The sequence below is a fragment of the Notamacropus eugenii genome, chromosome 4, assembly GCF_028372415.1.
Source record: "Notamacropus eugenii isolate mMacEug1 chromosome 4, mMacEug1.pri_v2, whole genome shotgun sequence".
Taxonomy (NCBI): Eukaryota; Metazoa; Chordata; class Mammalia; order Diprotodontia; family Macropodidae; genus Notamacropus; species Notamacropus eugenii.
In genome coordinates this window covers 447,455,977-447,528,065 of record NC_092875.1, presented here as the reverse complement: position 1 = coordinate 447,528,065, position 72,089 = coordinate 447,455,977, and positions in this window count along the sequence as shown.

Genomic DNA, 72,089 nt, shown 5'->3' with positions numbered 1-72,089 from the left:
TATCAGGTCATTGGATTCAGATGGCTCTGGAGAAGTTGGGCTGGTGACCTGCACAGCCCTCCCTCACTCAGAACAAAGTCAAGTGCAAGTCATGTCATCATTTCTCTGATGGCGTAGTCTTCTTCAGCAATGAAGGACGAGCATGTATTCAGTGAGCCACTCCTCTCCTCTTCTTCCCGCCCCCCCCCCCCCCCCCCGCCGCCTACAATCTTTGAAACAAATAGGCATGGTGAGGCAAAATAAATCCACTCTTTGCTTAGGCCTGACTATGTTTGCTTTAATGTGCACATTGAGTTACCCACTTATTTGTCAGGGAATGGAAAGCATGCTTCCTCATTGATTGTCTGGAATCACAGTTGGTCATTAAATGTATTAGACTTCTTAAATTCCCAACTTATTTTTCTGTATAATACATGAATTATTCTTATTTTTTTGTTTTCCCTCTAACTTCACTCTTTATCAGTTCATATATTTTCCCCACTTTTCTCTGGATAAATTCTTTTGTCATCCCCAATTGATAGGCACCTACTCTGTTCCTACCTCTTTGTTATAAAAAGGTGATACACATGTGTGCATGTGTGTGTGTTTAGTTTCAAGAAGGTCTATCAATTGTTTTTTATAATTTGTTCTTACATCCACTATTTAGGATTTCTCAAGTAAGATTCCGTTTATGACTTTTCTGATTGCTTAAGCTCTCTGAAGGGATCACTATTTATTCTGTGTTGATCTATATATTATCATATACTTAAAGATAAAATACATAATACATGCATGTATACATATTTATATACATGTATTCACAGAGACCAAATTTCCAGGTAATATGTAGACCACATACTAAGGCTATATATCCATATAGATATATCAGTACCAATCTATCTAGAGGCTATATAAATCTACAAAGAGAGATGGGGTGGGGGAACTCTAGCGTATGACCTATTTTTTTAAGTGCCCCGTAGAAATCAGAAAACATCAAAATTGGGGCTTTATTTGTTGTTCTGTTGATTACCTAAACTTCAGAAAGTGATGGAGTAACGTTAATAATGCAGACCAAAATGTTTCATATGTGCATATTTTGGGTGGAGAGATAGATGTTAAACATTTATCAACACATTCCTGCCACATAACAAGTACTTGTGGTTATTTAAGAATGTGCTTTTTTTTCAAGAAGTTATTAAGTCATTAGGACATAAACCCTACCAAGTTATTTATTGTTTGGGTCTGACTATTTAATAAACAGATGTTTTCTTTTTTTGTCCTGCCATGAAAACAAAAGAAAACAGAACATATTATGCATTCTGACTCCATTTTATCTCCCATTGAGATCAGAAATTGTGAAAAATGATGAGAGACCTGATGATTATTATAAAGTTTTAAAATGCTGTGACATCTACCAGTGAAAGAATATGGACTATTTTGCTAATAATTGTTTTTTTCTATCAAAAATAGAAGTTCTTATTTATGTACTTATGCTAAATATACTTGTCATATAACAGGATTAAGATTATAGGAATATGTATGTGTGTATGAGTGTGATGTGTGTCTCTGTATGTGTGTGCATGTATATGTAATTCTTAACTGTAATCAATGCAAAATTTTCATGGTTTTCCAAATTTTCTTAAAAGTTTCAAGCAATTACAGGTCTTTGTGAAGGTAGTCAGGTTCAAAAATTATAAAAGAGATAAAAGTATTCGAAATCATATATTTGGTGAAGGAAACTGAATGTAAAATACATGTAAAACTGACATTACTAAAATGATATTTGCAATGACAAGATAAATGAATAATTCCCTCTATTGGGTTGGCATCTCTCTCTATGGAGCTCAAAGCACATTATGCTGCAAACTATACATAATGAATTCCAAGTCATCCCTGTGAAATGCTTCTTGTGCTTATTTTCAAAAGAGCCAGGAAGATTAAATGACTCACCAAAAATTATTGTCAATAATAATGGAATAAAAACCAGGGACAAGAACACTTGCTTTCAAGTTTATTACTTTATCAAAAGACCATATGGTCTGTCTGTCATCAATCACACTATTTAAAAACACAGTTAGACTTTGAGGCCTGGAAACAGAATCTTAGGGGTCCTCTAGTCTCCCTCCCTTTTACAAGGGTCGAATCATAGGTCCAAAGATGCTGCGTGATTTTAACAGAATTAGATAATCCCAGAATGTCACTTGGAATCTACCCCTGATTAGAGCCTTCTTTTCCCTATACCACTTTCTTTTTCTAAATGTACTCCACTTTCATTCCATCTAATCTATTGGTAAGTAAGTATATTTTTCACAAAACCCCAAATGACTGTAATGCAAATTTGAGGCAGGGATACTACAGGGAGATCTAATATTTATCACCTTCTTCCTAGTGGGAAGAGAGCCTCAAAAATATTTGTATCTCTCTGTGACATAGCACATGAATTCCGACCCAGAGTGGATTTGGTTCAAATATTTTTAAATATTTTAATGCTTGCCATGGATAATGCATATAAATGGACAGGCCTGATTAAGCTCTTTGTTTTTCTAAGGACTCTTGGAGCTTATACAGTTACTGTGCATACATAGGTTATTCTGGGTTTCCTTTCTATTGGATACAGAATTACATTTAAATGCACTAAAAAGGCTAATTAGGAATTAAACATTCCTTTAAAATCATTTTAACTCAAATTATACTGACAACTGATTTCTTTTAGCTCTTTCTCTAATAGTTGTGTTAGAGATTGAAGAGCAGTGCTCTAAGTCTTGACACGTTGCTCTGACTTATGCTCAACAGCAAAGCATGGCTCTAGGGAATGGTTTTAAACCAAAGTATCTCCTTGTGACAGGTGAACTCCAAGGTTCTGGCTTTTAAAAATGTAAGGCCAGTATTCTTTTTCTTTCAGGATTTCCCCACCCCCCTACACCTTCCACTACTATGTTCAGTCTCCCCCTCCTATTTACAGACCCCTAGGCTTGCTTCCAAGATATAGGGTAACAAGAATGGTTCCAAGCTAGCACTAAGAAGATCCTTCTTCATATGGGAAAACCTAAATTGAGTGATAAGATCAAGCAGATCTTGTGGAGTGAAAATCACCAAGTGGCAAATGGATGCCAAGAGGTGAAAAAGAATATGTAAACAATTTTTTCTGACCACCTACAATAATGTGATGCAGCACATAGGGTGTTGTTGGGTTTCTTTTTTTAAGTGAGGGTTAAAAGCACCAACTGGAGGGAAAAGATTTTCAGTGTCAGTGAAGTTAAAACATGTCAGCAGCAGTTCCTTCTGTGAATATTGTCTCACATGAAAGAAAGAATGGATTGAATTCATATCTGAAACAAGACAAGATTTTCCATCTGACCTCATTATGTGTTCCTCTGGAGTGCATCCCTAGGTTTCTGCCTGAACTGAAATGTGTGGGGAGAACAGAATATAAAACAGCTCAGTGCTGGTGTACCCAACTTATCTTAATAAGATGGGGGTATTTATTGTGTTGCCATAGTCGTAGCTTAACTCTAAAAGTCATTAGGACATGCCAGATCCCTTTGTTAGAGCAATCCCCGTAAAGGCGTGGACTAATGAGGGGGTTTATGCGCTGTGTGCCGCACTGCTGGCAGCAAAGATGAAGTAACATTACAGTATATCAGAGAGATTTATATGGAGAATTTTTAATGGAAAGATTTTTGGAAAGTCAGCCATCGTATCCTTATAAATAATTAAACTTACAAATTATTATTGTGACAAAATAGCCAGTTTCCCTTTCTATAAGCATTCATGATATATTCAAGGATACATTTCTTTGGGGGAATTTATAGCATTTTTCATTGTTCCTGATTATTTACCCACCGTACCAAGAAATTATTCAGAGGTCAGAAATAATAGAAAATCTTCCTCTAGATTAACCTTGTGCTACATAGAGAGGGATTTCCTATATTATATTATGTTATAAAAAGAGGAATCCATTCCTTCAATGTCTTCAGTCTTTCACATTATAACTGGCAAAATTGAAAATATACATAACATGCTAATATGTCCTGGTTTTGATTATTACTTCACATCATTTTAATGATTTTCTTCTTAGTGATGCAACCAAATATAGAAAATTTACAAGTTAGGTCACCAAATTATGTGCTAGCAAAGCTATACTTTAATGCCCTCAATATTCTTTTAAATTAGTACTATCGCCAATTTCCTTAAAGTGGAATTGTCAACATCTAGGCAATATTTTGTACCTTGATGACATTGAAAAATACCATTTGTCTACATATCATTTGACTGAGATTAATAACAAAATGCTATTTATATTTGCTTTTAATTACTTGATATGTGCTTTAGATTTCTTGTTGCCATAACAACACAATGTTAAAAATCCATCTATCCTATGATTCAGAGAAGAGTCATACACTTTACAAGCTACTGAATATCTTTAAATGTAACATCTAGGAAATAGGTTGAGAGCTTTGAGATTCCACCAATTTACCTTCATCCCCAATGACCTAGTCCATTTTTTAGTACTTAATAAAGAAATTCTAGCTGATTATACCATGGATGCATTTGCGTAATACCTGAAGACAAAGACAATTTAAAGAGAATGTCAATATGGTTTGGCCATATCTGTCTGCAAACATTGTTTTTCAAATTAACTATCTATTAGATAGTTATGTATTTATTCATATACTATTAGTTCCATCTCTCAAAATTCTGGCTCCATAATTATGATCTCCCAACACTAAAGGAATGCTTAAACCCAAAAGCCTTATAATTGTGAATAATAGGTAAAAAGAATCATATTTTGGTATACTCATCTTTTAATGACAAGGTCTCTGTCATACCTGATTCATCTAACAAGAGTTTTCATAATTAAATTATCTATTACCCATATAAAAGTTATTGTTTAGAAAACCTAAACCACAACCATGACTTTCTTTAGAAAATCTCTAACAATTATAATTTCTTAATCAGGTGCATAAATATCCTCCAAATTTTATCTGACAATTACCTTAGCATGTTTTTCCTCTCTCTCTGTGACCTCTCTTGCACTAATCAAATCAACTCCTTCTGGGTTCAATTAGTGTCTCTCTTTATATGTTTTTAGGATCCATATACAGTGCCCTAATTTTTCTACTGAGCTGCTGTCCTACACCATCTTCTCAACATTTCCAACAGAATTCTCACTGACATCTCAAAATCTCTCTATTTCCAAAATGGAACTTGGAATCTTATTCCATAAATTAACCCTTATTTAAGCTTCCTTGCTGCTGTTGTTGTTTTGATGTTTCAGTCACATTTGATTCTTTGTGACCCCATTTGTGGTTTTGCTGGCAAAGATATTGAAGGGGATTGCCATTTCCTTCTCAAGTTCATTTTAGAGAGATGGAAACTGAGGCAAACACCATTAAGAGATTTGCCCAGGGTCATATAGGCAGGGATTTTATGAGCCTGGATTTGAACTCAGGAAGATGAGTCTTTCTAACTCCAAACCTGGTGACTCTTATCCACTACACACCAAAACTTCCTTACTTCTGTTTAATGTACAATCAAATTTCAAGTCATAGAATTTTAAAAGTTTGGTATTACATTCAAATATTCCTTTCTTCTATTTCCCTCACCACCATTAATCAGTTGCCAAGTTTGTTGAATCTACTTCTACAGCATCTCTCATATCTGTTTTCTCTTCACTCTCAGAGCCACTACCCTTATTTATGTCCTCCTTGCCTTTTACCTGGATTATTGTGAAAATTTCCTCATAGCAACCCTGGCATCCATTCAGGAAAGTACTGATAAATGTCTGACAACCATTTCTAAGAAAAAGAATGCCAAACTCTTAAGTTTGCTCTCAATTATTAACATTTTCTCTATAATTTTCTTAAATCTAGACAATCAACAAAATAATAGATCAATACTTTATTTGTAGCATTTGTCAATTTATGAGATATAAAAGCTTGCGCTGATAATGTTGCCTTTTGTTCTCAGGAACCAGTACACAATAGCTTCTAATACAACCTTGCTTCCATCTCTCTCTCTGTTCCTGACCTCTTCTACCCTTCACTCAACATATCTTCCTCACTTTTGTCAAAATAATCTTCATAAAACATGTCTTATCACGTTATTCCCTTGCTCAGGAACATTCCATTCTTAGCACAGAGCACAAGGGAGGCACCAGCACAGATGTGGTCATAGTGGAGTGGGAATGGTCCTTGGTGGCCTGAATCACCAGCAGCCATTCAGATTCCCAAACCATTCAGCACAGGAGAGGAGTCCAGCAGAACTGGGTTTGAGAGCAGTGCAGGGCCCACAGCAGCTGCAACATCTATTCCTGGGACTATCAGCCTACAGACTAAAAGTTTGAAAGTTGTCTAGTTGAACTTCCAGGAGCCAAGATGGTGTAGTGATCTGTAAGCGCAACACCCCTCTCCTTGTTGACCTTGAAAAACCCAGAGAATATTTCCCCAGGAAAAATCCTGGAATAGTAGGATTATTCAAAGGGGTAAAAAGTCTCAAGAGGCCAGAAAAATCACAAATGGGGGTCACTTGCTGTAGCTGAAGGGGACCAGTTCAGGACCGAAGCTGTCCTAGACAGTCCCACCTCAGCAAACCAGGAATAGATCCTGAGACCCTATGGGGTGGAACCTGTAAGTGCCAACACCACTTAAGGTGTGTCTTATTGCAGTCAGAGGAATCAGAAAGACAGTTGCACAGACAGGTGTTCACTAAATGCTGAGCCTGCCTGTGCTCTAGCACAGGAGAAGAGAACTCCTGTGGCCACACTGCCCTTCCCCCACACCTCGTGCAGCAAGCTCCAAGGTAACTCCAGGGACTCTCAGAAAGACTTCATCTGGCCTCTGCTTTGGCATACCAGTCAGTTCAGCACCTGGTAAGCTGCAGCATTCTAGCTTAAGAACCAGAAGTCACAATTACACAAAACTTTAAGTTCTAAGCACAAGTACCTTGGGACAGAGCCACCTGTGCCCAGAAGCAGAGATCAACTCTAAAATCCAGGGAAAAGGAAATCATCATGAGCAGGAAGCCAAATAGAAAAGAAAAGACCATAGAATCTTACTACGGGGACAAGAACCAAAACACGAACACCGAAGAGGCCAGCATTGAGACAATACGCCCATCTGAAACCACAGAAGGGAAAATGAACTGGTCTCAAGTCCAAAGAGCATTCTTGGAAGAGCTCAAGAAGGATTCTAAAACCCAAATTAGAGAGGTAGAAGAAAAATTGTTCAATGACTTTAAAAATATGAAAAAAAAGAATTCACAGAAGAATTTAAAAAGAAAATTGGACAAATGGAAAAGTAGACACAAAACCTAACTGGTACAATTGGACAATTGGAAAAGGAGATGCAAAAGTTAACTGAAGAAAAGAATCTAATAAAAATTGAAATTGGGCAAGTAGAAGCTAATGACTAGTCCTATGAGACATCACGAATCAGTCAAAAAGAATTGAAAGAATGAAAAAAAGAAGCAAATGTAAAATATTTCATAGGAAAAATAACTGAACTGGAAAAAGGATTCAGCAAAGAAAATCTAAGAAGTATTAATCTACTGGAGACTCATGTTAAAAAAAAAGAGCCTGGGCAGTATCTTTCAAGGTATCATCAAGGAAAACTGCCCTGAGGTCCTAGATCCAGAGGGTAAAATAGTCATCAAAACAATGCACCAATCATCTCCTGAAAGAGATCTCAAACTGAAAATACCAAGGAAAACTGTTGCCAAATTCCAGAACTATCAAGTGAAGGAGAAAATACTGCAGGTAGCCAGAAAGAAACTATTCAAATATTGAGGAGCTACAGTCAGGATCACACAGGAACTTTCAGCTTCTACATTAAAAGATCAGAGGGACTGGAATAAAATATTTCCTAACACCAAGGAGCTTGGACTACAACCAAGGATCAATTACCCAGCAAAATTTAGCATAGTATTTCAGGCAAGGGGATGGACATTCAATGAAATATGAGATTTTCAGACCTCCCTGATGAAAAGGCCAGATCTCAATAGAAAATCTGATCTTCAAATGCATGTCTCAAGAGATGCATAAAAAGATAAACAGGGGGAAAAACTTCTTAAGTAATATGGGCAACCTGTTTATATATCTATAAGGGAAGGTGATTCTTGTTAATCTTGAGAATTATATATTTATTAGGAGATTTAAAAGGGATATACATAGATAGAGGGAGTGGGCATAAATTAAATGATGTGATGGTAAGAAAAATGTGATTTAAGGGTGCAGAGTAATTGTATGGGGAGATGTGAAAAGGAGGAGGCAGAAAAAGGGAAATTACATCACAGGAAGAGACACAAAAACGTATTACAGTAGTGAGAAAGAAGGGAGGGAGATTACCACTGCTGGAGATTTACTCTCACCTGATTTGGTTCAAGGAAGGAGCAACAAACTCAATTAATTATAGAAATCTAACTTGCCGTATAGGCAGAACAAGAGGAACAGGAAAAAAAGAAGGGGGAAGCCATAAGGGAGGGAAGAAGTTGTAGGGGAAAAGGGGAAATAAAGGGAGGTGGTTGATAGGGAGGAAAGACTGAGGGAGACTGTGGTCAAAAGTTGAAACTCTATTGTGGAGGGGAAGGGAGAAGAAAGAACTGAAAGCATGAATTGGGGAAATAAGATGGAGGGAAAGAAACAAATAGTAATCATAACTGTGAATGTGAATGGGATGAACTCTCCCATAAAATGGAGGCAAATAGCAGAATGGATTAAAAAACATAATCCAACAATATGTTGTTTCAAGAAACATAATTGAAATGGGGGATACACACAGGGTAAAGTTAAAAGGTTGGAGCAGAATGCATCATGCTTCAGCTGATGTAAAAAAAAGCAGGGATAGTAATGTTAATATCAGACAAGGCAAAAGCAGAAATGGATCTAATCAAAAGAGATAAAGAAGGAAAATATATCCTACTAAAAGGCACTATACGCAATGAAGCAATATCATAAACATATATGTACCAGTGGTATAGAATTTAAATTCTTAGAGGAGAAATTAAGAGAGTTACAAGAAGAAATAGACAACAAAACTATACTAGTCCAGGACTTCAACCTCCCCCTCTCTGAACTTGATAATCCTAACCTCAAAATAAATAATAAAGAAGTGAAGGAGGTGAATAAAACTCTGGATGAGGTAGATATGAGAGATCTCTGGAGAAAACTGAATGGGGATAAAAAAGAATATATCTTTTTTTCAGTGGTACATGGCACATACACACAGCTTGACCATTTTTACGGCATAAAAACCTCACAATCCAGCACAGAAAGGCAGATTGTCAATGCATCTTGTTCAGATCATGATGCAATAAAAATTATATGTAATCAAGGGCCATGGAAAGATAGACGAATAATTAATTGGCAGCTAAATAATCTAATGCTAAGCAATGAGTGGGTCAGACAACAAATTATAGACATGATCAATAACTTCATTCAAGGGAATTACAATAATGATACAACCTACCAATACATATGGGATGGGTAAAAGCAGTTCTTAGGGGGAGTTTTATATCTCTAAATGCTTAAAATAATAAAATAGAGAAAGAGGAGATAAATGAATTGGGTATGCAACTGAAAAAGTTAGAAAAAGAAGAAACTGAAAATCCCCAACTAAACACCAAATGAGAAATACTGACAACCAAAGGAGACATTAATAAAACTGAAATTAAGAAAGCTACTGAACTAATAAATGAATGTAAGAGTTGGCTTTATGAAAAAAACAATAAAATTAATAAATCATCAGTCATTTAGATTTTGAAAAATAAAGACAAAAACCAAATTACCATTATCAAAAATGAAAAGAGGAATTCACCTCCAATGAAGAAGAAATTAAAACAATAATTAGAAATTACTTTGCCCAACTGTATGTCCATAAATTTGACAATTTAAGTGAAATGAATGATATAAACTGCCTATATTAAAAGAAGAGGAAGCTGAATACTTAAATAACTCCATCTCAGAAAAAGAAATTTAACAAGCTGTCAATAAACTTCCTAAGAAAAAATCTCCAGGGCCAGATTGATTTACAAGTGAATTCTATCAAATATTTGAAGAACAGTTAATTTCAAAACTACATATATTATTTGGGAAAACTGGTGAAGAAGGAATCCTAAAAATTATTTTTATGATACAAATATTGTTCTGATACCTAAGCCCAGCAGAGTCAAAATAGAGAAAGAAAATCATACACCAATTTCTCTAATGAATATAGATGCAAAAATTTTGAATAAGCTATTACCAAAAAGAATACAGTAACTTATCATGAGAATAATACGTTATGATCAGGTGGTACTTATACCAGCAATGCAGAGCTGGTTCAATATTAAGAAAACAATCAGCATTGATCATATCAACAGCAAAACTAAGAAAAACCATGTGATTATCTCAATAGATGCAGAAAAAGCTTTTGACAAAATACAGCACTCACTTCTATGGAAAACACTGGAGAGCATAGAAATAAATGCAGCTTTCCATAAAATAATGAGTATCTACCTAAAACCGTCAGCAAGCATTACATGCAATAAAATTTGTTATTAAAATAAGTTAGATGCATTTCCAATAAGATCAGAGGTGAATTAAGGATGTTCATTATTACTGCTGTTATTCAATACAGTACTAGAAATATTGGCTTTAGCAATAAGAGAAGAAAAAGAAATTAAAAGAATTAAAATAGTCAAAGAAGAAACTAAATGATCACTCTTTGCAGATGATATGATGATATAAGAGAATTCTAGAAAATCAAGCAAAAAACTCCTTGAAATAATAACCAACTTCAGCAAAGTTGCAGGTTACAAAATAAACCCACATTAATCATCCGCATTTCTATATATTGTTAAGAAAGCCCAACAGCGAGAGATAGAAAGAGAAATCCCATTTAAAGCTATGGTAGACACTATAAAATATCTGGGAGTCTACCTGCCAAAACAAACCCAGGGGCTATATGAACACAATTACAAAACGCTTTTAGCACAAATAAAATGAGATCTAAGTAAGTGGAAAAATATCAGTTGCTTGTGGGTTGACCAAGCTAATATAAGAAAAATGACAATTCTAAAGAAGTTAATTTACTTATTCAGTGCCAGACCAATCAAACTACCAGAAAAATATTTTCTACAGCTAGAAAAATTAATTTCAAAATTCATTGGGAACAACAGAAGGTCCAGAATATCAAGGAAATTAATGAAAAGACAAAATAGGGAAGGTGGCCTAGCCCTACCAGATCTCAAATTGTTTAATAAATCAGCAATCATCAAAAGCACGTGGTACTGGCTAAGAAACAGAAGGGTAGACTAGTGAAATATATTAGGTACTCAAGACACAGTTGTCAATAAATATAGCAATTAACTGGTTGTTCAACCCGAGGAGTCCAGCTTTTGGGTTAAGAACCTACTGTTTGTCAAAAACTGCTGGAAAATCTGGATAACAGTGTGGCTGAACCTTGGTATAGACCAATGACTGATGCTATAAGAAGAATAAAGTCCAAATAGATACATGATCTAGGTTTAAAGATTGATACTATAAACAAACTAGGGGAACAGGAATAGTGTATTTGTCAAATTTATGGAAAATGGAGAAATTTATGACCAAACAAGAGAGACAGCATTATGAAATCCAAAATGGATAATTTTGATGACATTAAATTGAAATGTTTTTTCACAAACTCAATGCAACCAAAATTAAGAGGGAAGCAGAAAACTGGGAAAGAATTTTTGCAACTAGTGTCTGTGATAAAGCCTTCATTTCTAAAATAACTGGTCACTGGATTCAGATGGCTCTGGAAGAGAAGTGAGGCTGGTGGCCTGCACAGACCCCCTCCCTTACTTAAAACAAAGTCAAGTACAAATCATGTCATTATTTCTCTGATGACATGGTCTTCTTCAGCAACGGAGGATGAGCACATACAGACAGAGAATTGTGTCAAATTTACAAAAATACAAGTCATTCCCCAATTGATAAATGGTCAAAGGATATGAAGAAGAAATTTCTTTTTCAGAGGAAGAAATTAAAGCTATCTATAGTCATATGAAAAAAATGCTTCAAATCACTATTGTTTAGTGAGATGCAAATCAAAACAACTCTGAGGTACCACATGTCATCTATCAGATTGGCTAACATGACAAAACAAGAAAATGATAAATGTTGGAGAACATGTGAGAGACTTGGAACATTAATAAATTGTTGGTGGAGCTGTGAGCTGATCCAGCCATTCTAGAGAGCAATTTTGAACATGCCCAAAGGATACAAAAATACATATCCTTTCACCCAGCAATATCGCTTCTAAGACTGTATGCCAAAGAAATCGTAGAAATGGGAAAGGGTCCCAAGTATCCAAAAAATATTTATAGCAGCTCTCTTTGTGGTGACCAAGAACTGGAAATCAGGGGGATGCCCATCAATTGGGGAATGGCTGAACAAGTTGTGGTATATGGATCTAATGGAATACTGTTGTGCTATAAGAAGTGATGAACAGGAAGATTTCAGAGAGACCTGGAAGGACTTACATGAACTGATCCTAAGTGAAAGGAGCAGAACCAGAAGATCATGGTACACAGTAATTACCACAGTGTGTGAGGAATTTTTCAGGTAGACTTAGCCCTTCACAGTAATGCAAGTATCTAAAACATTTCCAAAGTATTCTTGAGGCAAAATGCCATCCACATCCAGAGAAAGAATTATGAAATTGGAACACAGAATGAAGCAGAATATTTTCACTTGAGTTGTGTTTTGTTTTGTTTGGGTTTTTCTCATGCTTTCTCCCATTCATTTTAATTCTTCTGTGCAACAAGGCTAATGTGAAAATGTTTTAATAATAATGTTTGTGCAGAACTCATATAAGATTATATGCCATCTCAGGGTCGTAAGGAGAAGAAGGGGGTAGAAAATCCAAGACTCATGCAAGTGATTGTAGAAAACTGAAAACAAAAAAAATTAATAATAATGATAATAATAAAAGAAAGAAAAATAAAACATAAGTCTCACCATTTTGTTCACGTGCTCAAGAATCTTCCATTCTTAGCAGAGAACACACAGGACGGACCAACACAGACGTGGCCATGGTGGACTGGAACTGGCCCCTGGTGGGCTGAATCACCAGCAGCAGTTCAGACTCCCAAACCACTCAACACAAGAGAAGAGTCCAGCAGAACTGGGCTAGAGAGAAATTCAGGGCTCACAGTAGTTGCAGCATCTGTTCCTGAGGCTATCATACTACATACTAAACATTTGAAAACCATCTAGTTGAACTTCTGGGAGACAAGAGCTCTCACACTCCCTGATTAACCTTGAAAAATCCAGAGAATATTGCCCCAAGATAAATTCTGGAATAGTGGAAACAGCAGCAGGGATAAACCATCTTTTAACTCTGGAGACTAGGGAGACCACTGTAACAGCAAGGATGCCAGCATGCACAGGAGGGCCTATTGGACAGATTCTTAGATCTACTTTTCTAAAAAGTAAAAACTTTTGAGGAATCAACAATCTACTTTAATCAAGCACTTATATCATTCACTTAGTTCACAGAAAAAAAGGTAGTGTCCTAAACTTCAGAGAAAATAAAAACAGAGGAATAAAGACCAACAGACATGGCTTCTAACTGTTTGATCATAAGCAATACATACATCACAAATCAACAGACAATTATCCAACTTTCTGAACATTATATACATACACAGTTACTAGAGAGAGAAGCACCACCATATGAGTTTTCAAACCTGAGGAGCTCCTTAGTGGCAATCCATAGTCTCGTTTGGCCAAACAAACATTTCCAATGAGTAAGCCCCCAAACAAAACCTCACCTCAGACACTTTTCAGAGACAGAGGGCATCACAGTCCTTGAGAACTAGTGCCTCACTGGAAATTAACAAAAGGTGTGGGCCCTCTTACAAAACAAATCTCCCCTAAACAAACTTCTCTTAATGGGGAGGCCCATTAATGGATGGGGAAGATCTTTAGCTCTCATTAATATAATTAATGTTACAACAACCTGAAAGAGTCCCTTTTGCTGTGACTGAAAGGGACCAGTATAGGAGTAGAAGTGTCCCAGCAAGCCCCAACTGAGTGGACCAGCAGGAGATCCTAAGCCTAAAGGGTGTGGAGAAGGTAAGCACCAACACCAGTACCCCAGTAATACCTTAGCACAGCCAAGGGAATTGGGCAGACATCACAGCAGATATGGAGGAGAAGAGGAGGCCTCCAGCAGCCAGACCACCACTCCCCCATACCACACATCATGAACTTAACTTTTATCTTTACGATTTACCCCTCTCTACTGATTTCTTCCTTTTAGCCTTCAAATATACCCAGCCCTCCACTTAAGAAACAAAGAAAATTTTCCTTTAACCCTGAGCTTTCATCTCATTTCCTTAATCTCCTCTATTTTGAAACGGCTAAAAAAATCTTCATTTATATTCATTGCCTTCTCTTCTGCACTACCTTCTCACTCCCTTGCAATCTCTCATATTCTCACTAGTCAGCTCTAAACTACATAATAAACATTTTGTGGACATGGTCAATAGTCTTTCACCCCCCTCGACTTTTCAGTGATTTGATATTGTGTACTTCTTCATAATATACTCTCTATAATTGGCTTTCATGACACTATATTCTTGTAGTTTCCTTCTTGTTCCTCCTGTTGATTACATATATGCCTTCGTTCAAAACTTAATTGTGAATGTCCCCACAAGTTCTATCCTAAATCATCTTTTATTTTTTTCTCTTCACTCTCCACGTTGGTGAGTTCATCTATTCCTTGCTTTCAGTTAGGACATCTAACAGACAACTAAATCTATCATCTTCATTCTCTGTTGAGCATTTCCAGTTTATTCTATATGTATCTGGATTATAAACAGTTGATTGAATGGTATCTAACTTATTAGACTATGAGCTCTCTGATGTCCAGGACCATCTATTGCCATTCTTTTATCTCTAGAATTTGAAACAATTCTTGCACTGTACTAGTAGGTGCTTAACAAACATTTATTGATTGACTGAAAGAATGATTAACCACTCTTAGCTTGGCTACATTGGAACTCAGATAACACATACTAATTGTTTTACCAGAACTTTACTAAAAACCATTCAAAACAATACAATTTAGCACATACGCTATGCTTGACTGTTTTCTGAAAGTCCAGTATTGCCTTTATGACCCAAGGAAATATTACAGTAGGCCCTTATAGAAAATGCTTGATAAATATTTGTTAAATTGGATTTTTGAATACACATATATGCATATATAAGTATATATATATATGTACATACATACATATATATATGTATCTGAGATTGATATTTACCAATTACTCCCTCTTTTTCTAAATGCAAAACATTGCCCTATATTATTATGATATATTTAGAATGCTTGTTTCTATTTTAGAGAATGTAGCAAACCAATTCTTTAGTAGTACTGTATATACATCATGCTAAATGAGCAATAAAATTCATTGAGAAGAGTCATAGGGTCAATTAATTACATGGGTTACAAAATCAATAAAAATTATCAGAACTGATCTAATTGAAATTTTCACTTTTCTCATCAGTTATATTGATGTCAACATATAGAAACAGAAAAGCACAGTACACAGATTTGTACTTCATATCTTTGTATAAGGTACATATAATAAAGCATATACAGAGTTACAAAAAATAAGCTTGGAATTTTGTGAACAGTTCCATCATGTACTAAAATATGATTTATAAAACAAAAACATCTAATTTTTAATACTTACTTACACTTATTGATTCTTTTAAAAATTACTTTCTAAATATGTATAAGATATAATAAATGTTAGGCTAAAATAGTTATGATTTTCAAAAATTAGTGAATTTTCATTTTTTTTTAATGAATGGTGTTTTTACATTGTTGACAATAATTTTAAAATGCTCAAATAGATTGGTGATCTTATCAATGTGCAATAACATCATTCCTCCCAATGATGTACATCAACAACTACACAAGCTTGCAATTTCTGTTGGACTCTGATCCATGTCCTCCCACAAGTACATATTCAGAAATTTATTCAAAGGGGGGGGGTGGAGCCAAGATGGCAGAGTAGAAGGATGAACCTGCTCTAGCTCTACTGCCATAGCCCTTAAAATACCTGTAAAAAATGACTCTAAACAAATTTGAGAGTAGCAGAAGCCACAAAATGACATAGGAAAAGAGATTTCCAGCCCAAGGCAGCCTGGAAGGGTGACAGGAAAGTTCTATTGTACCGAGCTCACAGCGGAGTGCAGCCCAGCCTTGACCATGAAGCACTGAACAGACAGGTCTGGAGCAGGCTTCAGGACAAGGAATCATGAGCAGTAGCTGTGGTTCCCAGATTTCTCAACCCACAAAAGCCAAAGGCAGCTCAAAGGTCAGTGAGAAAGCTCTTTCACCTGGATGAAGAAGGGTCCAGCCTGGCCCCATGGTGGCAGCAGCCACTACGGCAGCAGAGCCCTTGGCCTGAAGATCCTTGGGAGAATCCAGTTGCCTTACTGAATTTCATCTCTGGGTAGCAGTCTCAGGGTGAGGAGGAGCACTGAGATGGTGGAGCTGGTGGAGGCTCTGGAGAGGGAATTCTACTTGCAGATGCTAGGCAGAAAAGCTTACAGTTACTTTCAGACCAGAGTGCAGGTCAGGAGAGGAATAAACTCCTCTCCCTTGATTGTGCCACCATGGAGTAACTGAGAACTTGCAAGTCACTAAAGTATATCCTGCCCTTGAAAAAGGACTCAAAAGTCAAGCAACTGACTGTGAAAATACCCAAAAAAGGGAAAAAATAAGACTATAGAAGGTTGTTTTTTGGTGAACATGTATTTTCTTCCATCCTTTCAGGATGAGGAAGAAAAAAGCATACCATCAGAGGAAGACATAAAAGTCAAAGCTTCTGCATCTAAAAGCTACAAAAACATATGCAATGGTCTCAGGCCATAGGACAGCTCAAAAAGAATTTTGAAAATCAAATAAAAAAGGTGAAGAAAAAATTGGGAAGAGAAATGAGAGCGATGCAAGAAAATCATGAAAAGCAAGTCAACAGCCTGCTGAAGGAGACTCCCAAAAAATGCCAAAGAAAATAAGAACTTTAAAAATAGAGTAACCCAAATGGCAAAAGAGATCCAAAAAGTCAATGAGGAGAAGAGTGCTCCAGAATGAGCCAAACGGAAAAGAAGGTTCAAAAGTTTACCGGAGAAAATAATTCTATTTTTTAAAATGTTTATTTATTTATAGTTTTCTTTGAGTTTCAAACTTTCTCCCCATCTCTTCCCTCCCCCACACTCCAAAGTGCTGTGCATTCTGATTACCCCTTCCCCAAATCTGCCCTCTCTTGTAATAACCCTTCCTTCCCTTATTGTCTCTCTTGTCTTGTAGGGCAAGATAAAATTTTATAACCCATTACATGTATTTTTTATTTCCCATTTATGTTCAAAATCAATTCTCAACATTTGTTCCCCAAACTTTGAGTTTCAAGTTTTCTTCCTTCCTCACTCCCCACGCATTCCCACTGAGAGGAGAAGCAATTCAGTATAGGCTATTTATGTGTAGTTTTGCAAATGATTTCCATAAGAGTCATTTTGTGTGAGACTAACTATATTTCCCTCCTTCCTATATTGCCTCCCATTTATTATATTCTCTCCTTTGACCTTGTCCCTCCCCAAAGATGCTTACTTCTAATTACTCCCTCCTCCCATTTGTCCTCCCTTCAATCATCCCCCCCACCCTGCTTATTCGTCTCTTCCCTACTTTCCTATCTGTCTCCTTTTTATGGGAGAGTTCATTCCATTCACATTCACTATTATGATTACAATCTGTGTATTTCCCTCCATCCTCTTTCCCACCATTTGTTCTTTTAGTTTTCCTGTCTCCCTTCCCTTCCTCAACAGAGTTTTCACTTTTGACCACCACCTCCCACAGTCTTCCCTACCTTCTTTCACCCCCCCTAAACTCCCCTTTACCCTTACTGCTTCTTCCCTCTCTTTTAGCTTTCCCTCCCCTTTCCTCCCTCTTCCCCTCCTACTGCCTATAGAGCTAGTTAGAATTATATACTTAAGTTTACTTTTCCCTCCTTGAACCAAATTGGATGAGAGTACCTTTCAAACAACACTCATCTCCCTCCCCTCTTTCCCTCTACTATAATTTTGTACTTCTTTCTGTTCTGTAATTTACCATTTTCTGCTTCCTCCTTTCCACACCTCCTGTTACAATCCCTTTGCATGCTTGAATCATATTTTTAACGACATCATTTACTTTATACCCGTTCCTTCTATGTATATCCCTTTTATATTTCATATTAGATGTACAATTCTCAAGATTAACAGGTATCATCTTCCCTTGTAGCAAGGTAAACAGTTTGCCCAAATTGAGTAACAAGTTGTTTTTCCCCCCTGTTTACCTTTTTATGCCTCTCTTGAGACCTGCATTTTAAGATCAAATTTTCTATTACATTCTGGCATTTTTGTCAGGAAGGTCTGGAAATCCCTTACTTCATTGAATGACCATCTCCTTGCCTGAAATGTTATGTTGAACTTTGCTGGGTAGTTGATCCTTGGTCATAGTCCCATCTCCTTTGCCTTACAGAATATCATAGTCCAATTCCTTCAGTCTTTTAATGTAGAAGCTGCAAGGTCCTGTGTGATCCTGACTGTAGCTATTTGATATATGAATGGTTTCTTTCTGGCTGCCTGTAGTATTTTCTCCTTCACTTGATAGTTCTGGAATTTGGGGTTTTGGGTTTGGGATCCCTTTCAGGAGGTGAATGGTAGATTCTTTTGATGACGATTTTGCCCTCTAGATCTAGCACTTCTGGGCAGTTTTCCTTGATGATTTCCTGGAAGCTATTGTCCAGACTCTTTTTTTCATCATGGCTTTCTGGCAGGTCAATAATTCTTAAATTTTTTCTCCTGGATCTATTTTCCAGGTCAGTTGTTTCTTCCAATTAGATATTTTACATTTTCTTCTATCTTTTCATTCTTTAGATTTTGTTTGACTGATTCTTGCTGTCTCACAGAGTCATTTGTTTCTACTTGCCCAATTCTAATTTTTATCAAATTGTTTTCTTCAGTTAACTTTTGCATCTCCTTTTCCATCTGTCCAATTTTTCCTTTTAAGGAGTTATTTTCTCCAGTTAATTTTTGTACTTCCTTTTCCATTTATTCAATTTCCTTTTCAAAGAGATGTTCTCATCAGCGAATTCTTTTTTATACTTTTAAAATCATTGGCCAATTTTTCTTCTATTTCCTTCTTCAGCTGTTCCAGGAGAGCTGTTTGTGCACATGAGCAGTTCATAGTCCCTTCTGAAGTTTCAGATGGAAGTACAGTCTTACTACTGATCTCTTTGGTATTTGTGTTTTGGTCCTTGTCCCCATAGAAAGATTCTATGGTTTTTTCATGCTTGTTTTCCTTTTTCTTGTTCATGATGGTGATTGTGTGTTGTGGCTTCTGGTTCTTTCAGTTAGAAGCTGCAGAACTTGGTGATGAGCTGACTTGTGTGAAAAAGCTAAGAATAAATGTCTTTTTATCTTTTTGTTTTGCGTTTCCCCAATCTGTCCTGGGGTTAGCTTGTTAAGTGTGGGGGAGGGGGGGTCTGGTCATAGGAGATCTCCTCAGCTGAACTAAGGCAAAGGCAAGCTCAGGCGATGGCAATCCCAGTTGCCCTATTGTCTTCCCATTTCCCAGAAGTGCTGAGGCATGCTTAGATCCTAGTGTGAGTTTCCACATCTCCTGGGACTCCTCTCCTAGCACTGAGGCTTTCCTGGGTCCTAATGCCAGTTTCCACTGCCCTGGGGCCCCTCTCCTTCTGGTTCGCCTCCACCACAGTAGGAGGAATCCCCCTTACCTAGTTTCCCAGTTTCCGGTGTTATGAGACTATTTGCCCCCTCTGCTGTTGATGCTGATCCAGGATTTTTCTGGGGAAATATTTTATGGTTCTTTCAAGGTCATCAAGGGGGGAGGAGAGAGCATTTACTGATCACTCCACCATCCTGGATCCTGGAAGTTCAAGTAGGTGATTTACATATGTTTAATCTGTGGGCTGAAAGTCTAAGGAGCTACTGCAGCTAATAATCTGATGCTCAGTGGTTGTCACTTGCTCAGCTCTGCTGATTTCTTACCCTGGGCTGCTGCTCTGTGAGTTGCCCCTGCTGCTGTCTCAGGTTTCCCTAGGGCCCTCCCACTCCACTGTGCTAGATGTGTTGTGCTGTGCCCTGAGGGCTCACCCCCATGGAAAAAATCCTTCCTGTGGACCTTCCAGTCTGTCCTGGGCTTTGAATCTGCCACAGTCTGTCTCCTATTGGATTCTGCACCTCCAAAATTTGGTCAGATTCTCTTTTTAGAGGTATCTGAAGGAGTTTGTCTAAGGGCTTAGGTGAGTTGTTACTCTCACTCTGACATCTTGAGTCTGCAAACCTCCAGGGACTTTAGACTGAAGACTCCTAAAATGGAAGCTACTACCTCAGCTACCACCATAGCCGTAGGGCTGGGGCCAGATCATGTTTCCTTCTCACCCAGGTGAAACAGCTTTCTCACTGACTTTTGAAGCTGTCTATGGCATTTGAGGGTTGAGGAATCTGGGAACCCCAGCTGCTGCCTGTGATTTTGGCACCCTGAAGCCTGCTCTGGTCCTGTCTGTGCCATGCAATTTTCCCAAGGCTGGGATGTACTCCTTGGGCTGCACTCCTCTCTGAGCCTGGTGTCACAGACCCTTGCTGTCAGCTTTCCAGGTTGTCTTGGGCTGAAAATTGCTTTCACTCTGTTGTTTTGTGACTTCTGCTGTTCTAGAATTTGTTTAGAGTCATTTTTACAGGTATTTTATGGGCTTTGGTGGAAGAGCAAGAGAGAGTCCATCTTTCTACTCTGATACCTTGGCTCCAACCCATTAAAAAGCTTTTTAATGGAAGGGAAAGGGGGGGAGGAGACAGGGAAAAAGTGAAATTTACTCTCATCACATTTGGCTTTAGGAGGGAATAACATGCACACGCAATTTGGTATGAAAATCCGTCTTGTAGTCCAGGAAAGCAGGGGAGAAGGGTATAAATGGGATATGGGAAGGCAGATGGGAAGAGGGAATAATTAGAAGTAAACACTTTTGGGAAGGGACAAGTTCAAGAGAGAGAATAGCATAAACAGGGGGCAGTATAGGATGGAGGGAAATATAGTTAGTCTTTCACAACATGACTATTATGGAAGTCTTTTTCTACACATATATAGACTGTACTGAATTGCTTGCTTTCTCAGTGGGGATGGATGGGGAGGGAGGGAGGGAGAGAACTTGGATCTCAAAGTTTTAGGAACAAATCTTGGGAATTATTTTTGTATGCAACTGGGAAATAAGAAATACAGGTAAAGGAGTATAGAAATCTACCTTGCCCTACTAGAAAAGAAAAAAGACGGGGAAAAGGGAAGGGAGGAGTATGATAGAAAGAAGGACAGATTGGCAGAAGGAGTAATAACAATGGATGGTGTCTTGGGAGGGAGGGGGAGGAGAGAGATGGGAAGAGGATTTGGAACTCAAAATCTTGTGGAAATGAATGTTGAAAACTAAAAATAAATAATTTGATAAATTTAGAAAAAAAAGATTCAGAAATTTACCCAATGTACTAAAGTCCTTCCTCATTTCTAATGGCTTAAGAGTGTTAATGATTCACATAATCTGGTTATTAATTGTATTTTGTTCCTGTCATGCAACCAATTCATCATTTATATTCACAAAATAAATGTTTCTTTGATGACATCCTCTATTATCTTTTCCTTTCCTTCTTTCCTCCCTTCCTTCTTTTATTTGTATTTTCCTCCTTTTCCTTCTTTCTTTCCTTTGAACAATTTGCATAGTGCATTAACAAAGTTACACAATCAACGGAATTTCAAAAATATTTCTTAGAAATTACATGTTCATGTGACTGCAACATCATTATAATTCCACGAGAAACATGTGAAGTCTAGTGTAGTGCCATCATAACTGGCTATCTAAAAAGAATAAAAATTCAAAATATGAGACCAGAACTAGTTTCATCATGTGACCCCACATGGCATTTTATATTCTGCAAATGATTTAGTATGTAACATACTCTTCAAAATAAACACAGTCCAAGTAATTACTTAGAATGTTAGCAATGCTTTAAGCCATTATTACAGCTAAAGGTATGCCAGTGTTTTCTTAAACTTGTTTATGTGTGTGTTTGTGTGTATGTGTTTGTGTGTCTTTCACAAAGATTTTACAACTCAAACACTAAAGCTGTCTTTGGGCAAAAGCATTAGAAAAAGTTAGCTCCAGTCAATTTTTTTGTCTCTTTTATTCATTTATTTATTTTTAAACCATGGTGCATAGTCCTCTGAAGTACATGGGGATCTAAGAATTTCATTCATGTGGCAATTACTCTAAGTGTGCAGGGAGAGTTGATAACATACTGGCCATCTGAAAGTGGGATTCTACTACTTTTGTACATTGAAGTCAAGTCCTTAACTTTATTGTAACTCAAGGCTTTATATTTGGAGATGCATTGATTGGCTTGGTTGCCACTGAGTCAGTCCCCTACTTTATTTCTATTAGTCCCCAGTAGGTTAAATTAGATGCATCAAAATGATATTACAACTCTTCTTGAACTACTGCATGATAGCCAAACAGTGGTATGGAGGGAATGAATGGTTATCGAGAGAAAGTTTACTTGCAGTGTTAAGAATTAATTTAGCTGAATTGATACCGTGAAAGGGGTAAACACAATCCCCTCACTGTTGTTTGTCAGGGTGTGTTATATCACCCTGGATTGCTTTGTCAATAATCTGCCCGGCCTGCAAGCTAAAAATCTAAGATTGCTTGCCTGACAGGCTGGAGATAGCTGATAATTCTAAGGAATTGGAGGTGTAAAATCTTTAAGGACCATGTCTACAGTATAAATGCCAAGGTATCTCCACATCACTCTGTACTTACAAAGGCAACAGCATTGTTAATGGCAGCCTGTCTGTCCATCAAGTTTGCTACCGGAGGATTTATCCCTCTTTCAGTCCTTATCTTTCTTTGCTGTGTTTATTTCTAAACCAGCTGCAGAATAAATTGCCTCTTGTCTTCACCTCCTACACTGAATACAATGATATGTTCTGTAAAGTCTAAAACCATGGTGTTTTTCAAGTGCTACGTTTTCAAACACTAGCTTCTAATTTTGTTTTTATATGAATATGTATTTTTTATTGTATCAACATCTCTACTTGATGAATGCTAGAGATATCCTTCCCTACTAAAGATTATGTGACCTTCAGTCTATGTGTTATACTACAAAAAGAAGAGAGGAAATCTATCTAAGTGATATTCCACTATTATTTGACTTTTAACTCTTTATTAAACTGAATATTTGGATTTGCTTTCTAAAATTATGGAGAAATCAACAGTTAAGATAAAAGGAAGAAACCAAGTGATTTGGGACTAAAATACACATGTTGATTAAAACATTTTTAAGATTTAAAAGTATTTCAATTGCTTCTTGTTCGTCATGCACATGGAATTGTGCCTTTTTAGGTTATTACTATAACAGAAAATATTAACATAAACTCAGAAATATATATACACATATATACACACATATATACATATGTATGTGTATGCATGTAATTTTCACATTAGTCATGTTATGAAAGAAGAATCAGAACAAAGAGGAAAATTATGAGAAAGAAAAAAGCAAGAAAAAAGTAAAAATAGCATGTTTTGATCTGCATTCCAACTTTATCATTCTTTTTCTGGATGCGGATAGCATTTTCCATCATGAGTCTTTTGGAAGTGTCTTAGATAATTGTATTGCAGAGAAAAACTAATTCTCTCATTGTTGATCATCCCCTAGTATTGCTTTCAGTGTGTACAGTGTTCTCCTGGTTCTGCTCACTTCATTCAGGCTCAGTTCATGTAAGTTTTTCCAAGATTTTCTGAAACCTGCCTGCTTATCATTTCTTGTAATAAAGCTGTAGTTTATTACATTCATATATCACAACTTGTCCAGCCATTCCCAAATTGATTGGCATCTCTTTAATTTCCAATTCTTTGCTACCACACAAAGAGCTGCTATAAATATTTTTTGAATATGTGGGTCCTATTCACATTTTTATGATGTCTTTGGGAAACAGACCTAGCAGTGGTATTGCTGGATCAAAGGGTATGCAGTTTTATAGCCCTTTGGGAATAGTTGCAAATTGCTCTCCAGAATGATTATATCAGTTCAGAGCTCCACCAACAATACATTATTGTTTCCATTTTCCTACATTTTCTACAATATTTACTGTTTTCTTATTTTTTATATTAGCCAATCTGAGGTGGTATTTCAGAGTTGTTTTAATTTGCATCTGTAATCAATAGTCGTTGAGAGTATTTTTTCATATGCCTATAGATAGATTTAATTTTTTTAATTTGAAAACTATCAGTCCATATCATTTGGCCATTTATCAATTGAGTAATAACTTGTATTCTTATAAATCTAACTCAGTTCCCCCTATATTTTAGAAATGAGGCTTTCATCAGAAACACTGGCTATAAAAATTGTTTCCCAGTTTTCTGTTTTTTTCTAATCTTAGTTGTATTGACTTTTGCGTGGAAAAATTTTTAATTAATGTATTCAAAATTATCCATTTTATATTTCATAATATTTTGTATCACTTTTTTGGTCACAAATGCTTCCCTTCTCCATAGATCTCACAGATAACCTATTCCTTGCTCTCCTAATTTGCTTATAGTGTCACTCTTTTGTTCTTAATCATGTAGACTCCACCCTGGAAGCAGAGACCAAGTTTAATAAAGAGTTAAAAATCAAGTAATAGACTAAGGAAATGAGCAAACCATGGAGAAAAGATTTCTAACTATACAAAGTTTCTGTAGTGACAAGGAAGATCAAAACATAGACTCAGAAGAAGACAACAAAATCAAAGCTTCTACATCCAAAGCCTTAAAGAAAAATGTGAAATGGTCACAGACCGTGGAAGCCCTGAAAACATGTTTTGAAAATCAAGTAAGAAAGGTAAAGGGAAAGTTGGGAAAAGAAATGAGAGTGAGGAGAGAAAATAATGAAAAAATGAGTCAACAGCTCAGTAAAGGAAACACAAAAAATACTGAAGAAAATAATACCTTAGAAAGCTGACTAGATCAGATGGTAAAAGAGGTCCAAAAATCTAATGAAGAGAAGGATGCTCTAAACAAATTCTAGAGCAGCAGAAACCACAAAATGACAAAGTGAAACAGATTTCCAGCCCAAGACTATCTGGGAAGGCTGACAGAAAGGATCTATTGCACTGAGTTGGAGAGGAGTACTGCTCAATGTGTGCCATGCTGGCACCGATGGAACTGGAACAAGCCTCAGGTCACTGAATCACTGGAAGCTGTAGCAGTTTCCAGATTTCTCAACCCACAAACCACAAAGAGAGCTTCAAAGGTCAGTGGGAAAACCCTTTCACCTGGTGAGAGAAGAACATGGTCTGGCCCCAGCTCCAGGGTGGCAGCAGCCACTGCTTCAGTGACAGCTGCTTCTGGAGTTCTCAGCTTACAGACAGTGGGGGAATCAAGCAGCTGATCTTGGTCACAGTCCAGGGTGGTGGTGCTAGGGCAAGGAGGAGTACTGCCATGACAGAGCTGCTGGCGACTATAGAGAGGAAATCCTATTCACAGTTCCAGGTCAAAAATGAATGCTTATAGTTGCTCAAAAACCAGAGTGCAGGCTAGGAGAGGAGGAAACACCCCCTCCTTTGATCATACCTCTCTGGAGGAACTAAGAATTTACAGATTCCTAGAGAATATGTCTGAAAACAGCTGCACAAAACCCTTGAAACTTAGGACAGTACACCCTCCACTTAATGAAGAGCTAAAGGTCAAGTAATTGTCTGGGAAAATGACCAAAAAGGGGAAAATAATAATATAGAAGGTTACTTTCTTGGTGAAAAGTTATTTTCTTATGACAAGGAAGATCAAAGCATACAAGTAGAAGAAGACAGCAAGGTGAATGCTCCCACATCCAAAGCCACTAAGAAAAATATGAAATTGTCTTAGACCATTGAAGATCTGACAAGGTATTATAAAATCAAGTAAGAGAAGTAGAGGAAAAATGTGAAGAACATTGAGAGTGCTGCAAGAAAATCATGAAACACAAGTCAACAGCTTGCTAAAAGAGACCCCCAAAATGCTGAAGAAAATAACACTTTAAAAACAGACTAACTCAAATGGCAAAATAAGTCCAAAAAAGTAATGAAGTAAAAATATTGCCTTAAAAAGCAGAATTGGCAAAATTGAAAAGGAGGTCCAAAAGTTCACTGAGAAAAATAATTCCTTAAAAGTTAGAATGGAGCAAATGGAATCAAATGACTTTACCAGAAATCAAAAACTATAAAACAGTACCAAAAGAAGGGGAAAATAGACGATAATGTGAAATATTTAATTGGAAAAACAACTGACCTGGAAAACGGATCCAGGAAATAAAATCTATAAATTATTGGTCTACCTGAAAACGATGATGCAAAAAGAGCCTAGACATCATCTTTCAAGAAATTATTAAGGAAAATTGCCCTGGTATTCTAGAATAAGTGGGTAAAAACAATAACTGAAGGAATCTACCAATAATGTCCTGAAAGAGATCCCAAAAGAAAAGCTTCTAGGAATATTGTAGCCAAATTCCCAAATTTCCAGGGCAATGAGAAAATATAACAAGCAGTCAGAAAAAAATCAATTATTGAACTGTTTACATTCCTACATGGAAAAATGATATTTATATCTCCTGAGAGCTTTCTTAGTATTAGGTAGTTAGAGGAAATATGTATATATATGTATTTATATGTATGTATATATACATATATACACATATATGTGTGTGTATGCATAGGTGTATGTGTGTGTATATATATATATATGTATATTTTTATGTATATAGGCATATATAGAGGGAATAGAATAGAAGGGACAGCAGATTGGGGGAAGGGGTCATCAGAAGCAAACACTATTTTGGGGAGAGAGGTCAAGGGAGAGAATGGAATTAATGGAAGGCAGGACAAATTGGGAAAAATGTGGTTAGTCTTTTGCAACATGACTGTTATGGCAGTGCTTTGCATGATTACATATATATGACCTATGTCTAATTGCTTGCTTTCTCAACCAGGGTGGGTGTGGAGGTAGGAAGAGAATGTGGAACACAGAACTTTAAAAACTGATCTTAAGGTTTGTTTTTGCATGCAACTGGGAAATAAGTGGTATAGGCAATGGGTTATAGAAATCTCTCTTGCTTTACAGGACAATAAATGGAGGGTGATTAGAGAAGGGAAGGAAGATTGGGGAAAGGGATGGTTGGAGTTCATACTGTACTGGGGTAAAGGAGGGGAGATATGAAGAGAAAATTTGGAATTCAAAATCTTGCAGAAGTGAATTTTGAAAATTGAAAATAAAATATATTTTAAAAAATCAAAAAGTGAAAAAAAGAAAAAAAACAACAACACTCCTGGGAAACAGATTCAGGAAAAAGAATTAAAAAATTATTGAACTATCTGAACATCATGATAAAAAAATTGCTCGGACACAATCTTTCAAGAAATTATCATGGAAAGTGGCTCTGATATTCTAGAACCAGAGGGTAGAAATGGTAATGGAAACAATCCATCAATCACTTCCTGAAAGACATATCAAAATGAAAAGTGTCCAGAATATTAGAGTCAAATTCCAGAGTTCCCAGGTTAGGGAGAAAACATAGCAAGCTTCCAGAAAAGATGTAATTCAAATATTAAGGAGCCACAATAAGGATAGCACAAGATAGCACAACTTTCACCTTAAAGGATCAGAGGTCTTGGAAGACAATATTGTGGACGGAAAAGGAACTAAGATTATAACCAAGAATCAACTATGCAAAATTGAGTAAACTCCATCAGGAGGAAAAATGGGTATTAATTGAGACTGAGTACTTTCCAGCCTTCTTCATGAAAAGAACAGAGCTGAATAGATAATTTGACTTTCAAATACAAGACTTAAGAGAAGCATAAAAATGTAAAGAGAAAACAGAAACCGTAAGGGTCTTGATAAGGTTAAACTGTTTACTTTCCTACATAGAAAGATGTTAGTTGTAACTCATAGAACCTTTATCATTACCAGTGTAGTTAGAAGGAGTATTTATATAGATAGAGTGCAGAGATATGATTTGAATATGAAGGGATGATATCTAAAAAATAAAAATAAGAATTGAGAAAGGAATGTACAGGAAGAAAGAGAAAGGGAGACGTGGAATGGAGTAAATTATCTTACATAAAAGAGGCAAGAAAAAACATTTATAATAGAGGGGAAAGGAGGGAGTTAAGGGTGACTGAGTGAACCTTACTCTCCTCAGAAACGACTCAAACAGGGAGTAATATACATACTCAATTAGGTATAGAAATCTCTTACACAAAACACTTTTGTAGAGCGGCAGTGTGAAAGGACAGAAAGAATAGAAGAAGGAGGATGCAATGTAGGGAAATACAGTTAGCAATAGTAACTGTGAAAAAAATTGAAGCAAGTTTCTCTGATAAAGGCCTCATTTCTCAAACATATGGAGAACTGAGACAAATGTATAAAAATAAGAGCCATTCCTCTACTGATAAATAATAAAAATAAGTAAGTTTTCAGATGAAGTATGAAAGCTTTCTATAGACATATGAAAAGATAACACTATTGCAAATTAAAACAATTCTGAGGTAATATCTCTTACCTATTAGACTGACTAATAGGTCAGAAGAGAAAAATGACAAAATGTTTGAGGAGATATAAGAAAAATGCAACAATAATGCACTGTCAGTGGAGCTGTGAACTGATTCAACCATTCTGTAGAACAATTAGGAACTATGGCCAAAGGGCTATAAAACCCTGTTTGCCTTTGGACCTAGCAATATCACTACTTGGTCTGTATCCCTAAATAGAGGCTTTTAAAAGGAAAAGGATATATATGTTCAAAAATATTTATAGTAGCTCTTTTCTAGGGCAAAGAAATGGAAATTGAAGAGATGCCCATCAATTAGGGAATGCCTGAACAAATTGTGGTATGTGATTATGACACAATACTATTTCACTATAAGAAATGAGTAGGATGCTCTTAGAAAAACCTGGAAAGACTTACATGAGCTGATGCAAAGTAAAATGTATTGTGTACAAAGTAACAGCAATATTGTAAGAAGATCAGCTGTGAGTGACTTAGCCATTCTGCACAATATAACAATTCAAGACTACTCTGAGGGGCTTACGATGAAAAATGTTATGTATCTCTAGACAAAAAACTGATAGTGTCTGAATACAGATTGAAGTATACTTTTTGGACTTATTTTTTGAGGTTTTGCTTTTATGTTTTCTTTCACAGCATAACTATTACATGTTTTGCATGACTACACATACATAAACTATATTAAATTGCTGCCTTCTCAGTGAAAGGAGGGGATGGAGATGGAGGAAAGGAGAGAATTTAGAACTCAAAGTTTTAAAAATGAATGTTGAAGATTATTTTTCCATGCAATAGGGGAAAATTTAAATACTAAATAAAAATAATATAGTTCATGTCAGATAAAATGTTCATCAGCTCAAAGAGTAAATATTTATTAAACAGCCAGCAAGGGTGAGGAACCTGTGACCACAAGGCCCCAGGTGGCCCTTCTACTGAATCCAAATTTCACAGAACAAATCCTTTTATTAAAGAAATTTGTTCTATGAAGTCTGGAATCAAAGAGCCACACTTGTGTACTTAGAGAGCCACGCATGGCTGCAAGGCCACAGATTCCTCACCCCTGATTGAAGTTATGAGGAGCTGCAAAAGAAGGAAGTGATATGAGGAAAATGAAAGCAGTGAAAAAGAGATGACTATTTGGTGAAGAATGTTGAAGGCCAGAATATGAATGGCTTCTGACTGACTGCTATGGAATTAGTGTATAATCTAAAAGCCATGAACACCTCAAGTCAATTCCCAGAAATACAGGACAGATGATGGTTTGCATCAGTCATTTTAGCTTAATCTCTATCGCCAATAATTAAAAGAATACCAAATAATTAAGACAATCATTTAACTATTGTGTCATTGCACCCATGGCATAAAAAAGAAAGAATAATTATTCTTGAATGTCATGCACTTCCAGAACATCAGTAGAACCTCTGGTTTAATTAAATGGAATATTGTGATTCAAGTTATAAACTATTATGCATCTATTAGGGAAAGGCAACACCCTATTTAATTCTCAAGAGATGCAAAAATTACAAACATCCCAAAGCATAACTGAGGGGAGGGGGAGGGAGAGACATGATGTAGTTCAATAGACCCAATAGAGTAATAACTAAAATATATGTTTAAGAAGAGGCACTAAAGACATTATTGAGAAAAGGAAGGAAACTGTTAATGAATAAAGAATTAGAAACCACAGAGGAGTTGTCAAATTTTTTGGCACCCTTGGGACAATAAAAGAGGAAGGACTGTGGTTCAAGGCCCTGTGCGCCAGGTCAAAGTGTCAGAATCAGAAGACTTAGGGTCACATCATGCCTCAGATACCTACTAGTTTTGTGATCCTGAGTAAGTCACTTAAATGTTTTGTCCCTCAGTTTGCCTATCTGTAAAATGAGGGGGGTGAATTTAATAACTTCTAAATATTCAATTGAGCTCTAAATTTATGATCATATGACTCCATGTAAGACTGTGTGTGTGTTCATCCTTTGTTGCAGAAGAAGACCATGCCATCAGAGAAATAGTGACATGACTTGCACTTGACTTTGTTTTTGAGTGAAGGAGGGCTGTGCAGGTCACCAGCCTCACTTCTCCTCCAGAGCCATCTGAGTCCAGGGATCAGATTCATCAGAATGGCTGGAGATGACCCAGGATGAGACAATTAGGGTTAAGTGACTTGCCCAAGGTCACACAGCTAGTGAATGACAAATGTCTGACGTGAGATTTGAACTCAGGTCCTCCTGACTCCTGCACTGGTGCTCTATCCACTGCACCAGCTAGCTGCCCTAATATGAGACAGTATAGTATAGTAGAAAGGTAAGATGAAACAAAGCAATAAATATTTATTAAGCATTTACAGTATACTAAGCACTGTCCTAAATGCTGGGTTTACAAATAAAAGCAAAGTGAATTACAAAGAGCTGCATCTGGAGTCAGTGGGCTTAGGTTTAGATCCTACCAATGATATTTCTTTTTTGTGCAATCTAGGGCAAGTCATTTAGCTACCTTGGAGCTCAGTTTCATTATATGTAAAATCATGACATTGGTCACAAAGGCCTTTGAGGTTCCTCTACCTCTAGGTCTATGGGACAAATAAAGAAAGGTAATCAGAAAATCTTAATGAGGACTTTTGGAAGAATAATAATCTTTATGGGAACAAGATGTTGAGGCAATGTTTATGGTAGCTAGGAGGCATAATGGATAAAGCCCTGGGTCTGGAGTCAAGAAAGTTTGAATTTATATCTAGTCTTTGACACTTAAGAGCTGTATGACCCTGGGGAAGTCATCTCACCTCTGTTTCCCTCATTTCCTCAACTGCAAAATGGGGGAACTAAAAGCAACTACCTCACAGGATTTATTTTAAGAATGAAATATTTGTCAAGCACTTAGAATTGTGGCTGCCACATAGTAGGCACTTGATAAATGCTCATTTCTTTCCTTGATAAAGAAATGAAAGATCTGCGGAAGCAAATTAGGAAATGAACTGTGATGCTGAATTTGGCAGTTGCTTCCATTGTTGTTTTATTTTGTCTATGATGTTTGAAGATATTAATTTCTTTTTTTATTAGTATTTTATAAACTTTTTCCCTTTCCATCTTCTCAACAGCTAATCTTCCTTTTCCCAGTAGAGCTGCATTCATAGCAAAGTGCAGTCAGAGTCATCAGTGACTGTAGAGTAGTGATAATTACTTCTACCTTCTCATTTGAAGATCTCTCTCTATTTACTATTTTACAGAATCCTAACTAGAATCTGGCTAAGATTGAAAAATGTCAGTCACATGTTGGAGTACATTTTCTCCATGACTCCAAACACCCCATGGTTAGGTAATTAAAATGTACTGGTTTCCATCCGGGTTTTTGGCATAGCGAACTCTAGCTAAGCTTTTTTTGTTTTAATCAAGTGATTCAATCAAACCTTTCATTCAGAACATTTTTCAAGCACATCAAACATGACAACTGCACAAAACAAAGATGTGCAAGAATGATTCTTGTTCTCAAGGACCTGAAACTTCATTGGAGAAATGACATTTACACATGATAAGTGAAGCAAAACAACACACCTCTAGTGTTCTCACAAGGTAACTCATTGGGAAATGAGAAGTTTTCTCCATAGAAGAGTTTTCTCCAGTTTCTTCCACTTAGACCATTAAGGTGATGAGTTTAGAAAAGAGTGAGAACACTGAGATAGAGGGATTTTTTATTGTGAACTCTTTTTCTTTCTTTTTTTTTAACATCATTCGTTTTCACAAAATTTTGGGTTCCAAATTTTCTCCCCTTTTGTCCCCTCCCCCCACCCCAAAACACCAAGCATTCTAATTGCCCCTATCACCAATCTGCCCTCTCTTCTATCATCCCTCCCTTCCCTTGTCCCCATTTTCTCTTTTGTCCTGTAGGGTCAAATAACTTTCTATACCCTTTTACCTGTATTTCTTATTTCCTAGTAGCAAGAACAATACTTGATAGTTGTTCCTAAAACCTTGAGTTGCAACTTCTCTTCATCCCTCCCTCCCCACCCATCCCCTTTAGGAAGGCAAGCAATTCAATATAGGCCATATCTGTGTAGTTTTGCAAATGACTTCCATAATAGTCGTGTTATGTAAGACTAACTATATTTCCCTCCATCTTATCCTGCCCCCCATTGCTTCTATTCTCTCTTATGATCCTGTCCCTCCCCATGAGTGTTGACCTCAGATTGCTCCCTCCTCCCCATGCCCTCCCTTTCATCATCCCCCCCACCCTGCTTATCCCCTTATACCCCACTTTCCTGTATTGTAAGATAGGTTTTCATACCAAAATGACTGTGCATTTTATTCCTTCCTTTAGTGGAATGTGATGAGAGTAAACTTCATGTTTTTCTCTCACCTCCCCTCTTTTTTCCTCCACTAAAAAGTCTTTTGCTTGACTCTTTTATGAGAGATAATTTACCCCATTCCATTTCTCCTTTTCTTCTCCCAATATATTTCTCTCTCACTGCTTAATGTCATTTTTTTAAGATGTGATCCCATCCTCTTCAATTCACTCTGTGCACTCTGTCTCTCTGTGTGTGTGAATGTGTGTGTGTGTGTGTGTGTGTGTGTGTGTGTGTGTAATCCCGCTCACTACCCAGATACTGAAAAGTTTCAAGAGTTACAAATATTGTCTTTTCATGTAGGAATGTAAACAGTTCAACTTTAGTAAGTCCCTTATGACTTCTCTTTGTTGTTTACCTTTTCATGCTTCTCTTGATTCTTGTGTTTGAAAGTCATATTTTCTTTCAGTTGTGGTCTTTTCATCAAGAATGCTTGAAAGACCTCGTTTTCATTGAATGACCATATTTTCCCCTGAAGTATTATAGTCAATTTTGCTGGGTAGGTGATTCTTGGTTTTAGTCCTAGTTCCTTTGACTTCTGGAATATGATATTCCACACCCTTCAATCCCTTAATGTAGAAGCTGCCAGATCCTGTGTTATCCTGATTGTGTTTCCACAATACTTGAATTGTTTCTTTCTAGCAGCTTGCAATATTTTCTCCTTGACCAGGGAACTCTGGAATTTGGTCACAATGTTCCTAGGAGTTTCTTTCTTTGGATCTCTTTCAGGAGGTGATCAGTGGATTCTTTCAATATTTATTTGGGCCCCTGGTTCTAGAATATTAAGGCAATTTTCCTTGATAATTTCATGAAAGATGATGTCTAGGATCTTTTTTAGATCATGACTTTCTGGTATTCCCAAAATTTTTAAATTGTCTCTCTTGGATCTATTTTCCAGGTCAGTTGTTTTTCCAATGAGATATTTCACATTATCTTCCATTTTTTCATTCTTTTGGTTTTGTTTTGTGATTTCTTGGTTTCTCATAAAGTCATTAGCCTCCATCTGCTCCATTCTAATTTTGAAAGAATTATTTTCTTCAGTGAGCTTTTGAATCTCCTTTTCCATTTGGCTAATTCTGATTTTCAAAGCATGCTTCTCCTCATTGGTTTTTTGAACCTCTTTTGCCAATTGAGTTAGCCTATTTTTCAAGGTGTTATTTTCTTCAGCATTTTTTGGGCCTCCTTTAGCAAGGTGTATTCCTGCTTTTCATGCTTTATTTGCATCTCTCTCATTTCTCTGCCAATTTTTTCCTCTGCCTCTCTAACTTGTTTTTCAAAATCCTTTTTGAGCTCTTCCATGGCCTGAGCCTATTGAATATTTATTTTGGATGTTTGGGATACAGAAGCCTTGATGTTTATGTCTTTCTCTGATGGTAAGCATTGTTCTTCCTCATCTGAAAGGATGGGAGGAGATATCTGTTCACCAAGAAAGTAACCTTCTATGGTCTTATTTTTTTTTCCCCCTTTTCTGGGCATTTTCCTGGCTGGGTTACTTGACTTCTGAGTTTCCTCTCCACACTCATCTGGCCTCCAGATCTGCCCAGCTAGTGCTTAGGGACTGAGATTCAAATGCTGCTTCCCAGCCTCAGGGCTTTGGGCAGGGGACAGGGCTGCTATTCAGTGTGAGATTAAGTTCAGGTGCTCAGGTGGGGGCAGGGTTGCCACACAGGGCTCAGTTCCCTCAGGGAGTTTATGTGGAGACCTTCACCAATGGATCCAAGCCCCTGCCTGCTGTGGGAGCCCTGATGCGCTGCTGCCTCCTCTGCTGCCTCCCGAGGGGGCCTGAGCCACAGGGACACCCTGCTCCCTTCCAGGCAAGCCAAAGAGACTCTCTCACTCACCCCTGGCACCCATGGGTGGAGGGACCTGCACGGCTGCTGGAGATCCTGTCCCTGAAGCCTTCTCGGATCTGCTCCTCTTGGTGCTGCGTGGCCAAGGCAGGGCTGAGCTCTGCTCTGCATCCGGTGCACAACGGACCTTTTGGGTCAGTTTTTCAGGTCTCTCTGGAACAGAAATCTCATCCGCTCCATTGTTCTGTGCTTCTGCTGCTCCAGAATTTGTTGGGAGTTCTTTTTTACAGGTAATTTATGGGCTGTGGGTTCAGAGCTAGTGTATGTGAATCTTTCTACTCTGCTATCTTGGCTCCTCCCCGATAGAGGGATTTTTATAAAGACTGCAGAAAAAAGAAATAGTTGAATAGATGGTATGTAGAAAGATGGAAAGGAGAGAACTTGGTGATCTTACAAGACAGGGGGAATGGTGGATGAGTAAAGGAATGAAAGGAAGAGAGGAGTCAGTAATGAAACAGGAGAGAGGCTTGAGTAGCTGGCTAAAGATTTTGGGTTTTATCTTGTTGGCAATGGGGAATCATTGAATCTTTGTGAGTAGGAGATTGACAAGATGAAAGCTATGTTTTTATAAGACTAATCGGACAGCAATTCAACACAAAGATTGATGAAAGAATCTAGTGACAAAAAGACAAGTTGTGAAGTTATTGTGGCAGCTCATTAATGATCATTTAAGGACAGACTCTAGGATGGTTCTAGTGGGAATGAAAGGAAAAAGGTAGATATGAGAAATACTGTGAAGGAAGAATCACTGGGACTGGTACGTCTCAGAAATAGAAAATGTTCAGTCACTTCTCATAATTAAACTAATTGCCCTCAATGCCCATCAGCTTGTCCTCCATATAAGTTATTGGTTGCAAATTTTTATCATTTTCACCCTTGAAATGAAATAAGTTAAAAACTATTTTCACTAAAAAACTGGAAGTGTGATATCTTGCTATATTCATGGCCAATAGAATAGTCTTATAAAAAAAGATTGCCTTAAAATGGAATCTTATTAATTGTCTCCCTTGAAGAAGAAGCTAAGACAGACCCCTGCTGTAGCAGAAAAAGTCATGTTGAATTTTGAGAGCATGTTTAAAACTAATGATAAAACTAAACTGTGCCTTAGTTCAAAGGATTTATTTATGTATTCATGTCTCATATTTACATACTGAGAGCATCCATTCTACAACATACTTAGCACAAGTATTGTGTGCATAGCCTTTGAAAACATTCTTCAGTGACTTGTATGCATAGTTTGTCTTTGTAATTGCTACGCTCATCAACTCATTCATTTAATCTAACCAATATTAAATTGGTTATTTATTAAATAACAAGTTTCTATTCTATGGAAAACACTGGGCTAGGCACATTCAAGATGTTTCAGCTATTTAGGGTTAGAATCAATCAAGTAAGAAGGAATTTTGGGATCAGAGGCAGGGAATGGTCAGACTCTCTATTTTTTCATGGCACTAGCACCTGGGTTTTCTTGCTATTAATAATTAGGTCAAAATTAGCCTAGGCAGCAGAGAATTGATCCATAGTTTGTTGCTCTAAGCTTTAGAGGCTGCAATGAGTGCACAATCATCTGCAAACAGAAATCATGCACCAACCCTCCCTCCACTTTGGTCTTGGCTTGTAATCTTTTCAAATAGAAGAGCTTACCATCAATACTGTAGCTGACCGTCATGCCATGCTTATCTTCATTGAAAGCATTTGTCAACATGGCTGTAAACATCATTCCAAAAGCATGGGAGCAAGCATACAGTCCTGTTTCACTCCATTGGCAACTGGGAAGGCACAAGAGTATTGTCCATTATCCAGAGCTGTCTTAGGAAGATTCTGAAGATCACCTGACAGGATAAGGTACCAGACACTGAAGTCCTTGCTCCAGCTGAACTGACTAGTACTCAAACTATGCTTGATCGAATGAAACTCCAAAGGGCCAACCATGTTGTTCGATTGCAAAATGTACACTTGTCAAAAAGACTATTTTATGGAAAACTCACATGGGGCAGGATATCACATGGTGGCCAGAAGAAACGATACAAAAACACTCTCAAGTTCTCTCTCAAGAACTTTGGATTTGACTGTGCAACATGGGAGACATTGGCACAGGACCACTCAGTATGGTGCACCCACATCAGAATGGGTGCTGTGGAAGATGGTGGAGTAGAAAGACACACATGTGCAGACTGTCCCCACACATCCCATAAAATGCCTGTAGAGAGGGACTCTTAACAAATTCTGGAGCAGCAGAAGTAGAGAACAACAGAGTGGAGGACATTTCCAGCCCAGGGTGACCTGAAAGGTGCACAAGAAACGTCTGTTGCACCGGACATGGAATTGAGCCCAGCCCAGCCTTGGCCATGCAGCGCAGCAAGGCTCTGGGAGGAGCACACCTCGGGGGCAGAATCTCCAGTCACAGCAGCAGCAGTTTGCAGATCCTTAAACCCACGGGCACCAAAGGTCAGTGATAGGGTTTTTTCAGCTGTCTGAGAAGGGAGAAGGCCCTTCCCATAGCTCCAGCCTTATACAGAGGCTACAAAGGCCACATGAACAGGTGGCAACAGTTCCCACAGCAGCCCCTACAGCAGCCTGCATCCATTGTTGGAACCCTGGGGACACTGAAGAGATGATTATTGCCTCAGCCTTGTGTAGAGGTCCTGAGGAAGCTTATCTTTATTTCACAGTGAATGACTGCCCTTCCCTTACAGCTTATCTGAAAATCAGCCCCCAGTGCTGGCTTGGCAGAAATGGAGGCCAGGTGTCTGTGGAGAGGTAACTGCTAAGATTCGGGCACAAAAATCTCTTCCTGCTCCCAGACCAGTGTACATTCTTGATTGTGCCACGTTGGAGGAACTGAGATCTTACAGATTCCCAGAGTATACCCTACTCTTGACAAAGGACTCAAAAGTCAAGTAACTGACTGGGAAAATGCCCAAAAAAGGGGAAAAAAATAAGACTATAAAAGGTTACTTTCTTGGTGAACAGATACCTCCTTCCATCCTTTCAGATGAGGAAGAACAATGCTTACCATCAGGGAAAGACACAGAAGTCAAGGCTTCTGTATCCCACACATCCAAAATAAATATACCATGGGCTCAGGCCATTGAAGAGCTCAAAAAGGATTTTGAAAATCAAGTAAGAGAGATACAGGAAAAATTTGGAAGAGAAATGAGAGACACACAAGAAAATTATGAAAAGTGGGTCAATACCTTGCTAAATTAGACCCCCAAAAAATGCTGAAGAAAATAACATCTTTAAAAATAGGCTAACTCAATTGGTAAAAGAGGGTCAAAAAGCCAATAAGGAGAAGAATGCTTTCAAAAGCAGAATTAGCCAAATGGAAAAGGAGGTTCAAAAGCTCACTGAAGAAAATAGTTCTTTCAAAATTAGAATGGAACAGATGGAGGCTGATGTCTTTATGAGAAACCAAGGAATCACAAAACAAAACCAAAAGAATGAAAAAATGGAAGATAATGTGAAATATCTCATTGGAAAAACAACTGACCTGGAAAATAGATCCAAGAGAGACAATTTAAAAATTTTGGGAATACCAGAAAGTCATGATCAAAAAAAGAGCTTAGACATCATCTTTCATGAAATTATCAAGGAAAATTGCCTTAATATTCTAGAACCAGGAGGCCAAATAAATATTGAAATAATCCACTGATCACCTCCTGAAAGAGATCCAAAAAGAGAAACTCCTAGCAACATTGTGGCCAAATTCCAGAGTTCCCTGGTCAAGAAGAAAATATTGTGAGCAGCTAGAAAGAAACAATTCAAGTACTGTGGAAATACAATCAGGATAACACAAGATCTAGCAACTTCTACATTAAGGGATTTAAGGGCGTGGAATATGATATTCCAGAAATCAAAGGAACTAGGACTAAAACCAAGAATCACCTACCCAGCAAAACTGAGTATAATACTTCAGGGGGAAAAATGGTCATTCAATGAAATAGAGGACTTTCAAGCATTCTTGATGAAAAGACCAGAACTGAAAGAAAATTTGGCTTTCAAACACAAGGATGAAGAGAAGCATAAAAAGGTAAACAGCAAAGAGAAATCATAAGGGACTTACTAAAGTTTAACTGTTTACATTCCTAAATGGAAAGACAGTATTTGTAACTCCTGAAACTTTTTTCAGTATCTGGGTAGTTGGTGGGATTAAGCACACACACACACACACACACACACACACACACACACACACGCAAACACACACACACAAACACACAAAGATAGAGAAAGAGACAGAGAGCACAGGGTGAATTGAATAGGATGGGATCATATCTTATACAAGTGAAATTAAGGGGTGAGAAAGAAATATATTCAGAGGAGAAAGGGAGAAATGAAATAGGGCAAATTATCTCTCATAAAAGATGCAAGTAAAAGACTTTTCGGTGAAGGGAAAAGGGGGAGGAGGTGAGAGAAAAAGCATGAAGATTACTCTCATCATATTTGACTAAAGGAAGGAATAAAATGCACATTCATTTTGGTATGAAAACCTATCTTACAATACAGAAGAGTGGGGGAGAAGAGCATAAGCAGGGTGGGGGGATGAGGGTAGGGAGGGCAGTGGGAAGAGGGAGCAATTAGAAGACAACACTCTTGGAGAGGGACAGGATCAAAAGAGAGAATAGAAGAAATGGGGGGGCAGGATAGGATGGAAGGAAATATAGTTAGTCTTACACAACATGACTATTATGGAAATCATTTGCAAAACTACACAGATACGCCCTATATTGAATTGCTTGCCTTCCCAAAGGGGATGAGTAGGGAGAGAGGGAGGAAGAGACTTTGGAACTCAAAGTTTTAGGAACAACTGTTGAGTGTTGTTCTTGCATACAACTAGGAAATAAGAAATACAGGTAAAGGGGTATAGAAAGTTATCTTGCCCTAAAGGACAAAAGAGAAGATGGGCATAAGGGAAGAGAGGGATGTTAGAAGGGAGGGCAGATTGGTGTTAGGGGTAATTAGAATGCTTGGTGTTTTAGGGTGGGGGGAGGGGACAAATGGGGAGAAAATTTGGAACCCCAAATTTTGTGGAAATGAATGTTGAAAACTTAAATAAATAATTTTAAACACATACACAAAAAGAGAAAAGGTGCTGTGCTCTTTGAGCAAAGCAGAATTGAGACAGCACAAAATAAATGCAAGATGCACAAATATCCACCCCAAATATTCACAAGGACTCTGTGCCCAACCTGTGGTAGAACATTCTGAGTTCACGTTGGTCTGATCAGCCACAGTCAGACACACACACCGAATTTTCATGTTATCATGGTGATGTCATTTTGGTCCTCTTCAAAGACAAAAGACAACAATCTATATATGTATGTATGTATGTATGTATATATGTATATGTGTATATATATATGTATATATATATATACATATATATGTATATATATATACATATATATATAAAACAAGCATGAGCCCACGGGAGAAAAAAAAAATATTAGTAGAAACCACCCACTACTCTTTTGCAGTGTTGGAAGATCCTCACTTGGGGAACATTGCATGTGTGTTTTGAAATTTTTTGATGTACTTTAATGAGCTTTGCTGGTTTTCCTATTCTTATCTTTTCCTTTTTTCTTGAAAAATAACATTTAAAATATATTGAATGACTTCTTGAGAGGAGAAGATGAGGGTCACTACAGAAATTAGGTTTTATAAAAATAAAAGCAATAACTAATTTAAAATTTGATTTCTTGAGGCAAATTTTTCTTCACCTCTCTCCCTTTTTTCCTGTCTCTTCGAAGTCAACTCTTTCATAGATAGCTTTCCAAAGAAACCTAAGCACTTACTCCTCATATGCCACAAAATTAAGTCCAGAACTGTACTTTTGTCTTCCAAATTCCACTTTCTCCTTGCCCTTGCCTTGAAATTCCCATTTATCCAAGGCCAATATTAAACTTATTTGGGAAAGTATTCCTTGGAGGTAAAAGGTCAGGAACTGATACAATGATTTCACTAGAATTGGGCATCCCAGGGGTAAAGCAGAGGTAGGGAGTGAGAGGCTCCTTCTACCAATGAAGATGAGTATCTTCTCTACAACTTCAAGGTATGCAGTATTCCTTAGAGCATTGAGAGGTTAAATGACTTCCTCATGAGATGTTCAATAGCCAACTTGTGTCAGAGACAGCACTTGAATCCACTGGACAAAACACAGGAAAACCCCAATGACTAATCTCTTGGTCTATCTAAGAGATCCAATTTTAGATCATCTTTCATTACTGAAACATAAAATTCCTTTGAATGATGCAGAAATTGCCATGCATACAGTTCATTTTCAATGGCAAACATGGAAGGGTAATGATAGGCAGAACGTATCCTAATGTGTGGAAGATGCTATGTGAAAGCCTCTATTTTTCATCTGAGTCTGATTTAATGGATAGCATTCTTCAGGAAAAAAAAAACCCACAAAAATAGCATCAGTGTGTTTCTAAGAAAGAAAGGCATTGGGTGCTGAGAGAAATTTATAAATCCCTTTAAAAAAGAAGAAAACTCTTGAGAAAGAGGTTTTTTTGTTTTGCTTTGTTTTGTTTCTTTATCATGACTGAGACTGAGCAACAATCATCAGTCTAGAGAAGGGAAGATCAGGGTATTTATATGTAGCTGGGTTCCCAACACAAGATGAATTTGAAGTGACACATCTTTGAGCAGAAAAGCTATTAACAAGATTGTTCTTTGTTGAGGACATTCAATAACCAGATTGTCTATAACAAGATTATCTTGTGAGAGAGATAAACTCCATATTTGTGCCATGATGAAACAGTCTGGCACAGTAATAAACAAAAAGGCAAGAGTGTGAACAAATTGGTGTGGATGGTCTGAAAAGTCTGATACATTCCTCTCTACTCATCACCATTCAAGTTGTATGTCTTCCTTAGGTCTTATTTAAGGTCTTATGGAAGACTTATCTAAACTAATATTATTGCCAACTTTATCTATCTACTTATTTGAATAGTCTCCTCTCTCTCTTTCTCTCTCTCTCTCTCCCTTAAAAAAAGAAAAAAAAAAGAAGTCTGCCTGCCTAATTTCCTTCTGAAATTCAAAAGATATATATATGTACATATATGTATTTACTTACTGTCACAAACACTGAAGTCCTAGTACCATGCACAGTTGAATTGCTGCTCTGTAGAGACCTATACATGTATTCTTTTAAAATTGTCAGGTGATTCTGGCATGTTCAGTATGCGGGTCTATCCATAGACAACAAACATCTAGAAGGAATTTTTTTTTCATTTTGCATCCAGATGTTTGCCATCAGATGTGCAGAGTATGTGAAGTATATTTTTAGTTAGGAAATACAAGATATTCCTCAAGTGTAGGCTCACTCTTTGAAACTAAGACTCTGATCCGAAATGAAGCTCAAAGTTGCTTTTTTTGGAAAGCATATCCAATGATGAATAACATACAGGTGAGTGATAATATTAACACAATGCATCAGCTCCACATGATTCATCTTCTGCTAGATACATTTATGAAAAGAATACAGGGGGAAGGTAGACTACTGATTTAATCTTCTCTCTGTCCAGGAAACAAAAATGCTGATTAGCTTGGTAGAAGATAAGACTCCAGCATTTTTCCTAATTACAGATGGGTTTATGGATTAATGATTTAGCCAAAAGCACCAAATGAAACATTGTGCTGATAAGTGTTTAACAATCGTCTCTCTGAAAAAAAATGTACCCAAGATACACTTTTCAGTTTAATTTGCATATTCACATTTTGCCCTTGCTTTATTGAGTTTAGATAAATAACAAAATAATCAGTGAAATCCTGATTTTGTGACATTTGCTGATTTCTAAGGTGCAAATGCTCCCATAGAGAGTTTAACCACTGGTACTGCTGAGTAGCTAGGAGCTGGCTCAAGGATACCACATATGTGTGTGTATACATATACTTGTGTTCATACACATACATACTTTGTGTTTGCCAAGGAAGATTCCATATCTTGTATTCATGCTTCATTTCATACAGGTGAGATTGATTCTTAAAAGAGGAAAAGGATATGTCAGGCAATGGGGAGAACTAGAGGAGAGTCATGTTTGAGAACTGAACCTGTGGAGAGACAGACAGACAAGGACACAGGGAGAAAGAGACGAAGGAAGAAGGGAAGGGAATAAGTAATTATTAAGTACCCAGGATGAGTTAGAGACTGTATTAAACAGTTTTATAAGTATTATCTCATTTATTCCTTAAAACAATCCTAAGAGGTAGGTGATATTATTATCCCCATTTTGCAACTGAGTTAACTGAGGCAAACAGAGGTTGTGTGACAGGCTGACACAACCAGTATGTTTCAGAGTTCAGATCTGAACTCAGGTTTCTCTAACTCCAGCATTAAGCTACAAGCTGACCCTGATAGGGAGAAAGAGACAGTGAGAGTCAGTCACAAAAAGAGAAAGAGCGAGGGAAGAAGAGTGGGTAGAAAGAGAGAGGAAGGAGACAGAAATACACCAGGAGACAAAGAAAAATGGAGGTGAGTAAGAGGAGAGACAAAAACAGAAAGAGATGGAGAAAGAGAATAGGAAAACAAAGACATACAGAGACAAAAAAAAAAAAAAAGGATGAGAGAGACGGACACAGAAGATGAGGCAGAGAGACAGAGTGCCACCATGTGGTAGAACAGCCATGGGACTATCTAACCCCAACAATGATTACTATAGAGCCATGGAACTACCCCCCAAAATAACCAGGAAAGATTGAACAAAGCAGAAAGCACTGCCTTCTACTTAGAGAAACTTTTCTCCCACTTGGACTAGTGTTACCAAATGAGTGTACCCTCCAGCTGTGCTAGGGAATTAGAAGGATTAAAGAGAGACCAATCGATAGGGTGTAAAAAGTGTTGACTTTGAAGTCAAAACTTGAGCTCACAACTCAACCCTACTACTCCCTAGGTGGGTGGTTTTGGTCAAGTCATTTCAATTCTCTTGGTCTCATATATTAAATAAGGGCATTGGGCTCAATGGTTTCTAAGGTCTTTTCTGCTCTAAAGTCATTATTCCCTGGAGATATGAGATTTTTATCCCTTTATAAATGGAGCATTTATAAACCCTTTATAAAACCCTTCTTTATGGTTTGTTTCACATTTAAGCTCCCTATAAATAAGAAATATTTCATAATCTGTACTTGTATCATCAACATCTATCTCAGTGGCTGGAATCTAGTAAGTGCTTAATAAATACGTATTGATTGAGTAATTATACACTTTGCTCTTAGGTTTAAGGACGCCTGATATGCCTAGCAAAAGTTTAACATTATGTGGGTCAAGTCCTGTATTGAATAATTATCATTTAAAAAGAGTCCTACTGAATCTAGGAGTAGCTAAGAGGTACTATGGACTGTGGAAATAATAATAATAGCTAACATTTATAGAGTATTTTAAAGTTTGAGAAGTATTCCACAAATAACTCATTATGTTCTCATAACAGCCCTGGGAGGTAAGAATTATTATTTCCCCACTTTACAGATGATAAAAGTGAAACAGACAGAAGTTAAGCAATTTGGCCAGGACCATATAGCTAGTATTTAATGCTAGATTTGAACTCAGGTCTTCCTAGCTCTAAGTCTGCATTAGATAATTAATTAACTTTGTGGTCTCAAGCAACCCACAGCTTATTCATCGGTAAAACTGGAATAACATCTGTAATTTATGGGAGAATATGAACAGGAGTCACCCAGGACTAGCAAGCATGGGTGGGTGTGTTCTTAATCATAAAAGGAATGCCCAGATGGATGCAAGCACAGATTCATTGGAGTGCTGTATGGTACCAAGTACAATCAGTCAATAATTATTTATTAATCCTCTATTTGTTCAGACACTATGCTAAATACTGGGGATACCAAGAAAAAAAGTTTAACTTTCTCTAGGGAACTAACATCAGATGAACTAAGAAAACATTTGCATAATAGCCATATACCACCCAAAGATCAGGTTTTGGGGGCAGGGGTAGCAGCTGGGGGATTAGGAAAGGCTTAATGTAAAAGTAATGTTTGAGCCGAATCTCAAAGGATACTTGGAAACCTAAGACTTGGAGTTGAGAGGTGTACTCTAGGAAGCTGTTAGATCTCCAAAAAGTTGTGACAAGAATCACATTAGATAATGTATATAAAGCATGTTAGAACTCTTAAAGTGTTACACAAATATCAGCTATTATATACAAAGAATTGGACTTTGCAAACACACCTTGCCCGTCAATGCAGTGAAACATAGGTCCATTTTCTGAGGCTGTGTAGTGCATTTAATAGCCATACTCTTCTCTTCTACCTTCAAGTTAGTCCTCTACTGCTATGCACAATTTAAAAAAAGTACAATACCTAATGTCATTAATTGATTCCTTGAAAACACAATGTTAGGTGAAATAGCATTACATGAGGAAGCTCTATGCTATAAATGGATAATTGGTGTTAATAATGTATTACTCGATTTATTGTTGAGTGACATTGACAAGGATGATATTAGGAAAGATATACTCATATTTATTTGTGGTAGTGGAGAGAGAAGGAAGGAAAGGATATCATTAGCTTTTGAGACTAGAATTGGTGAAAGGTTAGAGGAAAGATGTGGCTTCAAAAGAAGATTTCTATCTACTCTTATACCTAGGCTTTCCAATTCTTTGATAATTTTATGCCAACCTCTCCCCAGTCTGTGACCACCCATCTTTAAGTCATCTCAGCAAAATGCTGTCAACCATGCTCCCTACTTACCCTCTTCCTTCTCCTGCCTCATTGCTGAATCTACGCCTTGTTGTCTTCTCACTGATACCACAATAATTACCACTGGTCTATACCTCCCTACACTTGCTAGAATATAGAATTCTATAGGCTCCATAAATCATTTAGATCTGGTGGGAGACCTTAGATTTAATATTCCAGCAATCATTACTATACCTATCCATCTCAACACCTACTATTATACCAGTGCTTGCCTACTCTATTGACACAGCTAACAAAACCCATTATGGACACTTTCATAGGATATGATTTCTATGATCCTCAATCCATGCTGACCCTTGAAGGAAAATCTTTTGTCAGTATCTCCATCCACTGTACCTGTTTTCATTATCTCTCCCAAAGTGGACCTCTCCCCACTATCATGGTTATACTGAGCCTGTTTGTCAGATTACCAAGAACCTTAGTCAACTATTTTACACACCTGAATTCATACTGTGCTTATATGCAATAGAAAATTGTTCATGTCTGAAATTTAAATATATACACATGTATGTATGTATGTATAGACATAGAAACATACATGTCTGAACTTATCATATAATGTTTTATGTTATAGTTACTAGTGTTTGTGAGGTCATCCTTTAAATTATAAGGATAAGGACTGAAGATAGGAACTGTGCTGTATCTAAACCTGACATTTATATCCATGTAGGATTTACCCAGCACACACTGGGTGTTTTAATACTTACGTAAATTACCAACCCGAATAATAGACTCTAAATGTATGTTTGTTGATTCATTCACCCCTTGATTATGCCACAGGCTATGACAGCAATTCCAAAAGAAGTATTTCCAAGTCATTTTGAATAAGTGTGCATACTCTTTCAAAACGATTAGTGTGAAGGGAACAATGCTCATGGTTTTATAGCATATTCATTTTAAAGTCATATTCATTATTTTATGCTTGGATATGTGTATATACATAATGCACATTTATAGATATACACTCATATGTACATATACAGACAAACATACACACACACAAACACACACATGTACATATATATAAGTATATGTGTATGTGTATATGTTCTCCATTTCTAATGAGGACAATTTGAAAATAGGCTTAACAACTATCAGACAAATGTAGGTTTTCTGTCACAAATGAGTTCCTAACAATGAGGGTTTTTTAATGTTTGGAGACTATTAGTCCAAAAGTAATCATTATCACAATATATTCTAAAGGACTGGAAAAATCGAATGGATATCTCTTTGTCTAGGATGCTTTGGGTATAACCCTAGATGGAGCTAAGGGAATGTATTTGATGACCTCCAATTCTTTCCCAGCTCTAGGATATTCGCTCTTTTATCTAGTTTTCCTACAGTCTTTGATGAAACTGGCAAGCTCATTGAAATTAGAAATTGGATTTTAAAACTTGAGTAAAATAGAATAGTTAAATGCAGACACACCTAGGCAGCAGGCAAACCTCTTGTTATTCTGTCCTGTTTTGTTTTTCTTGGGAGTTTTAGAATTCACTAGCACATTTCAGAAACTGAAACATGTTTAAAACAGAAAGAACATAAGAGAAATTTGTTTTGTTTTATGAGGCCCTGGTATCTCCACCAGAAAAGCAACACTATCCTGCCAAAGGAAAATGTTTTTGTCATATTTTTGCTTTATCACTACACATGGGTGGGTGGATGGAAGGAACCCAGCATTTTTGTTGCTGTCATATTTTCTTTTTTATGTTTTTGTTTCAAATGTTGTCATTAAGTTCAGGGGCCAGGAGGGGGAGACACTGATGTGGGGAAAATCATAAAATTGATGGTTTGGGGGCTTCCTTTGTTCTCAGTTCACTTAGCACCAGGTCAAGTTTGGGAGTATTGCAATGTACTGCTAGGAAGGCCACACAATTTTGAGTTGTAAAAGTGAAGAATCTTTGTTTTCAGTGGTAATCTTATAACAAATGGGAGCCAGGTGTGCAATATTTGAGTTGGCTACTTTTCAGGCTTTGCATTTATTTTTCTTTAGTTGTGCAACAGGAAGACATTCTCGGCTGAAAATACAATGGTGTAATACTTACTTGTGAGTAACATTTTAAATGATTGGATAATTACAACAAATTATAAAGAACATATTAAAATGTCTTTGGGATGCACAGAGACATGAGTGTTCCCTCATATATTATAGAAGCCCCTTATTTCCTTATAAACACTTGATTTAATTTGCTTTTGTTTTCGTGACCTCTCATCTTATTCACCTGCTTTCTGGTTGACTTCACTGTAGATCTTAAGTTGATCACAGATCACATAATTTTAGATCTGGAAAGGACCTTAGAGATATTTAGGTCAACTGCCTCATTTTTAGGATGAGGAACTTGAGATAAGCTAATTGATAAAATTATATTGAAATATATCACTTCATTCTTTACTTTATGAATTATCATATACAAGTGATAAGTATAAGGTAATGAACATGATTTTAAAATGAATTCTCCATAACTTATAAAGCCATGGCCATTATTCCCTTCAAATTATTCTGTATATACACTGATTCCAAATGACTTGGAAATACTTCTTTAGGAATTGTTGCCATAGCCTGTGGCATAATCAAGGTGTCAATGGATCAACAAATATACATGTAGAACCTGAATGATTTAAATAAATATTTATTAAGACGTACTATATATTGAGCAAATTCTAGGTGGATAGCAAGTTTAGATACAGTAGAGTCTTTCTCATTAGCCCCTATCTTTACGTTTAAATGAATGACATAACACATATGCAAGTAACTGTAATATAAATATCACATGAGTTTATCAGAAAGCCACGATATGTGAAGTCTGAAGAAGGAAGAGTATGACCAAGCAAGGAGATCTGGGTTCCATCTTCATGGAAGTTGTAGAATTTGGATTTGGCAGGATAGATAAAAATCAACAGGTATCATTGGGAAAAAAATGTTTTAGGGATATGCATGAGTTTTAGAAAAGGCATAAAAAAAGGTGAAACAAAAAGTATGTGTCTACAACAGACAACAAGTAATCCAGATTGGCTAAAGTGTGGAAGTAATGCCCCCCTCCCCAATAGTATATGGTTAGGTAGGTAGAGTGATGCCAGAATGTGAAGTGCCTTAAGTTCCAATTAAAACATTTAACAATGGACAATAGCAAGCTATTGAAATATTTTGAAGTTTCCTTGATATGCCCATATTTATCTCTAAGAAAAAAATCTCTGTATAAAATAGTTTTACAATATGCAAGTAAGTCTGATCCTAATGTCTGTGTAGAAGATGGTTTACAGAGGATATTACATGAAAGGCACTGGCAATGCCTGAAATTGTGGCAGATATTTGTTCTTTGAAGGTGGATTTTATCTTCTGAAACATCCAAATATCATCTGGAGACAAATCTGGTAAATAAATATGGATAATGAAGTTGGTGAATTCTAGTTCTGGGTTCTAAATGATATAGAGCTATATGGAATAATGAGATTAGATTTTTGAAGAGAGGGAGGGTGTCAGGGCTGAGAAGGAGGAGCGAATAAAGTATCTCAGAAAACAGTTCTAGGAGAGGAGCTCCAAAGAGATTGGAGCACAACTGTCATCTTTGGCAGGAGGCTGCACACAATCTCCCAGGACAACTACCTTGAAAGAAGTCGTGCATTTGAATGCATTACTTCCTTTTCTTCTTTTTTTGTTTTTTCATTTCGTTTTGTTTTGCTTTTATTTCTCACCCTGAGTCTAGTACATGTAAGATTTGTAAAAGATACAGCCACAGAGAAAACTTTGCTCAGTTATTTTCTGACTACATTAATAACAAGTAAGGTTTACTATCCAAGTATTATCATGAGAAGACATAATGAGGCAGATATTTTAATATGAAAAAATAATATACATTTTTAATCCCAGCCTGTTTCTTTCTTGTTGGCATTGGTTTTGATTTCATGATGTCATAGCATATAAATTACAACAAAGTTGCAAAATTTCCAGTGGGCAACAGCACCAATTGAGTGCCATTTTCAAATGCACATTGACGGAGTCAGGGTTGGGGAGCAGGGCTTCACATTTTGTTCAGGACAAGCAAATATCTTGCCCTGGTGCTTATTCAGTCAAATGCCTTACCTATTTGACTTCTATTTTGAAGTCCAGCATAAAATTAACTTCATTTGATGGCAGAGCTTGAGAGATTTGCTTGTATCAACCACATCTAACATGGAGACAAAGACTTTTATGGTTCACTTCGAGTTTTCCTGTGTTGGAAGACAAGGAAAAGGGAAGAATAAAATAATTGGAAAAAATTGTTGGAAGTGAAAGCAAAGAAAGGAAAATCAGAAATTTTCCAAGGGAAAAACAAAAGAATCAGCTGAGGTTACAGAGAAAAAAATAAGGGCAAAAGGGCAGTTGAAATAAAAGACAGAGAAGGCAGCAGTAAATAGTGTATTTGCTGAAAGAATGAATGGTAGTCAATAGCAGTTATGCCTGAACCTCACAACATTATAGGTGCTGTTTAGAATCCAGGTTCTTATACATCACTATTTACTTTGATGTCATAAGCAACAGAATAGTTATCCCAGATTGCTCTGAGCTCTATATTTCTTAGGTAATAGACTGTCACCCTTGGATTCATCATTGATTCCTATCTGAAGTAGCAAGTAAAAATAAATATATCCTCAACTGACTCTCATGTTTCCATACCTCCCCAGAGCATTCTTATTGCCAGTATGTTTTTAAAGAGTTGTTAGTAAGAAGAGTAGTCAGCATGTCACAGAAGGTTATACTCAATGTTAGAAAAATTGTATGAGAAATTTGGAATTGTGCTATCTTACACAAATTGCTTTAGGGAGCTGATTAAAATCAGAGAATGAAATAACCTGATTAGCAGAAAAATGTAACAAATACAAATGCCTACAATCGTAAGGAAACAATCCTTCAGAATTTAAGGATTGGAGATTGGAGGTGGGGGAAGATACTACGGAGTCAAAATAAAATCTAAAAAAATAACTGTCAAGCTTGTGTGCTAGTCCTTCAAACAAGTATCTCTTCTTCATCACATTCACTTTTTTGTTTTCCCATTATTGATGGGGTACAGACTAAGGCTATAAAAGAGATAATTTGAGGGCAAATTCACACCTGAAAAGTTGAAATCATTGGTTTCCCCTTACAGAAGATTCCCTGGGGAATGTAATACGAGGAATCATGGGCAATTTACTACTAGTTGTGATATGTATCTGTCTGATGTAAAAAATCAATGGTTTTCCTTTAAAGAAGGCCTCCCTGGGGACCAAAGAGGAGAAGGTCAGAACAGCTTACCAGTTTGCATGCCTGTCTGTTTGTTCTCTGATGGCAAACAGCACTCTAAGTAATGACTATTCAGTACCTGGCAGAAAGCAGGCCAGCAGCCCTCTGTGCAGCACCTTATCCACCACTGTGATACCATTATTTAGAATATCAGACTTTGAAGAGGAATAGAAGATTTAAAGGAAGAAATTGTAGCTCATTCACATATCTCTCTCTTTCCCTCTCCCTTTCTTTTTTTCTCTTATAAACACATGCTCAGAAAGACAAAGGCAAACTTTCATCCCATCATACCCCAGACCTACCCTCTCAATCTTCCCATCCATATATACTAAATGACTGTAACGAAAGACTAGATCACCTGGATTTTCCAATGACTAATTTCTAAATTAGGTTCTTAGTTAGACAGATTAATTCAGTAGAACAGTATATCACTTTTGACCTGGAAGAGTGTTGGTCATAAGTGTCTTAAAGGCAGGGACTGAATTAAGGCACTTATTTAAAAAAAAAAACACTGAAAACACATGTTTTATCTTTCTTTAGATAAAAATAAAGTGAACATAAATTCATTTTACTTTCTAATTTTTGATTGTTTTAGAACTTATGACACCTTTGTAAAGTAAGTGTAGGTAAAAATTGAATATTGCAAAACTCGGGCAGGGATATGCTGTCATGGTAAACAGAATTTGTGGGATTTGAAAATTGTTGTTGGACTATTTCAAAATCCAGTAAACCCAAGCAATTGTGAACAACCTATCTGAGTTCATTGGGTAGTGAAACAATACAAATCTAGGATGGATAGCTGACAACCCGTATGCAACAAGTTCTCATACTACATTACAATGTGGGTATATATCTAATGAGCCAAAAATTAGTGAAAATAAATGTAAAATCCCAAGTCTGGGCTCAAAAAATCAGTCTTACAAATCCAAGATGAGGGGACATATCACTAGATAAGAGTTGCTTGGTGAGGAATATCTGAGAGGTTTTATGGACCAAAAGCTCAGTATGAGCCAGTAATATGATATGACAATTCAAAAGCCTCATTAAATTTTAGTCTGCATTGAGGGAGGCATAGTGCAGTGTTCAGAAATAATCCTTTTATAATCTATCCTTGTCAAAGCATATCTGAAGTGCTATAATTTTTGTCAGGATATGAAAAACAAGACCATGAGTGAAGACAAATTGCTATAGCTGACATTTACACAGAGCTACAAGGTTTACACAGTTCTTTACAAATATTTCACCTTCACAACAACCCTAGGAGGTAAAATAATCTAATTTTGTAGAGGAGAAAACTGAGGCAGGCAGAGACTAAGTGATTTGACCAGGGTCATACAACTAGTGAGTATCTGATATCAAGTTTCAGATCTGTTCCTCCTGACCCCAGGTTCTTGCTGTAATCACTGGACCACCTAGTCATATCACTTGAGCATCAAATGAATTGATGGTTAGCTTGGAAAAGACAAAAATATATAAGAATTATTATTATCTTCAGGGATTTAAAGGGTTGTACTTTGAAACAAGAATGGACTTGACTGAACAGGACAGAACTAAGAACAAGTGATGGAAATTGTAAAGACACAAGTTTAGCATTGGGTTTCCTCCTTTGTGAAATGGGGATAATAACACTTACCCATCAGGGTTGCTGTGAGGATCAAATGAGATGATATTAACAAAAACAGTCATCACAGTGCCTGGCATGTAGTAGGTAAATAGTTGTGGTGGTTGTTGTTGTAATGTGTGATGTGACAACATGACGATGATGATGATGGTGGTGGTGGTGGTGGTGGTGGTGATGATGATGATAATGTTGATAGCTAAGATAGCTCCCAATATCCTCAAGGCGAATGTGCTTTATACCTAGTAACGGGTCCCTTTCACTGAAGCTTGTAGATTAGAAACTAGATGACTATTTGTTGAGTATGGTAGAGAGAGGATTCTTTTTATGTACACCTTAGCACAGATAGTCTATGAGTTTTCATAAGATCATAGAGTTAGAGGTCATTGAATGCAACCCTCTCATTCTTCTAATGAGGCAACTGACATTCAGAAAAGTGACTTTCCTAGACTAATATAGGTACTTAGTTTCTTGAGGCAGGATTCAAACTCAGGCCTCTTTGACTCTTATTCCAGTACTATATCCGCTCTATGCTTTATTCGCCAACTCTATGATTTTGTAACTATTTGAAGCAATTTATATTAAGAAGTCAGTGCCAGGGAATAATTTACTAATGAGGAACAGCTTGATACAATGAGCCTTGGGAATAGAGACTAAAAGATCTGTGTTCCAAACCTAAATCTGCCATTTATCACTCATGTGGCACTGAGTTATTTGATTTTGCTAGGATAAAATTTCTTTCCTCCAAAATAACAGGATTATACAATATGGCCTATAAGATCTCTTCCTTCTCTAAATCATTACTTTTAGGACCCCATGAAGAGTTAGTGGAGCATTTCATATAAACTAGGATGCTGAAAAACTTGCCCTTCCCTTTTCTGAGAATCAACTCTTACTGGGTAGAGAAAAACTTCCAATCTTGTTTTTCCCTACCCTCCCAGCTTTCTTTCTTTCTTCTTTCCTGCACTTTTTGTTTTTTGTGACTGTCACAGCAAACTTATTTCTAGTCCTAAAGAAAGGAAACTGAAATTCATTAAGAATTGTGTTTTTCCCTTCCTCCAAACAACAAAACAGTTTCTAACATAGCAGGCACCAAAGAATACAGAGTGTGGTGTCTTTTAAAACTATAAAATAGAAAGCCAAGAAACCCACTTCAAAAATTCCAATGCTAACATATTTCATTATATTTATCGTAAAATTTGATAATAATTGTTGAGTGTCTAAGTTTGTAATTGGTCTTGACAGTCTGTGGCTTCTACTTACAAGCAAACTAATACAACGAAAGTAGCCTTCCTATGGCACATTACTGCCAGGCCTAGAGGCCTGAGGGCTACCCGAGTCTTACCTTACCTATCTTAGGTCTTCGGCTGGCCAAACCGGATAAACGTATGAGAGAAGAGACTTTCCGGAGTCGAACAAGGGTTAGGCTTTATTCAGGGTCCTGGTTACATTTGCAGGGGGAACTCTTCCTTAGGAGAGAGAGAGAAATCTCCCAAGGAGGCAAAGATCTTACAGTAAGAGAATGAAAGCAGAAGTGGAAGTGGGGAGAGAGGGGGGAGGGAAGAGCAAAGAGAGGAAAAGGGGCCTTCTGTCCTGTAAGGGCCCCTCAGCGCTAAGAGCGCCTTCAGGCTTTCCTGACCCTACTTAAGCTCTCCTGCCACATAGTTTGCACCTGAATACCGTGCCTGTTAGATAACAATAGGTGTGCCCAGATCCAGGCCAGTCTCGAGGGCGGGGATGCTCTCTCCCATCACGTTTCTCACGGGAAGAGGAGGAAATGCACGAGATCTCACTCCTCAATTCCCTGCTGTTTCCTGGGGGGCCTCATGAGAACTCTAAGATTTAGAAGCTCCCACCTTTACCCGTCCGAGACTGTCCACATGGAACTGAGCTTACACCCCCAACACATTACAACAACATTAAAAAAATAATTTTAAAGTAAAGAAATGTTTAGTCAAGATGTATTGTGAGCTTAAAAAATAATCACCTGAATAGTCAGTTTACAATGAGCTACTGGAAAAGAACAAGTATTTATTTTACTTGCTAAAATGAAAGTGGTGTGTTCATAGGATTGTTGTATTCAGAAACGTTTTTCATACTTCATGGCACTCAGAGTTGGAAGAAACCTTAGAAATCATGTGTTACAAATATTGTGTTTTATTAATTTTCTAAACTAACAGAAATCTACTTTCCCTGTCTCCTGCCCTAGCCTCCAAAGAAAAAGAAAAATGTCATAGAAAATAAATTCTTTGTAACAAATATTTGTAGTGAGAGAAAGAGAATTTGCTTAATGATCATGCTTAAAGAATATATGTCCCATTCCACACCCTGAATGAGACATTTGGCCTGCTTCATCTTCAGTCCTATGGAATCTTGGATCATTGTGTTGATCAGAGTTCTAACCATTCTCAAGATTTTTTAAAAATTAATTTATTTTACACTTAAATATGAAAACTTAAATACACAATAAGAAAATTAAAAAATATATTATAAACAATACTAAAACTTAAATACAAAATAAGAAAAAAGAAGCATTGCCATGTGAACAGCAAAATTTGAGAGGATTCAAAATATACAACAATAAATTTCCATTTAGGAAAGTCTATATAATGCTATGCATTGTGTTCAGAGCTGTCCATCTTTGTTGTCTTTTCTTCTCTGTTGTGTACTTTTTGTTTCATTCTTTCCCTCCTTTCTTTCCTTCCAGAAGGTTACAGTTAAGCACAGATCATATGTATGCATTGTATGTGCATCTATATGTATATGTGTGTATATATATATATATATATATGCATTCATATACATATACATAATATTTCTTGTAGAAATAGGTCCAATAACTCTTCATTTAGTCTCTTTTCAGTAAAGGTGCACTTTGACATGGTATAACTAGGAGAAAAAACATGCGCAATAATGTCTTTGTGTGTATGATTCAAATTGCATTCCATTCACAGATCCAACACTGATATAACTTTTTCCGCAGTTTCACCAATATTTGAATTTGAGAGCTCATCTTTGCCAATTTGATGTGTGTGTCTGTGTGTGTGTTTGTGTATTTTACAGATGAGGAAACTGAGGCCCAAGGAAATTTGTTCAAGGTCACATGGCTAAGTCAGTGTTAAAGCCCAAATCCCAAAAATCCAAATTCAGAACATTTTCCATGCTACCCTTCTGACAGAATTCTGAAAAAGCATTTTGTCCTTTTCAGATAGAAAGAAAATTAAGCACTGTGTTCTTTTCCAAAAGTTTATTTTTCAGGTGATTATTTTTGAGGGGAATCAACGAAAGAATTCCTTTCATGATCTTGATGATACATCCTTTAAATTATATTAATCCAATGTGATTTTGTTCAGAAAGCTTTCTGATTTAACTTTTCCTATACAACTGGCTCTAAATATTTTTTTCAAATCCTTCAGAAAGAGAACCTACCCTATCAAAAGACTTTTCCTACCTGCCATCATGCGTTCTCCGCTCTAGAAAGTGCATACAGAGCATTTTGCAAATTTAAATATGATACATGTCATTCTTGAGTCTAGAATATTGAACTTGGAGCTGTGAAATCCTGAAGGTGTGGGGGTTTTTTCTGATTCAGATACTAGCTGTATGACCCTTGGCAAATCATTTAATTTTTCTTAGCCTCAGTTTTGTAAATCTAAATCTAGTTTGACTCTTTCAAATGCTTTCATGGTCAGAGTATATGTTCATTATAAGCTAGAATGATGTCAGCCCTTGAGTACCAAGCCTAACCACCAGAAAGTTCAGTCCAAATTAAAGGTAAAATCTGAGGACATAACTTAGTACTAGTCATATTCAGTTTTATGTCCTAGTACTTGGCATTCAGGAGAAAACACTTCTTGTTGTGGCTTTCACATCAGAGACTCTGGAAAGCAACAATCAGTCCACTTAATTAAGGGGAAGCCAGAAGCTTACAGTGTAAGGAAGCTTCCTAGCCACAGTTTGCAATGCACTAAAGCATCATTCAGCAGAGACAGTCTGTCTATTACAGCAGTGTCTGGGGAAGACCATGCCTCCCAGTGGGGAGAACACTTGGAAGGAGAGAAGAGCAGAGAGCAGTATGATGATGACATTACTGGAAGACATCAATGATCCTGTAGGATCAGAGGCCTCAGTTGCCCTTTCGTGAATATTCCCTGGACACACATTTCCTTTGACTATCACTCAGTGCAGTTTCCCATATATTTTCATTATTTCTATTGATTAAGTATGTATTTGTGGGAGAGTGTGGATGCTTCAGGTTTATGAGGAAAGTGTTTTGTTATGACTTGTCTTACTATGACATTTCATTCAATGCTTTTTTGCCTAGAATTGAGTCTTCTCCTTGAATTCCAACAGTATACACATAACAGGGGAATCCTAAACTCTGGTTTTGAGACCATTCAGACCCATCTTGAACCTTAGATAGTTCTATAAATTTGATGGTGTCCTTATATGTTTCATGGAAGTTGGTGGGTACAAAGTCACTGCTACTTAGTAAATCATTAAAATTTACAAAAGTAAACATCACAAAAAGTGTCTATTATTAGATAAAGGAAATATCCCTGAAGATATATGAACTGTTCTAAGTAATTATGATTGCAGAGCCCAGAGTAGGAATTTGGAAATAGAGCCAAATCAGAGACCTATGGAAAACTCATGGAAACCCTGCAACATTAATGTATCCAGTAAGCCTAAATCAGAGAATGTGACTCTGTTGGTGGTATGCTCAATGAAGTCAGCTCAAGTGGTAGATAATCAGTCAGAAAATTCATACCTTGATGTGGCCATAAATGAAGCATGTGTGCTGATGGGGGTAAAATGATTTTAATATGTCAACAGGGAGAAAAGCTGCTTCCACTAATTTAACCATGTTCTTCTGTATAGTAAAATGATAACATCTCATTTCTACTCAGACAGTCAACTACCTAGACCTTCCCCAAGTATGTGAACCTTCTTGGTTACTACATTTGCTTTTTTTCTACTCACTTTGACATATTTAAATGAATCCAAAAAAGTTGATAAATCCAATAATATAAAATGCCACAGCTTTATATGGTTTTAAATGCCCCATTAATATGATTTAGAAAAGAAATAGAAAGAGATCATGCATTTTTGCTAATTCTTTGGATTTGCAAGGGAATTTGAGAGTTTGACTAATGTAAATACATTTAATAAATTTAGTAAATACCAAGAACATTATCAACTTTGGAAGTTTAGTCACTTTACTTTTAGTGAACTGTATAAAGCATTTGAGACACTCAATAAAAGAGACCTCTTCTCCATTAGTACATTCATAGAAAACAATATGTGGATGCATTAAGAGAAATGGATGAGAAACACATATATTTAAATTCCTTTAAAATATATATGAATTTAAAAATTAAGGGAAGAAAGTATTTCACAAATGTTTTGGGTTTTGTTGAAACTAAAACCTGTGAAAAATGAAATAATACATGAAATCTATAAAAAGGTAAATTTTAAAAGAAGTAAAGTGTAATTTAAAAGAAAAATGAAAACCAAGTTAGGGATTTGATTAAATAATCAACAATAGTCAGAATAATTAGTTCCATGGTTTGGCTTAGGTCTTAAGAGTTAACTTTAGTAAACTATCTGTAAGGTTATTAAAATGGTTTTTCATCACTTATCAACATGTCTCAACAAAGACATAACCTTATTTTACCAGTGGCAAATGAAAAGAGTTACACTAAAACCAGGAAGGTTCATAAAATCTAAAAGTATTGTCATGTTTTTGACAGAAACCTACTAATATTGATGTGACAGTTTTCAAGGTAATGAATATCTGACTTCAAAGAAAGTTGAAAGTCTTGGGCACAATAGGTGTGTTAATATAACTGAAAAGCTATAGTATAAAGGGGAGCAGGGTTTCTCTACATTATAACAGAGCAAAGGGAATTATGCCAAATAGAGAATCAAGAAAACAGCTGCCTCTTTACTCTCTCAAAGGAAGAATACACCTAGATATAAGGGGAATGCACCGAAAGCCCTGGTCTCTGAGGAAGTCTCATTGTCTCTTTCATTTGATATATTCTGAGACAGTGTTTGAAGACATTCTTCCCTAAACTTCTCTAGATAATAGTTACTAAGGCCAACTCTATGTAAACTTTTTGGCTTATAACAAGTAACTTCTCTGCCACTTTGAGATTTTATTAAAACAATTTAGCATCGACCATCTGATAGGCGTAATTTCAACTCTGAACAATTGAATATCAGCTATGGTTCAGTTTTTCACAAGTGTGTCACTGTAAGCCCAAGCAAAGTGGGATTTTTTTTGTGTTTTCTTTCCAGATTTCAGTTTTCCAGGCTCATTGAAAACACCTGAAGGAGTGATTGCCTTTTTTTGTTTTTAGATGATTGAATGTAACTTTATTTTTTCGCTGAGTAATTTTTTACATTAATTTTATTTTTTTCAGTTCTACAATCACTACCATGAAACTTAGATTATTTTTTTCCCTTTCTCCTCCAGACTTCCCCCTCCCTCCCTAAGAAAGCATACAATTTTATATAGGTTCTATAAATACATTCCTATTAAATACATTTTCACTATAGATATGTTGTGTAGAAGAATTAAAACGAATTGGAGAAATCATATAACAAACCAAAATGTAAAACAAAAGAAAATGATCTGATGGGACTCTGAGGAGCCAATTGTTAAAAGCAACCCCCTACTAAGACATGGTTGGTACTCCCCCATTTGGTTGTGTATGCAGGTAGTTGTATTGCTTTGTTCACAGAGTTGGAGTCCTCTTTGTTGATCTTTGTGCTAATTTCTCTGCTTATATTTTCTCGGTTTGTGTTTACTCCATCTTCATGGTGTTAACCTTTCCCCTGGCCTAATGAATGATATATATGTTTAATTAAAGTCAGATTGTTAACCCCTTTGAAGCTTTCTTTCCTTTATAAAACAGATCAAAGAACCTGTACCAGTATGCCATTCTGGGTGTGCAAGGGTACTTGCTAACACAGTCACCAAGAAGTGAAGGCTCAGAAAAGTCCCATTTGCATGGGAAATAAAGGCAATAGAAATATGAGTAGTGGTTAGGCTTTGGTTGCAACAAATCTACCAGCAATAAATTAAAGGTGAAAAGTGGCATAAAAATTAGCCACAAGACCATTAGTGACCAGAAAAAGAGATTGGTCTGTCATGTAGTGGAAGGAAAAATAAAAGGACAACCCAAGTATATTATTATCCAGAATACTAAAAGGAAAAGCCTCTAGATTTCTGGGTAGACCTTTACTGGGAGATTTATCAATGTCATGAAGAAGAAACACAGTGAGAAGTTAGGAATGGATAATAATGAGATTCATTGAAATATTGAAGAAAATCATTACAGGAATGGGATATATTTGAACAATTCAAATGAACTCGATGCAACAAATATTTATTACATCCATATTATGTGGAAAACATTCTATTAAAGGTGAAAATACAGAGAAAAAGAATCATAACAGTTACTACCCTCTAGGGACTTAGTATCTACTGTATTCAGTCATGTATAAAGATACATAAATATAAGATAAATTGAGGAGAAATAAAGCACTGACAGTTGAAGAGATCAGGGAAACTTCACAGAGCAGGCCTTGAAAGACAATAAAAAATTCAGGAGAGTAGAAAGAAGGAGGAAGGATTGTGTAGGTGGACTTGTGAAATAAGTGTGAAACACTTGGAGGTGGGAGAAAGACAATCAGGTTCAATAAACAAAATCAGCGAGGGACTGAATCTTGGGCACCTGTAGCTCTTTCCAGACTTCACAAAAAGCCAAGGATAAATTGAAAGGTCAGTGTCAAAAACCTGTGGGACTTGTATGAGAGACTTGTGTGAGAGAGTAGAGTGGGCTGGCTCCAGCCCCAAGGCAGCAGAGATGGGGAGTGGAGGAGTGTGGAGAGGAGTCCTAGGAGGAGACTGCTGTGGAGCCCACTGTCATAGTAGCAGTAGCAGGGGCAGCAGCAGAGACTGTGTCTGGAGCTCTAGGCTCACAGATTGTGGGGAGATGGAGCAACTGACAGTACATCCCCCACCCCGACTGGAAGTGGAGAATGACCTTGACAAAGGGCTCAAAAGTCAAGTAAATGGCTGGGAAAATGAACAAGAACCAGAAAAAAACAATCAGACTTTTGAATCTTATTTTGATGATAAGGAAAACCAAACTATTCAGAAAGAAGAAGACAACAAAGTCAAAGATATTATCCAATGCTTCCAAAAAAATATTAACTGATCTCAAGCCATGTAAGAGCTCAAAAAGGATTCTGAAAATCAAATAAGAGAAGTAGAGCAAAAATTGGGAAGAGAAATGAGAGTGATGCAAGAAAATCATGAAAAATGAGTCAGGTGCTTGCTAAAGGAGATCCAAAAGAATGCTAAAGAAAATAACACTTTAAAACATACACTAACTCGTGACAAAAGACATCCAAAAAGTCAATGAGGAGAATAAGGACTTGTAAACAAGAATTTACCAGATGGAAAAGGAAATTAAAAAAATAATTCCTTAAAGATTAGAATTGAGCAGATGGGAGCAAATGACTTTATTAAAAATCAAGAAATTATAAAACAAAGCCCAAGGAATAAAAAAAAATAGCAGACAGTGTGAAATATCTCATTGGAAAAAAATACTGACCTGGAAAATAGATCCAGGAGATACAATTTAAAAAGTATTGAACTACCTGAAAAGCCATGGTCAAAAAAAAGAGGTGAGACATCATCTTTCAAGAAATTACTGCCCTGATATTCTGGAATCAGAAAGCAAAATAGATACTGAAGGAGTTCACCAACCACCTGCTGAAGAAGATCCCAAAAGGAAAACTCCTAGGAATATTGTGGCCAAATTCACGTGCTCCCAGGTCAAGGAGAAAATACTACAAGTAGCCAGAAAGAAACAATTCTAGTATTGTAGAAATACAATCAGGGTAGCACAAGATCTAGCAGCTTCTACATTAAGAGATCACAGTTCTTGGAATATGATATTTCAGAGATCAAAGGAGCTAGTATTAAAACCAAGAATCATCCACCCAGGAAAACTGAGTATAATAAATACTTCAGGGCCGAAAATGGTCATTCAATGAAATAAAGGACTTCTAAACATTCTTGATGAAAAGACCATAGCTGAATAGAAAATTTGACTTTCAAACACAAAAATCAAGAGAAACATGAAAAGATAAGCAGGAAAGAGAAATCATAAGGGACTTATTAAAGTTGAATTGCTTACATCCCTACATGGAAGGATCATGTTTGTAATCCTTGATACTTTTCTCAGTATTAGGGTAGTTGGAGGGATTATATACATGTAGACATAGAGAGGGCACTGAATCAGTTGAATAGGAAGAGATGATATCTAAAAAAAATAAAATTAAGGAATGAGAGAGGAATATATTGGAAGGAGAAAGGGTGAAATAGAAAAAGACAAATTATCTCACATAAAAGAGGCAAGAAAGGGCTTTTTCAGTGGATGGGAAGAGGAGGGAGGTGAGAGGGAGAGAACCTTACTCTCATTGCATTTAGTTTAATGAGGGAATAACACGCATACTCAGTTTAGTCTGAAAATCTCTCTTCTACTACAGGAAAGTAGGGGGGAAGGAAATAATAGAGGTTGGAAGGATAAAAGAAAGGAGGGCAAATGGAAGGAGGGGGCAGTTAGAAGTAAACATGTCTGAGGAGGGATAGGGCCAGGTCAAAAGAGAGAACAGAATTATAATTAGTCTTTCACAATATGACTGTTATGAAAGTGTTTTGCATAACTACACATATATCACCTCTATCGAATTGCTTGCCTTCTCATTAGGGATGGGTAGGGAGGGAGAAATGGAGAGAAGTTGGAACTTAAAGTTTTAAAAACAAACATTAAAAATTGTTTTTACATGCCATTAGGAAATAAGATATATAGTCAATGGGGTATAGAATCCTGTCTTGCCTAACAAGAAAATAGAGGGCATAGGGATGAGAGAAGGGAGGGGTATGACAGAGGGAGAGAAGATTGGGGGAAGGAGTAATCAGAATACACACTGTCTTGGGGTGGGTGGAGGAGAGAGATGGGGAGAAAATTTGGAACTCAAAATCTTGTGGAATTGAATGTTGCAAACTAAATGTAAATAGATAAATTTAAAGGAAAAAAAGAAAACAAAGGCAGTCATCCAGTTTGGCTGTAACATAGAGTGAATGAAAAGAAATAATGAGATATAAGCACAAGATACAGCAAAAGATAAAATACGAGAAGAGTTATGTTGTGCTAGATGAACCTGTCAGGGTAAGCTCATCACTTCTGAACACACTACCATGCTGCTGTCCCAAGTCTTGACTAACACCATGTACTTCAGCCTCCTTTCCCCTCTGATTGGAGGGCTAGAAGGCAGAGTGATAAGCTCCTCCTAGTATCTTCATTTATAGAGGACAAAAACTGGACTCAATTCACTCCTCTTTATACCTGTTGCATTAACTGGTTTCAAGTCCACAGAATGAAATGCTCTTACAGTGGCTTTGTCCTGGGGTCTTCTCCAACCCCACTTACTGTTGTTGAGTCATTTTACTCATATGTGAATCTTTCTGGCGCCACTTAGGGGTTTTCTTGGCAAAATACTGGAATGATTTCCCTTTTCCTTCTCCAGTTCATTTTACAGATGAGGAACTAAGGCAACCTCTCCAGAGTAACACAGCTAGTAAGAGTTTGAGGCTGGATTTGAATTCAGAGGATGAGTCTTCCTGATTCCATGCCCAGTGTTCCATCCCATGTGCCACCTGGCTGCTGTCCCATATATATTCTCTCTCTCTCTCTCTCTCTCTCTCTCTCTCTCTCTCTCTCTCTCTCTCTCTCTCTCTCTCTCTCTCTCTCTCTCTCCACACACACACATACTCACACATATATACACACAAACACACAATTTCCTGTCTCCTTTTGTGTATTATCACTCCTTTGAGATTGTAAGTCCCTTAAGGGTAGAGACTCACTTTCTTTTTATTAATTGTATCCTAGGGCTTAGCAGAGTGTCTGACATATAATAGGCATTTAATAAATGTTGATTGGATTTATTATATTGTTAGGCTAGAATGGAAAATATAAAGTTTGGATCACTGTCATTTATTAAGCACCAGTCATTATATTATTTGCTATGTACAGTCCCTTTAATGAGGAGATAAGTACATAAAGGTACATGCAGCACAAAACAGTGAGTGTGTATGTGTGTGTGTGTGTGTGTGTGTGTGTGTGTGTATTTAATACAAGGAGAATAAGAAGATCAAGTCAGTCAATGCTTAAAGAAATTGATTCAGGCTATTCTCTGGAAAGTCAAATACTGAAGTTCCAAAACCTTGATGCTGAAAAGGGAAATGTGTGTGTCTGTGTGTGTGTGTGTGTCTGTGTGTGTGTGTGTGTGTTCATCCTTTGTTGCTAAAGAAGACCATGCCATCAGAGAAATAATGACATGACTTGCACTTGACTTTGTTTTGAGTGATGGGGGGGCTGTGCAGGTCACCAGCCTCATTTCTCCTTCAGAGCCATCTGAATCCAGTGACCAGATATTCATCAGAATGACTGGAGATGACCCAGGATGAGTCAGTTGGGGTTAGGTGACTTCTCCAAGGTCACACAGCTAGTGAGTGTCAAGTGTCTGAGGTGAGATTTGAACTCAGGTCCTCCAGACTCCTGCGCTGGTGCTCCATCCACTACACTACCTAGTTGCAGTGTCCTGCAGCTACATGTGTAATTATGCAAAACTCTTCCATAATAGCCATGTTGTGAAAGGCTAACTATATTTTCCTCCATCTTATCCTGCCCCCAAATCATTCTATTTCCTCCTTTGACCCTATCCCTTTTCTAAAGCATTTTCTTCTGACTACCATCATCCCCCAATCTGCCCTCCTTTCTATCATATTTCCCCCTTCTTATCTCCTTCCCCCTGTACTTTCCTGTAGGGTAAGATACCCAATTGAGTGGGTCTAATATAAGCTCCTTAAGCCAATGGTCTATAATTTTCTTTCTCTGTTTTGATTCTTCCTGGTTTAGGGAGCAAAACCATGTTTGTTTCATAAAAAGAATTTCATAAAAAGAATTCTTTCTTCAGCAATTTTCCCAAATAGTCTATATAGTATTAGAATTAACTGTTCTTTAAATGTTTGATAGAATTCACTTTTAAATCCTTCTTGCCCTTGGGATTTTTTCCTAGGGATTTCATTGATGATTTATTCAATTTCCTTTCCTGATATGGGGTTAATTAAGTACTCAACTTCCTCTCCTATTAATCTGGGCTAATTGTAATATTTTTAAAATAAATATCCATCTCATTTAGATTGTTGAATTTATGGGCATAGAGTTGGGCAACGCAATTTTTAATTACTGCTTTTAATTTCCTCCTCATTGGAAGTTATTTCACCATTTTCATCTTTTATATTGGTAATTTGATTTTCTTCTTCCTTTTTTTTAATAAAATTGACCAAAGGTTTATCAATTTTATTGGTTTTTTCATAATACCAACTCTTAGTTTTATTTTTTAGTTCAATAGTTTTCTTAATTTCAATTTTATTAATCTGTCCTTTGGTTTTCAGTATTTCTAATTTGGTATTTACTTGGAGATTTTCAGTTTGTTCTTTTTCTACCATTTTTAGCTGCAGGCCCAATTCAATGATCTCCTCTTTCTATATTTTATTCATGTAGACATATAAGACGTCCCCTAAGAACTGCTTTTGTGGCATCCCATAATATCGGGTAGGTGTCTCATTATTGTTATTCTCTTGAAAGACGTTGTGGATTGTTTCTATAATTTGTTGTTTAACCCATTCATTCTTTAGGATTAGATTGTTTAATTTCCAATTAGTTTTTGATTTATATTTCCATGGCCCTTGATTACATGTAAGTTTTATTGCATTATGATCTACAAAGGATACATTGACTATCTTTGCCTCTCTGCACTGGATTGTGCAGTTTTTATGGCCTAGTACATGGTCAATTTTTGTATATGTGCCATGTACCACTGAGAAAAAGGTATATTCCTTTCTATCTCCATTTGGTTTTCTCCAGAGATCTATCATATCTACCTTATCCAGAGTTCTATTCACCTCCATAACTTCTTCCTTGTTCATTTTGAGGTTAGGTTTATCAAGTTCAGAGAGGGGGAGGTTGAGGTCCCCCAGTAGTATAGTTTTGCTGTCTATTTCTTTTTGTAACTCCCTTAACTTCTCTTCTAAGAATTTGGATGCTAGACCACTTGGAGAATATATGTTTAGTAATGAAATTGCTTCGTGTCTATGGTGCCTTTTAGCAGGATATAGTTTCCTTCCTTATCTCTTTTGATTAGATCTATTTCAGCTTTTGCTTTGTCTGAGATTAGGATTGCTACCCTTGCTTTTTTATATCAGTTGAAGCACAAAATATTCTGCTCCAACCATTTATCTTTACCCTGTGTGTATGACCCCATTTCAAATGTGCTTCTTGCAAACAATATATTGTTGCATTATGGTTTTTAATCCATTCTGCTATCCTTCTTCATTTTATGGAAGACTTCATCCTTCTCATGTCATTCACAGGTATGATTACTATCTGTGTCTTTCCCTCCATCCTCTTTCCCCTTGTTTATGCTTTTAGTTCTCCCTTCTCCCTTCCCCTCAACAGTAGTTTTAAGTTTTGTCCACTATCTCCTTCAGTCTTCTCTCCCTTCTTTTAGCCCCCTCCCTTTTTATCCCCTTTTCCCATACTACTTCTTTCCTCCCTTTTATTCTCTTCTCCCTTTTATTTCTCCCTTCCTCTCCTACTGCCTATAGAATTAATTGTATTTCTGTGCTTAACTTAGTTTATTTTACCCTCCTTGAATCCAATAAGATGGGAGTACCTCTCAACCAATGCTCATCTCCCTCTCCTATTTCCCTCTACTGTAATATATTTTTGTGCCTCTTCCTGTGATGGAATTTATTTTTTCTGCCTCCTCCTTTTCACATCTCCCATTACAATCCCTTTGCACCCCTAAATCACATTTTTGTCATCACATCATTTAATTTATACCCACCCCCTCTATCTTTGTATATCATCTTCCCTTAAAGGTATGTAAACAGTTTGCCTATATTGTGTAACACGTTTTGTCTTTTTTTCCCTATTTACCTTTTTATGCCTTTCTTGAGACCTGCATTTGAAGACTCAATTTTCTATTGAGTTCTGGCCTTTCCATCAGTAAAGTATGGCAATCTCTTATTTCATTGAATATCCATCTCCTTGACTGAAATATTATGCTCAATTTTGCTGGATAATTAATCCTTTGTTGTAGTCCCACCTTCTTTGCTTTACAGAATATCATATTCCAACCCCTCTGATCTTTTAACACAGAAGTCCTGTGTGATCCTGAGTGTAGCTCCTCAATATTTGAATTGTTTCTTTCTGGCTGCCTGCAGTATTTTCTCTTTCACTTGACAGTTCTGAAACTTAACAATGATATTCCTGGGTGTTTTTAGCTTGAGGTCCCTTTCAAGAGCTGAATGGTGGATTCTTTCCATGACTATTTTTGCCCTCTGGGTCTAGGACTTCCAGGCAACTTTCCTTAAATATTGCTTGGATGATATTGTGCAAGCTCTTTTTTTCATCATGGCTTTCTGGTACACCAACAATCCTTAGATTTTCTCTCCTGGATCTATTTTCCAGGTCAGATGTTTTTCCTATTAGATATTTTACATTTTATTCTATCTTTTCATTCTTTAGATTCTATTGACCAATTCTTGATGTCTCATAGATTCGTTAGATTCTACTTGCCTAAATCTATTTTTTATCAAATTGCTTTCTTCAGTTAACTTTTGTATCTCCTTTTCCATTTATCCAATTGTTCCTTTTAAGGAGTTATTTTCTCCATTTAGGTTTTATACTTCCTTTTCCATTTGTCCAATTGTCCTTTTAAATTCTTCCATGATTTCTTTTTTCATATTTTTAAAGCCACTGGTCAGTTTTTCTTCTTTTTCTATAATTTGGGCTTTAAAAGCCTTCCTGAGCTCTTCCAAGAGGGATCTTTTTCTTCAAACCAGTTCATATTCCCCTCTGAAATTTCAGATGGAAGTATAGTCTCAATGCTGACTTCCTTTTTTATTTTTGTTTTCGTCCTTGTCCCCATAGAAAGATTCTATGATCTTTTCTTTTCTGCTTTGCTTCTTACTCATGATAATAGTCTTTTTCCTGGCTTTTAAAGTAGATCTCTGCATCTGTGGCACATGGAGCTCTGTCCCACAGTTTTTGTGCCTAAATCTTGAGGTTTTCTGTGTTTTGACCTCTAGTTCTTTCAGCTATAAGCTAACATGCTGCAGCTTACCTAGTACTAAGCTCTGCTGGTGTTGGAAAGCAGAAGCCAGATAAGGTCTTTTGAGTTTCCCCACAATTACCCTGGAGCTAGATCATTAAGTGTGTGGGGGTGAGTAGTCTGGCCATAGGAGGTCTCCTGTGCTGAGCTATAGGCAAGCTCAGTGGTTGGTGATCCCATCTGTGCTAGTGTCTTCCAGATTCCCCTAGTGTGCTGAGGCATACTTGGGATCCTGGTGTTGACGGTTGCTGGCTTCACCCCCATGGATCTCAGTATCTTCTCCCAGTTTGTTGAGGTGGGGCTGTCTGGGACGCTGTGATCCTGCACTGGTCCCCTTTAGCCACAGCAAGAGGGGCCCTCCTTAGCGATCTTTCTAGCTTCACAGGCTAAGTGTTTGTTTATCTCTTCTGCTATTCCCACCATTCCAAGGCTTTTCCTGGGGAGATATTCTCTGGGTTTGTCAAGGTCAACAAGGGGAGAGAGATAGCAGTTACCAATCACTCCCCATCTTGGCTCCCAGAACCGGAAATTCCTTTTGGATATTTCTTTGAGACATTTTCCATAGATCTCTTTTAAAATTTATGTGTTTGTATATACTATAAGTGGTAATTAAGTGTCTAGATTTCTCTGATTTAAATAAAAGGTAATTTTATTATGTGAATCAAAAAAAAAGAAAAAAAACCTTTCCATCCTATTTAATTCAGGAAGGATGCTAATATAACCAAATCTTGATTAGAGTAAATAAAGAATCCCCTGTATCAGTTCACATAAAATCTTCCAGTTTTTTCCTTCATTATAATATTAGATATTTATGCAATATTATCAGGAAGTGAGGGAAAGAAGTTAAGGAGTAACTATAAGTTGTTACTAAAAGTGCTGCTATAGATATATTCACACTTGGTGCAGCTTTCTCTTTTTTTTTTTTAATTTAACTTGTAACATTTATTTTCACACAATTTTGGGTTACAAATTTTCTCCCCTTTTATCCCCTCCCCCCCAAACCCGAGCTTTCTAATTGCCCCTGTGACCTATCTGCTCTCTCCTCTATCCTCCCTCCCTGCCCTTGTCTCCGTCTTCTCTTTTGTCCTGTAGGGCCAGATAGCTTTCTTGACCCCTTAACCTGTATTTCTTGTTACCCAGTGGTAAGAACATTACATTTGGTCTTAACACTTTGAGTTCCAACTTCTTTAGCTCCCTCCCTCTCCACCCCTTCTCCTTGGAAGACAGGCAATTCAATATAAGCCATATCTGTTTAGTTTTGCAAATGATTTCCATACTAGTTGTGTTGTATAGGACTAACTATATTTCCCTCCATCCTATCCTGTCCCCCTTTACTTCTATTTTCTTATGGTCCTTTCCCTCCCCATGACTATCAACCTCGTATTTCATTTTCCTCCCCATGCCCTCCCCTCCATCCTCCCCCCCACCTTGCTTGTGCCCCTGTCCCCCACTCTCCTGTATTATGAGATAGGTTTTCCTATCAAAATGAGTGTGCATTATATTCTTTCCTTTAGTGGAATGTGATGAGAGTAGACCTCATGTTTTTCTCTTGCCTCCCCTCTTTATCCCACCACTAATAAGTCTTTTGCTTGCCTCTTTTATGAGAGATAATTTGCCCCATATAACTTCTCCCTTTCTCCTCCCAATATTTCTCTCTCACTGCTTAATTTCATTTTTTTTTAAGATATGATCCCATCCTCTTCAATTCACTCTGTGCACTCTGTCTCTATGTATGTGTGTGTGTGTGCATGTGTGTGTATGTACTCCCACCCAGTACCCAGATACTGAAATGTTTCAAGAGTTACAAATATTGTCTTTCCATGTAGGAATGTAAACAGTTCAACTTTAGTAAGTACCTTATGACTTCTCTTTGCTGTTCACCTTTTCATGGTTCTCTTCATTCTTGTGTTAGAAAGTCAAATTTTCTTTCCAGCTCTGGTCTTTTCATCAGGAAAATTTGAAAGTCCTCTATTTCATTGAAAGACCATTTTTTCTCCTGAAGTATTATACTCAGTTTTGCTGGGTAGGTGATTCTTGGCTTCAGTCCTAGTTCCTTTGACTTCTGGAATATCCTATTCCATTCCCTTCTATCCCTCAATGTAGAGGGTGCCAGATCTTGTGCTATCCTGATTGTATTTCCACAACACTTGAATTGTTTCTTTCTAGCTGCTTGCAATATTTTCTCTTTCACCTGGGAATTCTGGAATTTGGCCACAATGCTCCTAGGAGTTTCTCTTTTTGGATCTCTTTCATGCGGTATTCTGCGGATTCCTTTAATATTTATTTTGCCTTCTGGTTCTAGAATCTCAGGGCAGTTTTCCTTGTAATTTCATGGAAGATGATGTCTAGGCTCTTCTTTTGATCATGGTTTTCAGGTAGTCTCAGAATTTTTACATTGTCTCTCCTGATTCTATTTTCCAGGTCAGTTGTTTTTCCAATAAGATATTTCACATTATCTTCCATTTTTCGAATCTGCGTGGTATGTTCTGAGATATCTGTCTTTCTCATAAAGTCCTTAGCGTCCATCTGTACCATTCCAGTTTTGAAAGATCTATTTTCTTCAGTGAGCTTTTGAATCTCCTTTTCCATTTGGTTAATTCTGCTTTTGAAAGCATTCTTCTCCTCATTGGCCCCTTGCACCTCCCTTGCCAGCTGAGTTAGGCTAGTTCTCAAGGTGCCAATTTCTTCAAGATTTTTTTGGTTCTCCTTTAGCAGGGAGCTGATCTGCTTTTCATGCTTCTCTCTCATCCCTCTCATTTCCCTTCCCAGTCTTTCCTCCACCTCTCTAACTTGATTTTCAAAATTCCTCTTGAGCTCTTCCATGGCCCGAGCCCATTGGGTGGGCTGGGACACAGAATCCTCGATTTCTGTGTCTTTGCCTGATGGCAAGCATTGTTCCTCCCCATCAGAAAGGAAGGGAGGAAGTGTCTTTTCTCCGGTAAAGTACCCTTCAATAGTTTTATTTCTTTTCCCTTTTCTTGGCATTCTCTCCAACCAGTGGCCTGACCTCTGAATGTTCTCCTCACACCCACCTCGCCTCCTGGTCCTCCCAGCCAGCGTTTGGGGACTGAGATTCAAATGCTGCTTCCTGCCTTAGGATTTTTGGTGGGGGCAGGGCTGCTATTCAGTGTGAGAATTAAGTCCAGGTGGTCAGGGGCAGGGCCGCCTCTCTGGCTCAGTTCCCTCAGGGGGTTTATGCACAGACCATCCACAATGGATCCAGGCTCCCACTCGTTTGGGGACCCCTGTCTGTAGCCGCCTCTCAGCTTCTATCTCCTGGGGGGGCCCGAGCCATGGGGGCACCCCACTCCCCTCTCGACCGGCCAAAGACACTCTCTCACCTACCCCCGTCAGTCACCTGTTGGTGGGGGGGCTTGTGCCGCCGCTGGAGAACCCGTCTCTGGAGCCTTCTCGGATCCGTACCTCTCGGAGCTGCGGCCGCCGCCGCTGCCGCATGTCCGGGCTGGGCTCTGCGTCTGCAGCGTGACAGACCTTTTGCGAGAGGTTTGCAGGTCCCTCTGTGGGTGGGGGGACCCGCGTGGCCACTGGAGATCCCGTCCCCGTAGCCCTCTCGGGTGTTTTCCTCACGGTGTCGTGGTCGCGGCAGGGCTGCCCTCTGCTCCCCGTCCCGGCGCCCAGTCCACGGTGCAAAAAACCCCGCCGCGAGAGGTTTGCAGGTCTCTCTGGAGCAGAAATCTCCCTTGCTTCAATATTCCGTGGTCTCTGGGTGCAGAATTCACCCTGGCTTGGTCCCCTCTAGCCATTCTGTGGTTTGTGGGTTCGGAGCTATGTGTATGTGTGTCTTTCTACTTCGCCATCTTGGCTCCGCCCCCGCAGCTTTCTCTTTATCTTTAATCTCTTTAAGTATAAGTCTCATAATGGTACCCTTGGGTCAAAGGTAAAAACATAGTTCTGTGATAGCGAAGAGATAGGTCCAAATTGTTGTCCAGAATGAAATATTGGATCAGTTTCACAGCTCCACTAACACTAAGACATCATTGTTTCTGTTGTCCCGTAGCCTTGCCAACAATTTTTATTTTCTTTTTTTTTTTTTTTTGCCAATCTGATGAGTGTGAACTTCAATCAGAAAGGAGACCATGGGAATAAAAAGAGCAAGTAGAATCTTAACATTCTTTTAGTGAACTCTTCTGTAATGACTATCTTTTAATTGACATTGGATACTAAAGTAAGATATTGGAAATGAAACAACTGTAAAGTGAGATTTAAGTATAACAACATGAGGATCTCATAATTTCAGATGTGTCAGGGGATGATAAATTTGAGGCCCCGCATTCCAAATCTTCAATATGTAGCTTACTCTGTCTTCTTTTTTCTCTTTTAAAAAATGGCTACTAGTTCATTTTAAAAGTTTTTTTCATCAACAAAGTATAATTTTTCAAAATTTT